Source organism: Adiantum capillus-veneris, chromosome 13 (genome assembly GCF_014529385.1).
Source record: "Adiantum capillus-veneris isolate H3 chromosome 13, ASM1452938v2, whole genome shotgun sequence".
NCBI classification, from domain to species: Eukaryota; Viridiplantae; Streptophyta; class Polypodiopsida; order Polypodiales; family Pteridaceae; genus Adiantum; species Adiantum capillus-veneris.
In genome coordinates this window covers 86,529,383-86,601,471 of record NC_140943.1, presented here as the reverse complement: position 1 = coordinate 86,601,471, position 72,089 = coordinate 86,529,383, and the positions used below count along the sequence as shown (strand labels likewise).

The 72,089-nt window shown below is 44.0% G+C and overlaps 1 protein-coding gene across 1 annotated transcript; it reads right to left on the bottom strand.

Annotated features, from left to right (window-relative positions):
* Positions 1 to 22,304: 22,304 nt before the first annotated feature.
* LOC147444391 (protein ORANGE, chloroplastic-like) lies at positions 22,305 to 63,781 on the bottom strand. The gene is made up of 8 exons (XM_086527025.1): positions 63,315 to 63,781; positions 49,111 to 49,258; positions 48,899 to 49,009; positions 24,071 to 24,157; positions 23,819 to 23,895; positions 23,535 to 23,662; positions 22,756 to 22,895; positions 22,305 to 22,585 (listed from the first exon to the last, which is right to left on the bottom strand). Exons 1-8 carry the CDS (start codon positions 63,719 to 63,721, stop codon positions 22,508 to 22,510), a joined length of 1,176 nt encoding a protein of 391 aa, XP_086383151.1. The 5' UTR covers positions 63,722 to 63,781; the 3' UTR covers positions 22,305 to 22,507.
* Between the last annotated feature and the right edge of the window lie 8,308 nt (positions 63,782 to 72,089).

Sequence of the window (72,089 nt, the reverse complement as noted above, 5' to 3'; positions counted from 1 at the left end):
ACCTATATTTGTGGGTACAAGAAATCTACAGACCCACGTCTACATGATACTGCATGTAGTGGACAAAACCCCTTTGCCTCTTCTCTAGCTGTAGCACTTCACAGCATCTTAACATCTTTTCATAGTAGATCTTTTCACTGTTCGTCTAACTCTAAACCCTAAACCGTAAGTAATTCTTGCGTGGACTCGATCTAACGTAAATAAGTGTAAATCTAAATAAACGTAAATCTAACTAAAAATAAACCTAAATCTAATTTAACGTAAGTCTACATCTAACCTAATCTTTAACGTCTTTTGGGATAGTTTCCTACGACGTTAAAACTCTCTTCTTCTTGTGTGTGTGTGTGTGTGTGTGTGTGTGTGTGTGTGTGTGTGTGTGTGTGTGTGTGTGTGTGTGTGTGTGTGTGTGTGTGTGTGTGTGTGTGGTAAACCTAAATAAACCTAAGTCTAATCTAATATAACATAAATCTAAATCTAACGTAAATTATGTTATATTAAAAACAAAGAACTAAACTAACAGGGATTATAAGAACCTTAAAACTGATTTAACACATAATTTTTCACATAACTCGGCAAGAGTTAGCATTCTCATCACTAAAGATGTGAGAGTTAACTTTCGGCGGTGACGCTGCCTCATCTCCATCCACATCTGACGACAGCAATTGGCCCTTTAGACCGTTCTTGCTCTTGTTACTAACTTTGAAGTTGCTGTTGATGACTAGAGGTTGTCTAGATGGTCATTGTGTCGGGGATGTAGTGACTCTTGCCGCCCTGAAGATCCACCTTCTTCCCTATCTTCTGAAGACATTTCACCAGTACTTTTGGATCGACGGAACCCACCATGAGTGAAGGCAGCAATACCCTATATTCCATTGAGGGCTTTCTTCACCCACTTCATGCAGGCATCGCAGTCTATGGAGACCTAAATCTAATCTAATATAACGTAAAGCTAAATCTAGCGTAAATAAACGTAAATCTAATTAAAAATAAACCTAAATCTAATCTAATTTAACTTAAATAAACCTAAATCTAATTTAACGTAAGTCTACATCTAACCTAATCTTTAACGTCTTTTAGGATAGTTTCCTACGACGTTATAACTCTCTTCTTCTTGTGTGTGTGCGCGTGTGTGGATGTGTGTGCCAATAAAAAGAGATAAATGGTATAGCCTTTCTATCACCCATGCCAAGTATGATAGATTGATTATGCCATTTCCCTCTTGAATAATAGGTCTTGAGTTCAACTCCTCGTCGGCTAGATCTTTAGGTCTTTTAATTTTAATTAGTTTCCTACGACGTTAAATTAGTTTCTCTCTCTTTCTCTCTCAATGTGTGTGCGTTTTTTTGGATCGTATGCATGTTTTCTCTCTCTTTTCCTCTCTCAATGTGTGCGTTTTTTGTTTATGCATGTTCTCTCTCTCTTTTCCTCTCTCAATGCGTGCATTTTTTGTTTATGCATGCTCTCTCTCTCTTTTCCTCTCTCAATGTGTGTGTGCATTCTTTGTTTATGTATGTGTGTGTGCGTTTTTGTTTATGTTTGTACTCTCTCTCTCTCTCTCTCTCTCTCTCTCTCTCTCTCTCTCTCTCAAAAACACTATGTGTGTGTGTGTGTGTATGTGTGTGTGTGTGTGTGAGAGAGAGAGAGAGAGAGGGAGAGAGAAAGAGGGGAAGGGAACATGAGAATGAGGAGAGGGAAGGAGCATACCTGGCTCTCCTTCCTCTCCTCGTGTGTGTGTGTGTGTGTGTGTGTGTGTGTGTGTGTGTGTGTGTGTGTGTGTGGAGAAGAAAAAGAGAGAGAGAGAGAGAGAGAGAGGGGGGGGGAGAGCGTTACCTGCTCCTTGCTTGAGGGCGCCGAAAAACTCAGATCTGAGATCTGAGTTTTTGGGCGCGCTCTGTTATTTTTTTAGCCCAGCCGGCGTCGCTATGAGCGTCGCAAATTTACAAAGAAAGTTGCGACGCTCATAGCGACGCCGGGAATTTTTTTTTTGAGCGTCGCTGTGTGAGCGTCGCTAATATGAATAGCCTCTTGTAGTGCGTACATAGTAAGGAATTGTATTGCACGCTTCCCATCCCTGCTCCTTATCCTTACATAAGCTGACCCATCATCCATCACCTTGGTTTCCATGCGAGTAGCAGTGATGTATGGCTGCCCGAGGATAAGAGGGTATGTAGACATCTCCTATACAAAGAAATTTTGGTCATTTTTCACATTCCCTATAGTCATCTCAACATTTGGACAAGCTCCGTACAGCTCCTTTGATGAGTTGTTTGTTGCACAAATCATCCATCCATGATTTATATCAATTGGCCATTTTCCTTTTTGATAAGACCTCTTTGACATGAGATTAATCTCTTACCCATGATCTATCAACACAATGTATGGCTCTTCTAAGTCTCCCACTTTTACCAGGGTCTCGGTAATTGCCCTTGCCTAGTGACTCTTCAAGTAGTAACTCTTGTGAATGGTCTCAACTTCACCTTCATCATCTAAGAAGCGAACGTGTTTTACTCCTCCCCTAGACTTGAAGCATCCAACAACAGTTTCTTCACCTTGCTCGCCATAGACCCTGTGCATTTAAAGTCTCTTCTTCACCTTGTACATGGATAGATTCAGTAAGAGAATGTCGCTTCCTCTTTATGATATCAATTATTTCTTCGCAGAATTCCCATTTGCTATACCAAGGACCTCACCCAAGGCTTACTATTCAAAATCCTCTCTTCCAAAACCTTTTTGAGATTAGTGGTTGCCTCTATCTCAGATTGGAGTTTGTAGGCCGGACCCTTTGCTTTAGCTTTCATTGCATCCTTCTTCTTTTCTTTCGAGGCTTCTTGCATAGGCACTTTGGGAACAGGATATGTTGCGGGGAAGGTGATCTAGGAGGCACTGTGTCAGTTCTGCCTCCACTCCTCATCACCCTTTTTGAAGGCCCTTCATCCCCATTCTCACACCTATGTTTCTCTTTGACGACGGCCTCATTGGCTTGACATTTGGCAACGTATGCATGCACTGACAAAGAATCTACAGGGTCGTTCCAACCTGTTTCTAGCCGAATGCACTCTCCAGCTTCATGTAAAACCTCTGTAATCATTTTACCCTTTGTAGAAGGCAAGGACAGTTCTAGCAAGCGGGAATTGCTCCTTGGAAGGCCGACCAGTGGGAATTGCTTCATCGGCAGTAATTCGACAGTAATTACAACAGTTACTGCAGTAACTTTGTAAGCCTATAAAACCCGCTACAGTGTCTCCAGGGCTTTTTGGCTTACAGAAGTTCTTTTAATTGTTGTCTTACGAGCTCTTGCTTCTAGAATCCTAGCTTCATAAGCTTTTGGCTTCAACTCTGTAATCACTTACTCCTGTAATCAATTTTAAGCTTGTTGTACATTGTACTGATTATCTTATACTACTGATTTGAATCTATAATGCCACTCTCAGTCTTCCAGTTTTTCATTTCAGTACAATTTTCTAGTCAATTATTTGTTCCAATCCAATACTTAATTCCAGTCATTACTAACTGAACTGCCTAAATAATTAGTAGCTATGAACTCTAACACTGGAATAGCTATCTGAAGACACCATCTCCCATTCCATTTTGGCGATCACGGTGGTTAGAATTGATTGCTCTTAGACCAACGAGCTCTGTCTCCCAGTTAGAATTCTTAGCTATAAACATGCCTCCCAAAGTCAGTCGTGGTCGAGAATTGTCAACCCGGTTGTGTTTTGATTCCACCCGTGTCAACCCTATTCCAGAAGTGTCAGAAAGAGAGTCTGATACTAAGAGGGACCCCGAGAGTGAGACTGGGGCTCAAGAGGAGCAGAGTAATGTTGAAGAGGCCAGAGACTCTCAGCATTCCAGTCACTCAAGGAGGAGAAGGGCTGAGCGTGAGGAATGCAAAACCAGGACTCAAGGTTCTCGGTCCACGCACAAGACAGCTGAAGCCAAGGGTAGAAAAGGCAGTCTTCATAGTACAAGTAGGAAGGCCAAGGAAGAGACTGAGATTGAAACTAAACCAGAAGGTCACTGGGATGCCGACACTGATCATTACAGAAAGTCATCCAGACATAGTCAGGCTACCAAGACCAGAGGAAACAAAGCTGATACACGGATAGGCATGATTACACTACTTCGTTAAAGATCTCTTTTCTAGTGTTCAAAGGTGGGAAAAAAGATGATCCTAATGTCCACATTCAAGCCTTTGATCAATATGCCGAATTAAAAAATATTGATGAAGATGACTGGCGGGAATATTTTCCTCAAACACTGAAGGATGTAGCAAGGAAATGGTAATACCATTATCTAGCTTGCCAGCTCAGGTTTTACAATAAACTGAAAAGGCTTTCAAACTTGAGTACTCAAACAATAGAGGTGATGAAGACATTCTCTGTGAGCTGGACAAGATCAGGCAAGGAAAATTGTCTGTAAGAAGCTATGTGGAAAAGATCAAAGAATTGACCAGACAGCTGCAAGAGCCACCTCAAAAAAAAAACTATGTGCATGGTTTCTGAATGGGTTCCACATCAAAAAGCTGAGAGAGAAAGAGGTACCTGCACCTACAAAGAAGTTTGATGACTTAGTGCAGAGAGCTCTAAAGCTTGAGCAGCAAGCCAAGAAGAAGTGAATCCATAAAAAGCAAAGGTCTAGCAGTAGCAGGTCGTCTACGGAGAATTCCGACTCCAGTGAAGCTTCCAACAGTTTTGATAGTAATTCAGATGAAAAGAGCAAGGGCAAGTCTATGAAAGGGTCTTGGTCCCAAAAAATCAACGAAATGGCCAAGCAGATTGCTAAAATCAGCCAAACCAAACAACCAATCAGGAAGATGAAAACCTGGTGTTCCAAATGCAAATCCAGAGATCATGTTTCCAATGAATTCCCACAGTGCATGTACTGCAAAGCGTATGGCCATCTGTGGAATAACTATGGCATTCGAATCCATCATTTCAAGAGAGGTAAGTATCTATCTCTCATTGCATTTACAAATGCCGAATCAGCTAAGGTAGAGACGGCATGTGGAGCCAAAGAAGAAAATTTAGGTACCAATGGGACTGGTACTGGGCACGGCAGTTACCAAGGGGGTACTGGTCAAGGCTGAGGTCGTGGCAATTTCTAGAACCGAAGGCTTAACTGTTGTACTTGCGGGAAATATGGGCACTTTGCAGCTCAATGCCTAGAGGCACCCAGTACTGAGGCTGCTACGGCAAAAGTGCCAGAACCAGTTCCAGTACAGACAGTCACTCGTAGTAAAGGGGTGATTATTGAAGAAATTCCAGACGAGCCTGTGAAACCAGTCAATCTTGAAACAACTAAATGGACTCAGCAGAGGGTAGTCTGGAAGGCTAAGGGCAAGGAGAAGGTAGTCGATGAATGGCAAGAGCAGCAAGAACTGGCAGCTAAGATCACAGAGGATCTAGCTAAAAAGCTACCAGAGCAGCTGGAGAGTTCTGATGCTCGTGTTATTCAAAAGATACCAGCCTAGTCTTTTGAGAAAAGGCAACCAGATCAGTCACAATTTGGAATCTCTGAGACCATGCTTATTGCAGTACAAGGACTGGTGGATGATCTAGGGCAGGTCAAATCAGGTTTGATTGCAATGGAAAGCACTGAACTAAGGAAAGCACAGTGTCTTCCTCAATGTCAGTCAAGGCTCAGTACAGACACCAGAACAGAGGAATGGCAATGTGAAGATAGTCCTGATTCCTTGAGTTCTGATGATAATTCTGACCAAGAGAGAGAAGAGATCCATGTTAAAATCTGTGAACGAATTCATATGGTAAGCTACTGGGACGCCCATGGCTCCGGGTGGCGCAGGCTGTTCATTATTATGCAAATCGGACCTTAACTATCCAGGGAACCATTAGAAGAATCAGCTCCATACAAATAACACCAGAAGCTGGAAGAAAGCACTTCAACCTAAGGAACGTTGACAAAAATATGGGGTGAAGAAGATTGAAAGGATGCTTGAAGCCATGAACATCTTTCTGTTAGCTGAAATCAATTTGAATGCAGTATTATTTGACAAGGCTCAAGCTGAGAAACAAAGAAATCAGTTTCCATATCAATTCACTGAACTGAATCCTGGAGAGAGACCAGTTCAGTTGACTGGACGGCCAGAAGAATCATTTGACTTCAAAGATGGATATTTAGATTTGAGTACACCAGTGCACACTGAAGAGGTCACTGGAGTTCAGAATGAGAATTCAGCACCAACAGATCCGTCTTGGGATTATGTTGTGGAGTCAACCAAAAGGAAAGGAGGTGGTTCGAATTGGCTGCTTCCAGATGATCAAGAGATTGAAGAATGGAATTTGGGTTCTGAAGAAAGTTCTTGATTAATCAAGGTGAATAAGCATCTGAACCTAGAAATAAAGGAAAAAGCCAGACTTATGTTCCAGAAATACAAAGATGTATTTGCATGGGAACATACTGATTTGAAAGGTGTAGATCTAGAAGTTTGCCAACATAGAATTCCTCTGAAGCCAGATGCCATACCAATACATCTGCAGAGGTACAGAATGAATCCAAACTATGCTAAGAAGGTCAAAGAGATAATTGACAACCTTCTGAAAGCCGGATTCATCCAGAAGTCGCTAGCAGTGATTGGATATTCCCTATAGTGGTCATACCAAAGAAGAATGGAAAACTCAAAGTCTGTGTGGACTACCGAAAAGTGAATGCTCAGACTATCAAAGATCCTTTTACATTACCCTCTACGGATATGCTTCTTAATGAGATTGCAGGCCATGATATGTATAGTTTTATGGATAGCTACAGTGGTTACAACCAGTTAAATATTGCTCCTAAAGATAGGAGAAAAACCACTTTTATTATTGAATGGGGTGCATTCATGTATTTAATCATGCCATTTGGTCTGTATAATGCTCCAGCAACATTCCAACGTTGCATGATGGAGATATTCAATGAATTCTTGCACAGATTTCTAGCTATATTCATGGATGACTTCATTGTATTCTCAACCGAGGAGAAGCATCTATTGTTTTTGGAAATGGTTTTTCAGCAATGCTAGGAGAAGAGGATCTGGTTGAATCCATTCAAGTCCGTTTTTTTTTGTCTACTAGAAGGGACAATTACTGGGGTATATAGTGTCCAGAAATGGCATAGAGATGGCCAATGATAAAGTCAAGTGTGTCGAGCAGGCCAAGGCACCCCGCACAGCGTCTGAATTGAGTTCGTTCTTGGGGTATGTCAATTTTTACAAAATATTTGTTCAAAAGTTTGCTTTAAAGGCATTACCTCTATATGAACTTACCAAGAAAACTAGTAAGTTCATTTGGACTTTTGAATGTGAAGAAAGTTTTCAATGTCTTAAAGATGCCATTATCAGTAATAAGCCAGTACTCCGACAACCAGACTGGAATGTTATATTCCATGTGCATGTCAATGCTTCAGGACTGGCAATGGTGGCAATACTGGCTCAACCAGATGGCAGGACATATTGTCCAGTTTACTTTGCTAGTCGAAGATTCAGGTTATCAGGCACTACTATTTCTGATCAACAAAGTTATTATCCAAGGAAGATTAATTAGATGGATGATGTTCCTGATGAAGTTTGAGTTCCGCATATTCCACAAACCTGGTAAATCCCATCGTGGTGTTGATTTTATCTCTAGAAGTACTAAAGGCTACTCCAAAGTATCCTTGAGGGATGAGTCAGTAGATGCAAAACTGTTTCAAATGACAACTAAGGAACTTCAAATCCTGAATGGTATGATGTATATCAGTTCCTTTCAAGAGGAGGATTCCCTGAAAAGTGGACTCAGAATCAGAAGAAGACTCTGATCATTAAGAGTCTAAAGTTCATCGTAATAGGAGGATTTCTTTATAGATTGGGTGTAGATGGTGCTCTTTGAAGGTGTGTGCCAATGGAAGGAAGGATGCAAGTCATCTTTGAAGCACACTATGGGGATTCTGGAGAACACTTCTCCACTAATATCACTTACAAGAAGATTCTGCAAGCTGGATTATGGTGGCAAACCCTTATAGCAAATGTCCACAATTTTTGCAAAACTTGTGATATATGTCAGTGAATGGGCAGACCAACAGTAGTTGATATGACTCCACTCACTCTAGTACAGCCACCGGGGGTATTCATGAAATGGGGTCTGGACTTCATGGGACCATTCAAGGTCACTTCAAGGAAGAACCGGTACATCTTGATGGCTACCTATTACGTCACTAAATGGGTAGAGGCCAAGGCTCTTTTAGATAATACTACCAACTCCACTACTATTTTTCTGTTTGAAAACATTATTTGCCGCTACGGATGCCCCATTGAAATTGTGTTTGATCAAGGGATACATTTCATTAATGACACAATGGAAATTTTGATGGAAATGCTCTCAGTCAAGCACAGGAAATCGACTCCGTATTATCCCAGGTGCAATGGTCAAACAGAGAGCAGTAATAAAACCATCAAGAATATTCTGACCAAGATTTTTCAGAAGGAGCCACACCAGCGGGATCTTAAGCTCCGTACTGCTCTATGGGCCTATAGAACAGCTTATAAAGTCACCACTAGAATGACACCTTTCAAAATGGTGTATGGTATTGAAGTTGTGGTGCCTATTGAATTCATAATTCCCAGTCTCAGAATGGCAGTTGAATATGGGTTAGATTTTAATCATAATCTTAAACAAAGACTGGAGAAATTTTTGCAGGTGGATGAGTTACGACAAAGAGCCATGCTGGAACAGGAGATTTTTCAGCAACGCAGAAAGCACTGGCATGACAGAAGAATAAAAGTTAGGGAGTTTCAGAAGGGTAGCTTAGTTCTGCTATATCAGTCCAAACTGGGGCCTAAGAAACCGAATCTGAAGATAGCTTGGGTTGGTCCATTTGAAGTTGGCTAGGTATTTTCCAATGGCACATTGAGGCTGAAAGACTTATTCGGATTACTACTGCCAGGTGTTTATAATGGGGCCAAGATCAAGTTATATTATTCTAGTGACAAGGAGACCTCTAGAGCTGAAGATACTGGTATTCCACGAATTGATGACCAAGGATTTTCCGATTCGGCTGTTTTAAATATATTCCATGTCAATCCAGTATCAGAACCAAGAAAAGCTCAATATGACAAACCAGTACCAGTAACAAAGTCAGAGGAGTTTCAAAATCAATACCAGTTTCTATGGAAAAAAGGCCCAATTGGAATAATGTGGTAATCATTAAGGCGATTATAAAACAACATCACCAATGCATGTGTGCCACGTCACCACTGGTGCACATAACTCTAGGAACGATAAGTAGTGGAGCTTTTATGGCGTGTACACGTATAACAGTGAGGTGTGTGGGCACTCTTCCTCACAAGTCTCTTGCACGACGACTACCCGCAGTTACAGACTCGCCATTGCCAAGCTCTGATAACTCCTCGCTCCAACCTGAAACATCCTCCTCGACAACTTTTGTTTATTCCTATCCGTCACTACTTGATACAGCTTGCTATGGGATAGAGTACATAATTAAGTCTACTTCCTCTATAACTTCGTAGTCATCGTAGGGTATGGGTCCCAAGAAAGTGTCAGAGAAAATGCAGGACACAGTGGATGACAATGCAACAGTCATTACTTCTCTACAACCCTCCCTACCACACATTCCACATAGCAAGATACACAGATATGTGTTTAACGAGCATGCAAAATCTTTGTTGTAACTATGGGGTTTGCATGTGGTAGTGCACGCTACGAGGTTTGACTTTGATGCAGAGGTTATCAAACAAGTCCTCGATTCCTTTGATGTTGATGAAGGCAGTGCCACTATCAATGGAATCAAAATAACACTGACACCTGAAGCTGTTGCTTATGCCTTCAAATTACCTAATGAGAAAAATCCTAGCACAGCATCTGCCAAACAGATTAGTCATGCTCTGAAGGAAGATGAGGCTGCCAAGACAAAAAGGAAGGCTAGTGGGCAAGGGATTCCAGTAGCTGCACTGGATGTTCCCTCATCCTACAAAATTATTGCAGAAGCTGTTAGTTTGAAAAATAACCCGACATATGTGTCAGAAAATTTGCTTGCAATGTTATTGGCTAAAAGGCTAGATGATAAAGCTAAAATCAATCTTTGCCAAATACTATCTCACAATGTATTGCAGCAGGTTGCCAAGCTGAAGTCACAGAATGTATTCAAAGCTTGGTATGTCTGGCAGTTTTTGTATTGGGCTACTGCTCCTGAGGCTTTTTCTCAGGTAAAGCGGGCTTGGAGTCCTAGGCCTATTCCACTCACTGATAATGTGGAGTTATCTTCAAATGAAGAAGACCAAGGCAATCAACTGGCTGTCACTGGACAGAAAAGGAAGGTTGCACACTGAACGAGGCCAGTAGTTCAAAGAAGCCCAAGATACTGTTAGAAAAGAGTACTGCTCTACTGAAGCACCTTGAGAGTCAGGTCCAAACCCTGGCCATTGGGAAATCTTCTGAAGACCAGACTTGAGTAGTACCTAAAGAGCAGACTCAAACAATAAGCACTAAAACAAGCCATCAAAAAGCAAGCACTGAACGGGTGGAAACTAAAGGAAAGGGCCCAGCACCTGCCTAGGACAGATGATGGATGTATCAGCTTCCAGTACAGAAGTGGCTAAGCTGAAAGAAGAATTGGAACATAGCCAACATCAGGCTCGCGAACTTCAACAGAATATGTTTGCTCAGTCTCTCGGGCATGATATTGCTTAGAATCAGTCAGCACGCACAATTAAGGAGCTAAAAACAAATAGGTTGAGGTTGGAAACAAAAAATAGGTGAATGAATGACGAAAAGGATGCTGCCTTAAGAGATGATGACAGATTTCAAACCATGTTACGAATGAAGCCTGCAGAGTTCAAAGAACTGCTCAGCAACCACAATGCGTTAAAGGATTCCATTACTGAGAGATACATATAGAATAATCTAGCTGATATACTGAATCCTCAAGAGAATGTAACAATGAATATGGATAATTTGAAGGCACTCCTTGCGACTATTCAGAGTGATCTGGAAGATAAAATCACTGAATATAATACAGCCTTGGTAAATCAGGCTATCATCGATCATATCAGCAAGCAAGATGATGCTGATGAGGAGTCTGAGCAAGAAGAAGAGCATGAGGACGAAGAGGAGGACAAATTGGATGACAAACTTGATGATGATAACTCTCCTCCTTCCCCACCCTCAGGCTTTGGAGCTGGAGGATTAGCTGCAACTCGGGGTAGTGGACCCAACAAAGGCAATCCGGGTACTGCTCAGGACCAGCAAAACTAGTAGTCGGATGATCAGCAGTAGCAAGGCAGTGACCAGCACCATAAGGGCAATGCTCGAGAGTCTCCAGGACACCAGTCAAAGCTATGACTGCATCTTTTGAAGCTGATGCACAACACTCTTTGCAACTCATTACACTCAATAAGAAAGTAAGGCATCAGCAAGCTCATATTACTAGAAGATATTTTGAGGATGACACTCTAATCTCTAATTTGGAATGCTTCCAAAGGCTGTATGTAGGAGCCAGGGGATGGTTCAGCACTAGAAGTTGGCTACTTTCATGACCAAGAGTTGTGCCAACTACCTGTTCATCCCAGCAGTATTCAGCTACTGGAAAGGGTTTCGGAGTGGACATTGACTTCTGATGATATGATTGTCAATTCACATTGGCAGAGAGAGTCTACTGCAGATCGCCACTCCATAGCTATTGAGATGGATTTTCTGCTAGGAAACAAACCTACATACAAATGTATGAAGGAGGTCAGAAGTTAATTAAAAGAACTCTTGCTTCAGATGCAGATTGTCAGAGGTGTCTTGGATAAGAGGGTGCAAACCATCATTGAAGATCAGCCTTCTAGCAGTAAAGGACCTTGAATCCAAATGTCAGTAGGAGAATAGGCAACTGCTCTCCAAAAACACTTTCAGTTTGTCCGGATTACTAGGAAGATGATGCAACATGGGAACCAATTGTTCTCAATTTTTTGGAGTTTGTGTTTGATTCACCAGTACTCTTGTATGCTTTACCAGCCAAGGAGGCTGAACTGCCAAGATTCTTCCAAGCCTTGTATCCTCAACATCCGGAACCAGTAGATCACCTCACTTATCTCAACATCACTGATGGACTCTGTGATTGGTATGAGCGAGCCACTATGGAATGGAAAACCTGGAAATCACTGGTCAATGATGCCCTCAAAATGGACACTGTCATGGGTCTGCAAGGACAAATGCAAAAGTTCAAACTTTGTATGGGCTAGTGGAAGATCCAACTCCGTGGATTAACAAAGATCACAAATGAGTTACTTCAACTAACTGTGGAGTCTTTCAAGATCCAGCTCCGTGGATTAACAAAGATCACAAATGAGTTACTTCAACTAACTGTGGAGTCTTTCAAGATTTCTAAAAAGGATATCACTGCCAAACCACGACTGGGACCACAATACAGAGAAATGGCGGAGATTCTCTTCAAAGCTAGAATGAAGACGAATTAGCCACTCCCACAAGGATGGATCCACACAGCCTCGCATTGTCATAAATTATCCAGAACCCGTCTACTAAGGGCAAACGCAGTTTATATGATGCCAAGACTAAAACTTACAACACCCTCACACCTTATGAATTTGAGATGTCCACTGAAAGGCGGGATCAGCTTGAGCAGGAGACCATTTATAGACTTATTCAAAAGGACAATGTTGGCACTTCTGGCACTGGAACTTTTGAGGCACCAAAGAAGAAGAGCAAGAGGAAGCGGGTTTAGTGGAAGGATACTGGGTAGTTTCATTTCAGAATCAGACGGTGGATTTTTTCAACCATCTAGTAGGCACTGGAATCTCCTTGGTTGGACACCCTTGGAATTACAACTGGTGTCAAGCACTCAACAAGCATGAAGTATGGTATAAAGCTAGCAATACCAAAAGAGTACTATCATGAGGAACATCGGCCAACTTAGAAACCAGAGGGATTCAGGGTTTAGGGTTTCGGAGGATTTTTTCCAGTCAGAAGAAAATTTTGGGTTATACCAAAATTCAAGAAAGGAGGGAAGGATGTAGAAGGTGAGGACAGTTCCAACAGGCGGGAACTGCCCCTTAGAAGGCCAACCATTGGGAATTGCTACACCGGCAATAATTCGGCAGTAATTTTTCTGCAATAATTACAGCAGTTACTGTAGTAACTTTGTAAGCCTATAAAAAGGACCCGCTACAGTGTCTCTTGGACTTTTGGCTTATGAAAGTTCTTTTAATTGTTGGCTTACGAGATCTTGCTTCTAGAATCCTATCTTCATAAGCTTTTGTCTTCGACTCTGTAATCAATTACTCTTGTAATCAATTCTCAGACTTCATCTAAGTTTAAGCATGTTGTACATTGTACTAGTTATCTTGTACTACTGATCTGAATCTATAATGCCACTCTCAATCTTCCAGTTTTTCATTTCAATACAATTTTCAGTTAGTTCTCTGTTCTAGTCCAGTACTTAATTCCAGTTTTTACTAATTAAACTGCTTAAATAATTAGTAGCTCTGAACTCTAACACTGGAATAGATGTCTGAAGAGACCAACTCCCATTCCACCCTTCATAGCAGATTCTATAGCGCATGGCCATAGCTCTCCAACCATTAGATTCCTTTTCCCCAACCTTGACAGATCCTTTTTTCTTAATAGGCTCCACCTTCAACCCATAGGCGGCTACCTCAACCATTGAGATGGCATGGCTAGTAGCCATGTCCTCAAGTAGTTTCTTCATCCAACCTTTGCCAAAGTTTGTCCCCAAGAGCTTACCTATTTCACTTAAGTGAATTTTGCCATCTTTAAAGAAAACAAGCTCCTTTGTCAAAGCGTCTCTTAAACTTTCACAATCCCTCCTTGCATGGTCACTACTATCACGCCATATGTATCTATTGACAAAGCCTTCTCTAGTTTGAGGTCGTTGCCCTGTAGATTGACCCAATGGTTGCCCCTTTTCTTCTAGCCTTGTAAGCTTTAACTTGAGCTCTTGCATTCCCTTGACAGTATCATCTAGAATGGACTTATCACTCTTTCGAACCACAATCACAGGCTTCATAAGACTCTCGGGAACACTTGGACTTGAGTAGAGTTGACTATCATCTTATCTTTTCGTCGTTGTGTTTTAGTTAGCAATGAAATGGCGTCTTCAACTTCATTCCAATTAGTCTTTAAGCCTTGTTCCGCATCCTTATCCTCAAGTAGTAGCTCTAACTTCTCTTGAATCTCTTTACCTGCGGCCTGAGAAAAGAGCTCTGTCTTCTCTGAGTTTAGGGTAGCCTTCTCAATCCTTAAAAGTTGATCATAGCGGTGTTCAAATTCCCTTAGCAGTTTGGTAGGCAAAAGTCCCTCTTTTGGCCGAACTACCCACTCTAAAAAAGTCCTCTTTGTTACCCTTCCAGAGTCCTCCATGAAATACTTGAATGCTTTCCATGTTGCCACATGCTCATTCCTAATTCTACTTAGGCAACGATGGTAGCGTCGTTGATGTGGAAATTTGAGCTATTTTTAAGCTATTTACGACCATTTTATGGCCATTTTTAGCCCAAAAATGCCCCTTTTTGTCCGAAACGAGCTGGGAAAAATCCCTAAATTTGCGAGAAAATCCCATTGGGCTCAAATTTTATGTTGAACCTCATTTTTCCACTTGGTAAGCATTTTGGACACGTCTTTTACGTCCATGCACGAAACCTGCTATTTTTGGCAAATATCGTCCGCATTGAACTTTCTAGGCAAAACAAGCGTGCCACTTAGAAACACTTGACATTTGTACATTCCTAAAGCATAATAGGCATACTTTAATGTGGTAAAACATGCACGGGTGTTACATCCTCGGCCTCGCATGCCCGGCAAGGTATGTACACGCCTACAACCAAGGCATCCATTTTCGCATATGTAACATTTGGTCCCACGCATCAAAAACATTAAGAGTGAGGTAGATATTTTTATTTTCACATTATGCACGTGCCACGGCACGACAACGGGTTTTTTTTTTGCATTGAACTTATTGCAATGGTGTAAATGAGAGCATAAGGTAATAGCATGCATTGGCCCCTTGTCATTGGCATGACAGACCATCTTATTAGATGCCAAAACATGGCCCCTTTATCACAAACGACCGTCCATGCCAAGCAAGGCACATTATTGAAGCAATCACCGCAATGGTTGGTGCTGGAGATGGGTTAGATACCAATGCAGCACTTTGGGTGGGTGTGTGGGTGTGTGTGTGTGTGTGTGTGTGTGTGAGAGAGAGAGAGAGAGAGAGAGAGAGAGAGAGAGAGAGAGAGTGTGTGGGTGTGTGTGTCTAGAGTCTTATTTGATCTCCTTCCTGGCTGGAAGTGCAAACGATTTTCACAGATTGGGAGCCATGTTATAACCTTCATTTAAATGTCAATATTGGTTTACATGTTCATTCCAAATGTCGGGACTGCATTTGTGTTTTTTCATGATTCATTGCTTTATTTGAATGCAAAAGGGGGGGTTTGTATACCTTCCAACCTATTTGGATCGCTTTTGTGCTCATCTTTAGACATTGATTTTAATAGAGGTGGTTCGTGTATGTATGAGATGGTGCAACATAATACAATGATATAAACACACATAATACATAGTATTGATGGGACCATCATCAATAACTTTTGGATGGGTAACGATATCTACATGTACTTGGCCAAAAGAATACATTGAAACTTTGCAAATCCATGTGAAAGAAGCTATGGATACTAGCCATGAGTTCCAATAGATAGAGAACATATACCGATCTTTTTTCTCACTCTTATAAACTTTCTTATTAGCCTAAAAACCTCCTTAGAAAGCTAAGCAATATTTTTTTCCATCAATACGTGAAGGCACAATAGAGTGCTTGTAGACAATAATGAGTGCTTTTTACACAAAAGGGCTAACAAATTTTATAAACAAATAACAAATTATGAGAGTTTAAAAATCTTTCTCTCTCTCTCTCTCTCTCTCTCTCACACACACACACAAATGCAATGTGGTCAACATACAAAACACTCCTTGATTGGCCAACCTCAATGTACACATTACGTAAGCAACATTACATACAATAAGCCACACCTTTAAAGTTTTATTTCTATAGTTGTTGCCACTACAAGATGCTAGGGACACCTAGGCCATGGGCTCCTGTTGTGATGCTATTGCGCTATGGGCAACTACACTCTAATCAACCTCTTTCTAAGGAACGCCTGTTGCACATCAACAATGCTTATCTTTCACATGAGGCGTTCCGCGAGAAGATTTATGATGTTATTCCCCCCTTGGTTGCTCAAATGTATCTTGATCCTGATGTTGTTTGGGTTCGCTTTGTTGTACGAGTGCAAAGTGTAATCAGGATTATGGTAAGCGGTACATGTTTCAATTACGCGACGATGTGGAGGAGGCCAAACAAATGTATCAACAGCTCCAACTCTTAGCTGACGCACGTTTGTTGTCAGAAAGTGAATTGACAGCCCTTTGTCAGGCGCAAGTAAGTTTGTAGCATAATGATAAACAAAAATTGGTTAAATGGCAGACTCGTGCTCGCCATCGAGCTTTTGTGGACAAGGGATGTGCCTCAAAACAGTATTTTAAGCACTTGCATCATTCAAGGGCTTCTCAAACTATTAAGCGGGTTATGTTCCGACCTGGAGCCTGGACAGCCTCAAAGCGTGAGCTTGCGGATGCCATGGTGTCACATTCAAGGGCTTCTTAAACTATCAAGCGGGTTATGTTCAGACCTGGAATCTGGACAACCTCAAAGCGTGAGCTTGCGGATGCCATGGTGCCCAAACAAGCGCTTTGTGAGCAGTTCTCGCATTGACGGCCGATAACCCTTATCCCGGTTATTTATAAAATCTTGGCTAAAATCATTGTGAACCGTATCAAGGAACGTCTTAAGGCTAATATCCATTTTGTGCAGTATGGCTTTATTCCTCGTCACCAGATTTTGGATAATTTGGCTAATGTATTCATTGGAATGGAATATGCAAAGTATACCCAGCAGGATGTACTTGTGATGCAAGTAGACATTGAAAAGGCTTTCGATACGGTTCAATGGGATTTCATTGCTGCCACAATGCAGGCCCTTGGATTTGGTCCTAAGATGGTCAATGTGGTACACTTCTTGTATGCTCGTAGTACATCTTCTGACGGGGAGCTAACAGAACCTTGGCCGCTTGGATGCTCTGTGAGACAAGGTTTCCCGCTTAGTGCCTTGATGTATGCCATTGCCACCCACCCCTTGTTGCTGTATTCGGATCATTTGATTTCGCTCGGTCGTCTTCATGGGATGTAATTACCGAATGGCAAAGACTTCGCAGGGCAAGCCTATGCTGACGATTCATTGTTCATGCCTCGCAATAACCAGGATGATGTGCGTGAAATTATGCAGGCATTGGATACGTTTGGCCTGGCAGAAGGCCTTAAGGTTAACTTTCACAAATCCAAACTCTTGCCTCTGGATGTTTGCAACTGGCATTGTCTTCGGTGGCCTAGTGAGATTCTTGATCCGCATGTGGTGGTCAGGCACTTAGGATACCCTATCGGTTGGCAAGTAACCAATACACAGCAAATTGATTGAATTATGCAACGACTAAATGTCAAATTGCACTATTGGAAAATGTCTACATGGCCGCTACATGTTCGACTTCGTATTGTGCAAAGTATCATGATGGCTTATGTTCAATTTTACTTGTCGTTGTTGCATTGGCCTCGCTCTCGTCTCTCATTGCTTATGTCTAATATTGTATCTCACTTGTGGTGCACTAGTCCTCATAAGAAAGGCCTCTGTTTGTTAGCAATGCAGAAACTTTGCACTCCTAAGCGTCTTGGGGGGGTGAATATTTTGGACCTTCGACGCCATGCATTGGCAAGGAAGGCTATGTTATTACCTACTCTTGTGCGGCAATCTCAGCCATGGACAATTATGGTTACTGATCTATGTCGGCACACTACCACTCCCGCTTTTGGTTGTTGGCAGACTTCCCTTTGGGAGCTTGTGTTTGGCAAGATGGATGGTTATGTTCCTGGTTGCTTATTCACCTCTGCCTTACTCTCCGCTTAGAAAGATGTTACGGATCATCTCTACTGGCATGGCAGGCAACAAGCAGATGGGAATTCCTTGCGTTTGGAAAGCATTCATTGGAGTAAGGTGTTCTCTCTTACCCCGGTTGATCAATCGCCTCGTCAAGCCTACTTCCTCTCTGGTCGTGGCGTATGCACAGTGGATGATGTGGTGGATTCATATGGGCATTTGCTTACTTTTTCTCATGCAGTAGAAAGCTTTGGGTTGGGCTGCATTATTGTCGGATTTGGAGCCTGCTTCAGCATATGCTGGCTGATTTCCTCCCTATTCCATTGTTGGTAGGTGATTGTCGTATGCAGGATTGGACTTTATGGGACACTCCTATGGATGTGATTTCTGTCCGACATATCTATGCTTCTCTTGTCCAAGACTCTTGGCTGGTTGCAGCGCATCACATTAGCTCCTCTCGTTGTGCCAGCTGCTCTGTTGTTGATGAGAATGTCAAACATCTACTTTGGGATTTTCGTTGCACCAGGACATTCCTTTGATGCATTTTTGCTTGTATGAATCTTCAATTTCCCTCGATGGTTTTCCACAAACGTTTCTGGCTTTTTGGCATTCTTCCAACTTCCCTCCAACATTTTGCCATCTTTTTTTCATGGGTCAGATTTTGGTGGCCGTGGTCTCTGTGGCGCCATCGCAATCTCCGTATGTTTCACTATCGTGAGGTGGATCCTTTTCCATCCTTCAAGATTTCCTTGAGGCAATTGTTACATTTTGCCTTTGACCCTGGGGACATATCCCTAGAAATCTTGCAACTCTTCTATGTTTGCTTTTAGCGATTTTACATCGCATGAACACAGTTGTGTTCTCTCCCTTGTATCTGATCTTTTTGGTCGTTTTTCCTCGCTTTGAGGTTTCCCACTAGTAAATCAATCAAATCAGATTTGCGAAAAAATGTGTGTGTGTGTGGGTGGGTGTGTGTGTGTGTGTGTGTGTGTGTGTGTGTGTGTGTGTGTGTGTTTAGACTTATATTTAGACACAAAAGAACAATACATTTCAAAAGACAACTAGCTTTATACAATGGACAATGCTTAGCACAAAAAAAAAATCAATCTTTGATTCTTTTTTGTACATCATAGTGAGAATGAGGTATCATTCGTGTTTTTATATAAGATAGTCAAGAACAACTTATTTTGAAGTGAAAGAGGCCAATTGACAATGATGGACAGGAGCAAAGTCAAAAAGATCCTAGGTAAAGATAGAGTCCTCACATGCATCCATATAAATAAGGCAACGGATTCGTTTGCTTTGAATACGTATTATAGGTGTCAACGAATCTATTAGTTCTTATCCATGTCCTACTTAAAACCTTTTAAACTTATACTTACCATCCATGTAGTGTTAAATATCAACAAGTATCCATTCTTAGAAGAGTAAGGCACACATGAAAGTGACATGTCTTCTCTCTCTCTCTCTCTCTCTCTCTCTCTCTCTCTCTCTCTTCGGATAGATGTTTAAGGTCTCTTGGGATAGTTTCCTACGACGTTAAAACTCTCTTCTTCTTCTTCTTCTTCTCCTCCTCTGTGAGCAACATTGCCCACCTACCTTCATTTGTTTCTCTATAAATTTCAAACGAGGGGCATCCTAGCAAGCAATAAAGGGAAGGGGGAGGAGGAAGAACCGTAAGCGGGGGCAAGGGGAATCGCCACTATAAGTTTAACAACGCCATTTGGGCATGGAACGTGGTTAGCACCTTGCAATTATGCAGCAGTAGATGGAGAAGCAAGGAAGCAAGCAAAGAGGATGGGCAAGACGTTAGTAAATAAGGTGACTTAGGGAGACATTGGCTGGAGAATCTTAGGTTTAATGCAATTTTTTTAACATAGACCTAGTAGTTGTAGTAGCACATCTAGAAAGAGGTGCTAGATTATTGAGAACCAACCTACTGATATCCATGATGCAAACACAAAATATTTAAAAGATATTTGCTATATAATATCAAAAAACTTTATCTCTTTAACAACCATATGTATGTGCATTTATTCAAACACACCCAAAACCTACTACAGTTGGCTTACTAGCCAAGTAGACACCAAAAAAGGATTAGCGTAGAGTAACTCAAAGATTGTTCCCTTCATACTTGGAAAGAAAGTTTTACAATTCTCATAGTCTATCCAAGATACACATCATACATTATCCTGCAATGCCATTATCCTCCCTTGTGTGTTACTCCCGAAATTTCTAGGAGGCAACAACACAACGTTCTCCAATTTTATGATCGTGCAGTTTGGGATTTTGCACAATTTTTTGTAATCCAATATACCTTTGAAGCAAAATTTCCCTTTCCCGTGCATTTTGATCTTCATTTTTGAACTCAAAGAGTGGGCAAAGCCCTTAGAGAGAGAGAGAGAGAGAGAGAGAGAGAGAGAGAGAGAGAGAGAGAGAGAGAGAGTATTTGCTAAGTTACAGTTGGTTTGCCCTTGCAAGTTATAAATAAGCACAGAGAGAGGGAGAGAGAGAGAGAGAGAGAGAGAGAAGAAAAAACTAACCAAAAAAATGAGATGATTGTGTGTGCACGCACGCACGTGCGCATGCATTTTTTAAAATATTCAATTGTGGGTTAATTGCAAGGACACATCAATTATGGACATTTCTTCTGTTCATTGCACCTAGAACAACGTTTTTTTGTCAATTGGGAAAAATAAAGTTGATTTACCTCAGCTTGCTCTATCTGCCACAATAAAGCACTGTTAAAAGTTCACATCATCCAAAAGTTAAACGTGCTTATAAATAATTGCCCTTAGTAAGAGTTTGAAAATGCACAAACCAAAAATTAGGGCTACCCATGTAACTTGATAAAATTCACTTCAACCTTGGATACTACAACTCTCTTAACAATTGGATGTGCCTTTTTCACCCTCTCTTGGAAGCTCTTATGTATATTAACCGCTTCCAAGACCAAGCGTTTCTAAGCTTGTAGGTTTCAATACTAATGTAAATACTCTTTGCATTATGAAGATGTAATCTTTTTGCATAGAGCCAACCCACTAGTGTGGTCCATTCCACAATACATCTATGCATGTGCTTGAACAGTGGAGGCAACCGAAGGGAGTCCACCCCCTTCCATTGTTGAATCATGGAGAGAAGAGATGAGAATTTTCTCGTGTGGAGGAATGATCCAACGCAAGATGTAGTTCCACCAAATAGGCAAAGGTATCGAATGAATCCAAACCATGCTAGGCAAGTAAAGGATGAGCTGGATAAAATGTTAAATGCAAGGTGCGCGTGATCCATACTAATAATAATGGAAGTCCCCATAGTCAAATAAAATATTATCTACACTGCTTTACTAAATCAATGCTTGAATGCACAAATAACACTTGGACCTAAGAAATTGCGACTTATCCATAATTGTTTAACATCACAATACTAAATATTTGGGCAAAACTAGGGTTTCGACTTTGCACACTGGTCATTCATCTTGTCTACATGTTGTATACCACCCTACACTGAAACCAACCTCTCTCTCTCTCTCTCTCTCTCTCTCTCTCTCTCTCTCTCTCACACACACACACACACACACACACGACAAGAGAATAGCAAAGATGCATAGTTATGCATGTCGAGCCAAAGTGACCTGGATCCTTTGATGCAGCCTCTGTCTATGTTGTGTAGTCCTCCGCAATCGTGGGCGTCTAGATTTGGGGAAGCTCAGTCGCTCGTTCGATCAATATACCTCTGGTGTAAACCGACGAGCTCTGCTGTGGTAATAACTCCTCCGGGTGTCCTGTGGCAGCTCTAAAGAAGTCTGTGATCTGTCTCTGAGACTGGCTAATCTTTGCTCTCATCAAGCTCTCTCTGTGTCTGTGCAGCTAAAGCAAAAACAAACCCATGCATCTCTGATCCTCGTACCGCATGACTCTAGATGGTCCAAAGCCCTCTCTGAACAAGCAATGGAAGCGGCCTCGTATCTCGTAGTAGACGGGGCAGTGGCATGTGTAGTGCATTTGTCTCAGGCTCGATGTCACACAGGGGGCATGTCTTGGCCTCTTCTGGTACTCTGTTGTATCTCCCAGTCTCGATCCGCAGCTGGTGTGAAGATGTGCGTATTTGGCCAATACGGCCCAACTCCACTGGCAAGGGAGAGGATAAAGAAGGTCAACTGGATGTTATGGCACATCATCAACACTCGTGCATTCGACAAATGGGGTATAGATGTCATCCGGTTCCCCCAACCAAGGACACTAAGGAGCAATACATCATTGCTTTAGAGAGATAAGGGATGAAGTAAACCCACCCAAATTTAATTTCAGTTTTGCATGCCACTACAAAATCCTTGGTATCATAAATATGGAGAATAGGTAGATATATATACAATAACTTTACGCTTTGCATCAATAAATCAAACATCAATCAACATAATAAAATAATTTACAAGCCTGTTTTGAAAAACTATTTACAATTAGAAAGCTCAGTGCAATTGCACGTTGCATTGGTACAACAAAAAAGATGGTATCAACCACTTTCAATCAAATGGATCGATGCGAGGATCATGCTCACTAGCCATTTCCATCCCCGTACAGAGACATGTTGGACACATTACCTGAAAAATAGTGTATTTAATGAAGCAAGTTACGCATCATGTGGGAAGAAGGTATAATTGATCCGATTTTTTAGCATTTAGGAAGGGCTTTTAGGAGCTTGCCCTTTGTGTGCACAAATATGAAGGCATGCATGCAAGCACAGCTGCCCTTGCAAAACAAGAGTACTTACTCTTGCTGATCCAGAACAATTTGGACATCTTTGGCTTGTCAAAGGTCTTAGTCCTCGTTTGTCAGTGTTACCAACAGCTGAGATAGCCTCAGCCATGACCAATGCTCCGGTGCCAGAGCATCGAGCGCAGGCTAAATACCCTTAGATACAAGAAGCATAGAATTAGCAGATAGGAAACCCAAATTGATTCGTATGTGATTATTCACACAACGTCTTCATCACTCAGGAGTCAGTAATCAATCATCTAACGCATTTGATAACATATGATATACCCATAAATGAAATGACAAGCCACTTTTTTTTCCTAGGAATAACCCTGAAATTTGTGGAAATTCCCAAAATACCCCTCAGATTCTAATTGTTCTCAAAATACCCATGTTTGACAAATTTTGACCAAATTTCCTAAAATGCCTACAAACTTTTCCAAATTTCCAAAAATTCCTCACCTCTAAAATTTATTTCTTTTGTTTCAATAGAAGATGATAGAACTTGAAATTTAGATAGTATTGTGGCCTCTCAAGATGAAACAATTCATTTTTTGAATGCACAGATCCCAATGTCTGTAACTTTAATGAAACGAGTTTTGACACTTAAAGACGATGGATCTCTGTCATCAAAAACAAAAAAATTATGTGAAAATTGGAGCAATATATCCGAAATTTGTATGAGGGTATCTTGGGAATTTTTTAAATTTGAGGGACGTTTTAGAAATTTCCACAATTTTCAGGGGTATTTTGGTAATTATCCTGTTTCTTTGCTTGCATGATTAATTTCCATACCTGTGCCCTGGCAGTATCTACATCGTTTTTGCTCCTGTAGCTTAGCATTATTAAGTTCAACCACCATCAAAGAGGATATGACACCAACCGCACCGCCAGAGAACGATGCTACTATCGGATCGACTTCACTGGAGAAAACACCGGTTTCTCAGACTTTAGCAAAAGATGAAGCACAGAATCTGACAAGCCAAAATGTTACCTAGTGATAGAGGCTCCATCCTTCAAACAACCAGAACTACATTCTAAGAACTGAAACAAAGTTGGTTGATCTTTTTAAGCAGTACCTAAGCTGTTGAGGCAGGTGCATACTTCGGATAAAATCTTTGTAAGATGTGCCTCCCAAACCAAGTTTCAACTCGAGCTGTCAGTGAGAAAGTCCCAAGCCAGATTTAGTGCAAACCATTGCCATATGACTGACAGCCAAAACAGTCAAGAATTTTGCAGAGAATGATGTGGAAAACACGCACACACACAGACGCACAAACCTAAACTAAAAGGATCCACAGAGTTTGACGCTTTCAAAGAGAAAATAGTACCATGGGAGCCAAAAGACCACCAAACAAAATAATTGCCGCCACTAGTCCAAAACAAAAGGTATAGTATTGCTTCAACGTTGTTGTTGTCTGCACTTCGAGAAAATGAGTTATACTAAGACTCTCTCTCTCTCTCTCTCTCTCTCTCTCTCTCTCTCTCTCTCTCTCTCTCTCTCTCTCTCTCTCTCTCTCTCTCTCTCTCTCTCTCTCTCTCTCTCTCTCTCTCTCAAGTGTGGTAGATTGGTTATGCCATTTCCCTCTTGAATAACAGGTCTTGAGTTCAACTCTCCTCGTCAGCTAGATCTTTAAGGTCTCTTGGGATAGATTCCTACGACGTAAAAACTCTCTTCTTCTTCTTCTTCTTCTCTCTCTCTCTCTCTCTCTCTCTCTCTCTCTCTCTCTCTCTCTCTCTCTCTCTCTCTCTCTCTCTCTCTCTTTGGAAAAAGGCAGGGCTGTATATTACTGAGTACAATATAATCCCCAGCGGATGCCAAAATAGCCTATCACGTGGGGTGTACAAGCTGAATGTAAGGAAGAGAGCCACTATAGTGACAACTCGACTAGAACTATGTCATGGTGGTCGGTGTGATGAGTGGAGGAGAAACCACCACGTAATCTGGCCACCTGTAAGTGTGAAGAAGAGTGGAGATCGAGCCCAACGCCGAAGGAAGGCAAATCGGCGTGCCTCGGCTGCTCGAGATGTACCTGAGGATGAATCCCACTGCCAAATCAAGGTATGAATGATGTCCAGCCAAATGGCAGTGAGGGTATCCTGAAGGAGCTGTGGAGACGCACTTAGAATGTGGAGACAACGAGCTCTCCAAACATTCCATAGTGTAATACTAGTGATGACTGAAAAAACTTCATCACGTGTCTGAGAATCCCCCTGCCAAGCAATCTGTGGTAGCATAGCCAAAGTACCTCGCCGATAACCAATCGATGTGAGCATAAAGGCAGGATCTGTGTCTGAGCCCTCGTAAAAAAGATGGGGGCCGGGCATCGGCATCAACCATGAGACAGATCCCCAAGTAAGAAATCCATGCTGAACACCTGCTCTGCTAAGTAGAAAGCAAACTGCAAGCCACAGTACATGGGAAGTTGAGCATGACCAAAGGCAGTGTGCAGGTGACTCAAGTAGTCACAAAGGACAACAAGTACATAACGGATCATGACCCATAGTAGCTAGCCAAGTCCCAACTGGAAGTCCCGCATGTGCAATCATCCACATGAAAAAAGAAATACGACGAGCCGCATGTAAATCCCAGATGGTGGACCAAAACTGTTGCAGATAGGCATGGGAGAGGCCTGAATGTAACCAGAAACGCATACGAGTGGGCTGCTCTGGCTGCTGTCTCATCAGTGCTAACCGTCCAATCCTGACAGTGTACTCAAAGAAGGATACTGGTGCACCGGTGGGGTCAGAGTGAGGCCAGTGCCACTCGCCTGGGTCCCAATAAAGCTGAGATAGGGCATGACCCTCCCACACCCAAAGCCTCCAAAGTGCAGCATCGGCGGAAGCGAAACTAGGGTCTACACAACGACGCTTCCCCGGGAGCCAACTACTCTGATGGCCTCCCATCGAGCTCCGGGAAGGGCAAGGTGCGGAGAGGTGGCATCATATGTCAGTAGCATGGTGTCTAAACGAGATAATAAGAGAGTGCTCTGAGCAAAGAGGCCTTCCCAGCCACAATGGCAAGGCATCTGAACCGTGCCTCTCATGACTGCATCCCACTGTGAAGGAACGGCGGAATCAATCTCAAGCAGTCTGTTTGTCACCCCGCGACCAATGTCATAATGTTCTGCCACAAAATCAGCATCTAGCATACGTGACTCATGAAACAACCGCATAGAGGCAGCAGGGCCAGTGTCCCAGGCAGCCCAATGAATGTGAGTCCTCTCTCCAAGCTGACGGGGTGGATCAACCGAAGAATCAAGAACTGCACCATTCCAAATGAGAGGCTGGCGCTCAATCTCCTCACGACATGAGGGAGGTGAGCGTATGATAGCCCGTCGCATGGAAACCCAAATCTAAAGGAGCGATCGGATGAAGGGTGAGAGGGAGGCGGTGGACAAGGGGGCATCAGTAAAGAGAAAACGATACCCTGTCTGCCAAGTATGACCATCTATAGTGCCGAGTCGTGGAGTCACTACGCAAAGAGCGGCCTGAAGAAGCATTTTCCAAGGTTCTTGTCCGGGGAAAAGACCCCGAACAATAAGCTTGGTAAGAAGGGCGCGGCTCTGTAACTCTAGATCAATAATGCCAAGGCCTCCCTCTGCCCTAGGACGAATAATCGTGGACCAGCGAACTCAAGCACGGGTATCAGTAGTCCCATCTGTGCCACTCCATAAAAAGTTCCGCACTAAACGGCGGAGCGGAGCTATCACACCAGAATGTAACATCCAGCAAGAAGCCGTATACCATACTGTAGCCAGAATGACCTGGTTGGCGACCAATGCACGGCCAGCTAACGACAGATGACGTGAAGACCAATGGCATAGCTTCTTGCGAATAGACTGTAGTACAGGTGCAAACTGCTGCTGTGAGGTAACATCCAATCCAACCTGAAAGCCCAGATATCTGCATGTCTGACCCGATCGCAGCCTTGTGAAACCATCAGCTACCCCCCAAGTAGGTATGTCATCACTGCCAACCAGTAACCCATAGGATTTATGCCAATTAATGCGAGCGCCACTAGCAATGCAAAAAACCTCTAGGGCCTCCCGCATAGCATCAAGAGCAGCTAGCAAATAGCGTAACATGAGTATAGTGTCATCAGCAAACTCCTGTTCAATAAGGTCTGGAGCTGTAGGTATTGGCATGGTCAAGCCACAAAATGCATGACTCTGAGCACGAAGAAAGTCGGACATAGTCTCTCCTACAAACAGATACAGATATGCTACTAGCGGACATCCCTGACGGACAGATCAAGAAATCTCAAAACTGCGACTGACACGGCCACCAATAGTAATAGCACTGCTGGCAGTCCTGAAGAGAGCAGATATTCTTGAGATCCATCTCGAAGGAAAACCCATCCTGGCTAAAGTTCCTTCGAGAAAGTCCCACTCAACACGATCGTATGCTTTCTCGAAGTCAAGGATGAAAAAAGCGAGAGGCTCAGAAGATGATCTGGCCCACTCTACTGCCTCATAAAAAGTGAAGATATTATCCAGGATGCATCGATCCATGACAAAGCCTATCTGAGAAGATTGAATAATATCTGGTAAGAACGGCCGCAAGTGATGGCTGATCATTAACGCTAATATCTTATAGACCGAAGGGAGTAGGGTAATAGGTCTCCACTGTCGGAGGTGAGTGGTGTCACCCCCCTTCGGAATAAGAGATATGAGACCAGAACAAAGATCTCGATGCATATATCCTGATGCAAAGATGTCCTGACAACCGCGAAGCAGTGGTATATGCAATACATCCCAATATGTCAAAAAGAAAGCTCTAGTGAGGCCATCCTCTCCTGGACAGGAGGATGGATCAAGACTCTCTATAACAGCATGGAGCTCTGCAAGCGTGAAAGGTGCCAACAAGATCTCTGCCATAGTGTCTGTACAACGGTGTCTCGTGTGATGCCAGATCTGCTCACGGGCAAGTAAAACCTCAGTAGTGCATACATCAACAGTGAACAATGTCTCAAAATAATCTGCAGACATATCAAGTATAACATCAGGATGCATATGTAGTGTCCCTTGAGCATCGCACAAAGTCCGAAGAGTGGTGCCAGGAGGGCGCTCTTTATGCGCAGCGAAGAAGTCTTTATTCATTTGATCAGCTTTAGCTATCCAATGAGATACTGAAGCATGATGAGTGAACTCTGACCTAGCATCCTGTACGCGACAAATCTCCTCTGTGAGCTCTGTCTGTCTAGCAGCGAGGTATGCATCTTGAGGCCACTCCTCAAGCAACCGCTGAGTGGAACCAAGAGGGATGTGAAGATCCGACTCCCGTACTCTCAAATGACGATGAATAATAGCGGTCTGATCACGGCACTAAATACTAGACTGAGTAATGCAATGAGCAAGAAACTCTCCAGGGGGTCCACAATAAGAAGCATCCGAGGACCATAAGTCACGAATCTGTTGCTGCAATACTGGGGTGGTGAGAACACTGTCAGGGATGCGGCAGCCTCGTCTCTGTGCAGAGGATCTAGTGAAGGAGATAAACAATGAGATGGGTAAATGATCTGAGAGGCTGGTCCCTCTCCATATAGTAGTGAACCCGCCTAGAGCTGCTGCCCAAGGTCCAATGTAAAAACGATCAAGTCGCTCTAATAATCTCCCCTGTTGTCTCTAAAACCCCCAAGAGTAATGAAGTGTAGCAAGGTGATGACCAAAAGAGGGTAAGTGCCAGGCGTCAACACCTTGAACAGCTAGAAGAAATCGATCCCGAGCTGGCTGCTCATCGGGAGAGATGGATGATAGAACTGGAGGTGTGATGGCTCGCAAATCAGAGTCGCTCTCAACGTTGTTGAAGTCACCTCCAACAACCCAAGAGTCTACAGCAGATAGAACAGCAGCCAAAGAGGACCAAAATGTAGCCCTCTCCCGAGGAGTAGTGGGTGCATAGACTGACATAAAACCAATGATAGATTCCCGAATCCGAATAGAAACATAAACTGCTCTGCCAGCGACAAGGGTGCCATGCTGCTGAACTGAGGCCAAGTAACGTGGTCCCACTGAGATGCATACACCGCAACTCTGTCCATGAAGGCCCAAAGCAGGCTCCCAAAAAGTGCGGGCACCCGAGGGCATGAGATTGCCAAAGGGAGTGACAATCTTATGCTCCTATACTAGCAATATATCCACAGTGCCCACTACATGAGTGTGTAAATCTCTGCGAAGTAAAAGCTTACAGGAACCTTTTACTCGAGAAGTCCGTAAACCATTAGCATTCCAAGAAACTACATGTAAATCTCTCTCTCTCTCTCTCTCTCTCTCTCTCTCTCTCTCTCTCTCTCTCTCTCTCTCTCTCTCTCTCTCTCTCTCTCTCTCTCTTTGTGTGTGTGTGTGTGTGTGTGTCACAAAGTGATGACGTGTCTGCCCGAGAGCATGCGGGAAACCCTAACCCTGACTGCTGCTGAAAACCCAGATTCTGGAAACCCTAACCCTAAAACCTGCAAACCCTAAAATCTGCCAGAAACCCTAACCCTAACCCTAAAAAGGGCAGCAGTGAAAAAGCATTGATGATGACGTGACCAAAATTCCGTGAATTGCGGCACTGATTTAGGGCTGTGTCAACTGCTTTTCTCTACGCAATTGTGTGAGAGAGAGAGAGAGAAAGACTTTGCTTTATTTTTACAACTCGAGAGAGCTTGAGAGAGAAGAGCTTTTGCTTTTATTTCTAGGCTTTTTGATCTGAAGCTTTTGGGTCTCTGCTTTTGGCATCCCTTGTAATTTAAATACGTGGTGAGGGCTCACACCCTGCAGAGCATCTGGACGCAGAGTCTGAGAGTGAAACCCTAACCACTCTCTTGTACTTTGAATTGATTAATACATAAAGAAATACCGAAAGGGGAGCCAATCTTTGGGGCCAATATCTCTAGGCACGGAACTCCGCTGGGCCAGTGCAAATCTATTGTGAACTGTGAACTATTTTGAAGTGGTTATTTGGTGCTGTTGTGATTGATTCTTGACTTGGAGTGTCCAAGTCTGTTACAGTGGTATCAGAGCACGGCCGATTTCTCTTCTACGGGAAATCCGATCCCAATTTTTTTTCCACAGCACCTATGGCTTCATGCAAGGACCAGTCGACTCCCTCTACATCCGGAGATGCGGGCAGGGATCACAACGAAGATTCCGGTAGAGAGTATGGCCCGCCTCGGCCTACTCAGGCGGAGCAAAGAGAGATGAAGCGTCGTCAATTGATCGGCGATGCAACAAAGATGATGCTCAGTTTTGCAAAGGACCCGAAATTGGTAAAATATATGAACGAGACTTCTTTTCAGGAAGTGCATGCGCAGTGGCAGAAAACCACAACACCACCCCCGAAACCCGCTCTCAAGAAACCTTCTGATCACAAGCAATATTCAGAGAAGGAATTAGAAGAGATGGTTGATGCACGGATTGCTCAGCTTTTTGACGCGCAGAAGAAAGCCAAAAAGCACGGCAAAAAGCAGAAGAGAGGCCCTGACTTCCCGGGTTATTTGGGTCATCAGTCAACATTTGACAAAGCAAAGAAACAAAAGAAGCGTGTTCAATTTGAAGAAGTACCCAGTTCTTCTTCTTCTTCTTCTGACAGTTCTTCTAGCACTTCAAATTCGAGCAAAGAAGACAGAAAAGGCAAAAAGCAAAGCAAGAAACAACACTTCAGAAAGGGCAAGAAAAAGGCAAAGAAGTCTAAATCTCGCCCAGTGAGTGACAGTTCTACAGAGGACTCGTCTACGGATAGTTCAGACTCTGATAACGGTAAATTTTATGCGAACAAGAAGAATTTTTATAAAGCCAACTAGTATGACTTTCTGAAAGATAAAAGCAAGAAAGTCCGAGAGTTTAAGGAAGGTGGACAATCGATCAAATTTGACACTTTTTCAGGATACAAAGATGCTTCGAAGGCTTTGTCTTTTATACAACAGTTTGACATCGCTTTCGCGGGAGGACGCTACTCAGAGCACTCCAAGATTCGGAGAGCTGCCTCTTGCTTTAAGGGGAATGCTCGAACTTGGTGGTCCACACTTCTTTTAAACAAGACTGCGCCAATTAAATGGCTGAAATTTAAGAAGCTTTTTATTTCTTCTTGGCTGACGCAAGAGTATGAACGCGATATACGAGTTGCTTGGAACCATCTTCGGATGACCAAGAGAGATACAGTGGATGCTTACTGTGAGAGATTCTGGAGCTCTTTTCTACCCGCCTCTTCATTCAAGAAGATCTCGTTGAGAGAACAGATTGAGCGGTTTACCTTGGGTCTACCTACACAGATCCGAGATCACTGCTTGGAACAGAAGTCAGCTTCTATTCAGGAGTTGATGAGTCATGCGAAACGAGGCTTTGCCATTCACTCTGGCAGTCTGACCTACCCCGCCGATGAGGTCATGACACAACGAGCCGAACAGACTTCAACGAATGAAAGTAGAAAGAGAAAGAGGAACCCAGAAAAGAAGGATGCACGACCCAGGCTTACTCCTGAGGAGAGAGCTCGCTTCATCAGGGAGGGGAAGCGCTTTGGATGCGGGGAACATGGACATATCTCCGTGAAGTGCCCTGACAAGGCACCGAATGAATAAACAAGATGAAGAAAGGCCAGAAAGTTCTAAAGCAGCTGAGAGACGTGGCAAAAAAGGCAGATAAAAAGCAGAACTGGTACCACATGGCGTGGGACCTAAACCGAATCAAATGAATGAAAGTACAAACTTCGTCGTTTTTGGAGCAAAGTAAAGGATCAGGAAGCTCTTTTGAAGGAGCCAAGGCCAACTTCTTTTCACTTGGAATTGGCGGCTTGATTTTGGAACTACGTTCAACAAGCTGAGGCCACAAGCGGAGGTGGTTCGAGTGGCACCCGGACGGGATGTTACCATTACACCGAGCATTGGCCAACTTCGTTTGCAATGACAAGGGTGTTCAGGGCACGCGAGTGACGTTCTACTCGGAATCCCTTGGTACCACAAGAACTACGCTGTGGTTGACTACCGGGCCGAGAAAGCGACTTTGACAAATGAAGGGCTCAGAGATTGTACTTGATGAACTTCAGTTTCTTTACTCATTCTTTTGGGAGAGAACTGAACGATGGATAAAGGTCGAATATGTTTTGATCTGAACAAAAGAACGCCAAGATTTTTCTCCACACTCATGCCGATTGCTTTTTAGAGGGCCTGAAGATCATACCATTGATCTGATACCTGGAAGCACACCACCGAACCGGCCACCTTACCGTGTGAGCCGAGCACAGAATGAAGAGATTATGAACCCAGTGAAAGACCTCTTGGAAAAGGGTCTTGTCCACCCTAGTACTTCACCGTTTTGCTCTCCAGTGTTGTTGGTTTTTTTTTAAGAAAGACGGATCTTGGAGAATGTGCATCGATTATAGAGCTCTCAACAAAATCACCATCAAGAACAGATTTCCGATTCCTAGGATCGATGATATACTCGACAGATTACAGGGATCCTCGTGCTTTAGCAGGATTGATTAAAAGAGTGGATATCATCATATCAGAATCGCGCCGGGAGACGTCTACAAGACAGCTTTTCGAACGACTTTTCAGTTATTTGAGTTTTTGGTGATGTCTTTTGGTTAACCAATGCTCCGGCGACATTTAACCGGACGATGGACAGGATTTTTCGAGAGTATAGGCTATTTGTTAGCACCTTCTTTGGCGATATCATTGTTTTCTCCAAGCATGAGGCAGAACCCAGAGATCATCTGCTTCAGGTCATTCAGGCATTACGAGATCACAAGTTAGTGATTAATGCAAAGAAAAGTGAATTTTTCCTACCAGAGATACACTTTTTGGGACACGTTGTCTCAGCAGCAGGAGTGCAAATGGATCCAACCAAGATAGAGACTATCAGTGATTGGCCCGATTTGAAGAACGTCCATGAAGTTAGAAGCTTCTTGGGATTGTGTTCGTACTACAGGCGGTTCATTCGAAAGTTTGCAGAGATTGCTTCCCCTGTGCATATCTTGACACAGAAAGGAGTCCCTTTCTCGTGGGGACCCACAGAGGTGACTGCCTTTCAAACATTGAAAGAGAAATTGACTTTGCCGGACTTGCAGAAGTCATTTAAGGTATATTGTGATGCTTGTGGTCGTAGTCTGGGTGCGGTCTTAATGCAAGGAGGCCATGTCATTGCTTACGAGAGGCGCTTGTTCTCAAAGCCAGAAATGACATCACAGATTTTTGAGAAAGAGCGTTTGGCGGTTATCCATGCTCTTACTCAATGGCGGCATTACCTACTCGGAGCGGATTTTATTGTCTTTACAGACCATCAGAGTTTGCGCTACTTCTTGTCACAGAAGCAGCTTTCGGAAAAGCAGATGCGGTGGACGAACATCTTGTCATAGCTTCACGTCCAGATTGTCCATGTGCAGGGACAGAGAATGTGGTGGCAGATGCTTTGTCTCGAAAGCCGTTGGTTCTGGCTATTTCCGCGATACATCATAGGAGCTTCGAGGATATGGTCGACCAATATGCCACAGATACACATTTTGCTGACGTTTTCACACGGATACGGGATGGGGAGACAGTAGCGGGATATTCCATTTGGGATGGCTACTTGATGAGAAAAAACATGTTGTGCGTAACACAGCCATTGAGGGAAAAGGTTATGACCGAATGCCACTGTCCACCTTTTACGAGTCACTGTGGCATTGCTACCACCATGAAAGGGGTAGAGAGATACTTCTTTTTGCCGAGACTCAAAAAGGATGTGGAAGAGTTTGTGCGCAATTGCTTAGTCTGCCAGAAGGTCAAGTTTGTCAGGCATAAAGCACAGGGATTGTTACAACCTTTACCGTCAATAGGAATTGTTACAACCTAAACCCATACCCGCTCGACCCTGGGAAAGTATTGCAATGGATTTCATTTTTTATCTGCCGAGAACAGAGAGTGGTCACGATGGTATCTGGACTATTATTGACAGATTTAGCAAACATGCTCATTTCATTCCAGTGAAGAAAACAGTCAATCCGGATCACTTAGCGAGACTGTTTGTGGCCTAGATTTTTAGATTACATGGCATACCTGAGATGATTGTCTCCGACAGGGACCCCAGATTTACGAGTTTGTTTTGGAAGGCAATTTCGGAGAACATTGGCACGCGGTTGCAGTTCTCGTCATCATTCCATCCGCAAACTGACGGGCAATCTGAGATTGCCAATTCAATGGTTTTAGATTTATTGAAGTCTTATATCTCAGATCAAAAGACTCAAAGGGAAAAGTACCTACCTTTGGTGGAATTTGCCTACAATAACACGATACACTCTTCGACGGGGAAGGCGCCATTTGAGATTGTTGAAGGTGCTGCGAAGGTTCCACCCTTCCTAAGCACGAAAGATAAGATTTTTGAAGCGGATGAATATACGCGAGACTTAGATACGGCTTTTGCCAAGGTTCACGAGACTTTGCAAAAATCTCAAGAACAACAGAAAAAGGCAGTGGATCGCCATCGTCGCAACTTGAAATTGAAGGAGGATGATTGGGTGCTCTTACGTTTTGAGAAGGCACACCTGAGAAAGAAAAAGGGAAAAGAGAGGCTTTTTTCCAAAGCTTAGTATGCGATACTACGGACCTTTCCAGATCACTGAAAAGATAAATGATGTCTCCTTTCGACTGAAACTGCCTGATACTTGGAGGATTCACAATGCATTTTATGTGAGTCTCTTGAAACCTTTTAAAGGTGATGTGTCTGATGATGGGGAGCCTGTTGAGCAACCCGAAGTGAAAGAAAACGAGGAGATCCTTGTTCCTGAACAGATTTTGGCACATAAGGATACGAAGAAAGGTAAAGTCCGAAGGCGGTTCTTGGTTAAGTTCAAGAACTATCCGGCATTTGATGCGAAGTGGATGGAGGAGGAGGACCTAGCAAATACTCCTCGGATTGTGAAACTTTACCTCGATGCTTTTGGTTTAGCATAGTCTACTCCAAATGGAACCCAGAATTCAGCTTGGCCGGAGATCTGGTGCAGTGGGATGCACAAGAGGGGAGTCACTCCGCTCCTTTGTCAACAGATGCCTTGATTTTGATACTAAAGTCACTGATGTCTCTTTGAGCTTTAGGGATACTCAGAGCTGACAGTATTCTGCTGGATGACTTTATGAAACGGAATTCCTGGTTATGATACTGATTTGTTCTTGACTTCTTTTTGAAGTGCAAGAACTGATAGACGAAATGACTGCAGCATTTTGGTCTGATTGATCTCGAATAGACATGGTTGGAATAGGGGTTAGTCAATCGGACATCGATGAGGTTCCGATTGGATCTAGATGCGATTGCTAGCTACATTGCCGATAAATCATGATCTAAGATCCGAATGAATGTTGAATGTCATGTGATGTCCTGTGATGTCTAGTGATGTCCTGTGATGTCGTGTGATGTGACTGTCGATTGGTACATGTGCTAGATGTGTGTTCCTAGTGCATAGGTACTAACAGTCAGTGTCTGCTAAGATAGTTTATGGCCTCCGTCTATTTTGCAGGCGTAATCGAGGGCGATTACAATGCTTTCAAGAGGGGGGTATGTCACAAAGTGATGACGTGTCTGCCCGAGAGCATGCGAGAAACCCTAACCCTGACTGCTGCTGAAAACCCAGATTCTGAAAATCCTAACCCTAAAACCTGCAAACCCTAGAATTTGTCAGAAACCCTAAAACTGCAGAAACCCTAACCCTAACCCTAAAAAGGGCAGCAGTGAAAAAGCCTTGATGATGACGTGGCCAAAATTCCGTGACTTGCGGCGCTGATTTAGGGCTGCGTCAACTACTTTTCTCTACGCAATTGTGAGAGAGAGAGAGAGAGAAAAAGACTTTGCTTTATTTTTACAACTCAAGAGAGAGCTTGAGAGAGAAGAGCTTTTGCTTTTATTTCGAGGCTTTTGATCTGAAGCTTTTGGGGCTCTGCTTTTGGCATCCCTTGTAATTTAAATACGTGGTGAGGGCTCACACTCTGCAGAGCATCTGGACGCAGAGTCTGAGAGTGAAACCCTAACCACTCTCTTGTACTTTGAGCTGCGGCGAGGGATCTGCTGCCAGTAGGTGAGATCTGCGAGGTTTGGGGCTGATCTTGCGGAGTCTAAGTGCTGAAAACTGAAAACGCTGATGCTAGGGGCTGATATGTCGCCGGGATCTGCGAGGTTTGGGGCTGATCTTGCGGAGTCTAAGTGCTGAAAACTGAAAACGTTGATGCTAGGGCTGATCTGTCGCCGGGATCTGCGAGGTTTTGGGGCTGATCTTGCGGAGTCTAAGTGCTGAAAACTGAAAACGCTGATGCTAGGAGTCTGTCGCTCGCTGGGAATCTGCAGAACGCTATAGCAATCTGCAATCTGCAAAAATGCTGAAGCAATCTGCAAAAAAACCTCGAACAACGCGCGCCAAAGTGGCACAAAATCTCTTGATGCCGCCCGCGGCTGGCACATGTCGTCGTTTTCGAAATTCCGTATCTTGACAATCCGATGCACATTTGATGCGCCGCAAATTCCCATGGCCTTCATACGTCACATGCTTTGCATACAAACCCTGGCAAAGCTCCAAAATCCTCGAATGGCACGTCGCCTGAGGCGACCAAACTAGCACAGAACTGGTTCCCTGATGAAACTTCACCTGGCAATAACTTGACAACCGTGACTCTGATTGTCAATTTGAAAAGACCAACATGCTCCATAGGATGAGAACTACACATCCATATGTTGAAACCAGCTCTTACCACCTGGCATCACCTACCCTTTCCGTCTCAGATCTGCAATGCATTCCAGCTTCAAACTGCCATATCTTGCACTCCATGGCTCCGTTTGATGAGCCGTCTGGACATGCTCACTCGGCTTTTCAAGCTCTACATATCCATACCAAAACCCAACACTTTGGACATCCTTCACTTGCCACCCTGTCAAGCCCTCTCTAGAGCCCATCTGGTCTAGAAAACCACATAAAGCATACATATCCGCTACCACCTACCTGCCCAGGATTTTCCCATCTGCTCTAGCACTTTGCCATGCACCTGTTAGCATACACACCACTACCTGTGCCCTCTACTAGGGTAGACACACTTTGGCTACACCAACGTTTAATATAACATTTCATCTCTCTCTCTCTCTCTCTCTCTCTCTCTCTCTCTCTCTCTCTCTCTCTCTCTCTCTCTCTCTCTCTCTCTCTCTCTCTCTCTCTCTCTCTCTGTGTGTGTGTGTGTGCGCGCGTGCGCGTGCGCACGCGCGCAATGAAAGTGGAGCTTTGACCCTTTGCATTACATAAAATCGACCATCGGTCCATATACAAGAAATATGGAAAAAACCTTGATAAATGTACAACGAGAACATGGGGAAAAATAACAAACTACAGTAGAGTTGAAGATACTTGTAGCTATCTAGGTAGTGATAAAGCCAACACAGATCTGCTCAAAGCTTTGTCAGCCTCGGGCAATGTAGCAAAAACCACTCAGACCAGTGTTGTTTATCTAACTGATCGAAAGCATCTATTGTATAAACCTGCTCACAAAAGCCAAGGGACTGTGTAAGAGTTAAAGATACTTGTAGCTATCTAGGTAGTGATCAAGCCAACACAAATCCGCCCAAAGCTCTGTCCGCCTCAGGCAATGTAGCGAAAACCACTTAGACCAGTGTTGTTTATCTAACTAATATAAAGCATCCGCTGTAAAAATCTCCTGTAGCAGCTCACAAAAGCCAAGAGACTGTGTAACCCCTAGGTCATGCCTCTAAAATCATTCGCAGCCATTCTAGCATTTCTTGATAATGTACTCCAAAAAAGGAGGCGCATCTTCGGCACAACCAAACTAAAAGAGAGGCAGGGGGGACCCACTCACTGTCCACCTCAAAGGCCAAGGGAAGGTACCAAGATGCACATCTCTCTGACCAAATCAGCCTTCCCAAAGCATCTCTAAGCTGGCTCTCAAACAAATCTGCAAACTGTCTGATATCCATAAAGTAGTTGGTCTCAACCATTGTCTGCTCCTGAATGGTATCGAAGACATCCTCTCTCGACCAGGAGTCATCATGTAAAACATGTACTCTAAATCTGATCATGGGTGCTCTCTCTCGGCCTAGAAGAATGTGACAAGTTCTTGATAATTGCAAGAAAAGTATATCGACACGGAGTGACCCACTCCTCAAAGGAACATCTGGGGATCTCCAAGGGCCAAATGCAAAGAACTGAGCTGGTAAAATCTCAGAGAGTGGGACATCAGCTCGAGATGCGAAGCGTGCTGAATAGTCAGAATCCTCAGCAAATGCGAAGACTCACCACCCTCTTGCTCCCCCTTGAACAAGGCCTATAGTGTCACAAATTGGTGACGTGGCAATGCCCCCGGATACACACACACACACACACAGCCCTTGCTGACGTGGCAGCAACATGTAAAACGCATTGGGCTGATGACGTGGTAGATCTCCGAAAATCGCACCGACAAGCTGACGTGGCAGACCATACGGATCTCCGTCTTCTCCGCTGACATGCTGACGTGGCAATGTACGAACGCCCGTAATTTGTGCTGATTGCTTTTGGTTGGCAGATTTTGGAGCAAAGCTTTTGAGTTTAATAAGCTTTCGAGTTAAACTTTTGGGGCTCTGCTTTTGGGACAACCCTTGTAATAATAAATAGGTCTTTTGAGCCTCATTACTCAGAGCATCTTGACTTAAGAGTCTGAGTGTGACTTTCCACAGATTCCCTCGTACTTTGCACACAGATTAAGATAAAAAGAAATACCGAAAGGGGCGCCAGTCTTTGGGGCCAATAACTCTTGGCACGGAACTACGCCGGGCCGTGTCGTCTTTTGTGAACTGTTTTAAAAGTGAATCTCTGTTGTGTAGCGGTAGAATCTAGACTTGGGGTGTCCAAGTCTGTTACAGTGGAATCAGAGCGCGGCCGATTTCTCTTCTACCAAGAAATCCAATCCTTTTCTCGCGACACTTATAGATTCCAACAAGAATCAGTCGACTTCTTTTGCATCTGCTAATGCGGGAGGAGATCGCGAAGAAGATTTTGATGATTTAACAGAGGAAGAGTACGGGCCACCTCGGCCTATTCAGTACGAACTTCAAGAGATGGAACGTCGACAGCAAGTTGACGAGTGCACAAAGCAGATGATTAAACTTGCGAAGGATCCTCAGATCGCAAAAGTTTTGTCTCAGCAATCCATCGCAGAAGTGCACACCACTGTAACAAACTTGGACACCCCAAGTCAAGATTTCTACCGCGACACAACAAAGATTCACTTCAAAACAATTCACAAAGACGACATGGCTAGGCGTAGTTCCGTGCCAAGAGGTATCGGCCCCAAAAACTAGCGTCCCTTTCAGTATTTCTTTTTATATTAATCTGTGTGCAAAGTACAAAGAGAGCCCGCGGGTGCTCACTCTCAGACTATGCGTCCAGATGCTCTGAAAAGTGAGTCCCTATGGACTTATTTATTCTTACAAGGGATGCCCAAAAGCAGAGCCCCAAAATCTTTTTTCAAAAGAAAAGTTCCCAAAAGCAATTGGTCTTCCAAAAGCTGCTAAAAACAACCAACGCAATTTATGAAAAATCCGTACAGTTGTCAACGGAAATCACGAAAGTCCATACGCTACCACGTCAGCATGTCAATGCATTGTGTGGTTGTCCGTACAGTGCCACGTCAGTCTGTCGATGCAATTTTCGATGGCCAACCACGTCACTAGTTTGTGCGAGTGTGTCCAGGGGCCAGCCACGTCACCAATTTGTGACAACTAACCTAGATATTTGGGCCATCAATCTTCTTTTGCATCTGCAAGAAAGCAGAAGAAGCGTGTACGATTTGAAGAACTACCCAGTTCTTCTTCTTCTTCTTCTTCTTCTTCTTCTTCTTCTTCCAGTTCTTCTGGCTCGAGCGAGGAGGACAGAAAAGGCAAAAAGCAAAGCTTCGGAAAGGGCAAGAAAAAGGCAAAGAAAAGTTGAAAATCCGACACGGGAACGGAAGAAAAGAAGAAAGATTTGGGCAAAAAAAAAATCGACGGACAAGTTTGCCAAAACGAAGTACAAACGTGAACTACAGATTGGCATATGTGTGAACAGATTGATTATGTACTCCAGGGACCCGAGATTAGCGAAACACCTAACGAAGTACCCAATTGATAAGATTTACTCGAGATGGCGTGTAGCCATTGCTTCTCCTCTCAGGTAGGGAGGAAAGCCGAAAGGACAGACGAGTGCAGAAAAGCGGAACCTGTACTCGCAGAAAGAGATGGACAAGAACTCTTGAAAAGAAGCACGTCTACATAGCCAACCAATATGACTTCCCCGGAGACTAGCAAGAAAACAAAAAAATTTAAAGAAGGTGGACAGTCGATAAAATTTGAATCCTTTTTTGGATTCCAAGATGCTCCGAGGGCTTTGGCCGAGGGCTGCATCTTTCTTCAAAGGAAATGCTGGTCCACTCTTCTTCCGAGGAAGGAAGCTCCAGTCAAGTGGTTGAAATTCAAAAAGGCTCTTTGTTTCTTCTTGGCTGACTCGAGAGTACGAACGAGATATACGAACCGCTTGGAATCATCTTCGGATGACCAAGGGAGTTTCTTTGGACGCTTATTGCGAGAGATTTTGGGACACTTTTCTACCAACCTCTTTATTTAAGAAGGTCTCTTTTAAGGAACAGATTGAGCGGCTTTCCTACGGACTCCCTACAGAGATCCAAGACTACTGCCTTGAACAAAGGTCAAATTCTATTCAAGAATTGTTGGGTCATGCAAAGCGGGGTTTCTCGATAAATTCCGGGAATTTGACTTACCCCACTGATGAGATCTTGCCTCAGATGACCAGACAGACCTCCAATAAGAAAGAAAAAGAGTTCCTAGGACAATGAAAAGAACGATACACGACCCCGACTGACTCTTAGAGAAAGGGCTATCTATCTCAAAGAGGGGAAGTGTTTTGGTTGCGGGAAACTAGGGCACATCTCCGCAAAGTGCCTCAAAAGGCACGAAAGGACAGATTGAAGATAGGCCATAGAGTTCTAGAGCAACAGTCGAGTGCGGAAGAAAAGGAAAGATGAAAGCAGAACTGGTACCCCTCATTTTCTTTGATGGAGGAGCCAAGGCCCATTTCTTTTCACTTGGATTGGTGGCTCGACTTGGAATTACGCCTGACACGCTGAGGCAGTCCTAGCGGCACCCGGACAGAATGTTGCCATTACACCAATCATTGCAACGTTTACAATGTAAGGAGTGTTTAGGGCACGAGGACTGTCATATCATGCCTTTGGAAGGGTGTGATGTCCTCCAAGGAATCCCTTGGTACCACAAGAACAGCGCCGTGGTTGACTATCGGGCTGAGAAAGCGACTTTGACAAATGAAGGGCAAAGAGACTATACTTGATAAAATTCAGTTTCTTTACTCAATTTTCTTGAGAGAACTGAATGATGATTGAAGGTCGAATATGTTTTGACCTCCAAAAAGAACGACAAGATTTTCTGCATTAGGGGCTTACTGTTTCTATGAAGGCGTACAAAGCGAGTTGCCACCGAACCGTGGTAGTACACCACCGAACCGGCCACCTTACAAACATAGCCGAGGCCAAGATAAAGAAACGATGACCCAGAACAGATTTCCACATTACGAAGATCGATGATATACTCCACAGACTTCAGAATTCTACTTGCCGAATTGATATGAAGAGTGATTATCATCAGATCTGTATTACTCTTGGAGACATCTACAAGACAGCTTTCAGGACGACTTTTTGAATTTTCAAAGAATACCGATCATTTGTGGGTTTTCTAGACATTGAGGAAGCATCAATTGCTTATAAATTGGAAAAAGAGCCAGTTTTTCTTGTCGGAGATACACTTTTTGGGACACATCGTCTCAGCAGCAGCAGGAGTACAGATGGACCCGGCCACGATTGAGACTATATATGACTGGCCCGATTTGAAGAATGTTCATGAAGTTAGAAGCTTCATGGCATGCCTGAGACAATAGTCTCTGACAAAGATCCCCGATTCACGAGTTTGTTTTGGAAGGCTATTTGGGAGAACATTGGCTCACGGTTCCAGTTCTCGTCATCTTTCCACCCGCAGACAGATAGGCAATCTGAGATTGCAAATTCAGTTGTATTGGATTTATGAAAGTCTTACATTTCTGATCAGACGACTAAATGGGAAAAAAAATTGCCCTTGGTGGAATTTGCCTACAATAACACGATCCACTCTTCGACGGGGAGGGCACCATTTGAGATCATTAAAGGTTCTCTGAAGGTTTCACCTTTCCTTAGCACGAAAAATAAGATTTTGAAGCCGACCAATACACGAGGAACTTGGACACTACTTTTGCCAAGGTCTGGGAGGCTTTAGCGAAATCTCAGGAACAACACAAGAAGGCAGCAGATCAACACCATCGCGATTTGAAATTAAAGGAAGACGACTGGGTGCTCTTACGGTTTGAGAAGGCACGCTTAAGAAATAAAAAGGGAAAGGAGCGGCTTTTTCCAAAGTTTAGCATGAGGTACTATGGCCCTTTCCAGATAAAAGAAAAGACAAATGATGTCTCCTTTAGAGTGAAGCTGCCCGATACTTGGAAGATTCCCAATGCTTTTCATGTGAGTCTATTGAAGCCTTTTAAAGGCGATGTGCCCCATGATGGGGAGCCAGATGAGCAACCCGGAGTGGAGGAAAGCGAGGAGATACTCATTCCAAAACAAATATTGGCACACAATAACAAAAAGATTAAAGGTAAAGTGATTAGGCGGTTCTTGGTTAAGTTCAAGAACTATCCTGCATTGGATGCCAAGTGGATGGAGGAGGACCTAGCAGATACTCCTCAAATTTTGGAACTTTACCTTGAAGCATTCGGTTAAGCATAGTCTACTCTGATAGAGCCCCCATTTCAACATGGGTGAATCTAGTGCAACGGGTTTGCACAAGAGGGGCGTCACTCCGCTCCTTTGTCAACAAATTACCCCAATTTTAAATATTGATGTCCCCCTTTGGGTTTCAGGGATACTGATGGGCTGACAATATTCTGCTACATGACTTTATGAACTGGAATTCCCGAAAATGAAACTGATAGATTTGTACTTGACTTGTTTGAGTGCAGGAATTGAAAGACAAAATGACTGCAGCATTTCGGTCTCATAAATCTCTATAGACATGATTGCAATAAGGATTAGTTAATCGGGCATCTGTGAGGTCTCGACTAGATCTAGATGCGATTACTAAATATATTGCCGATTAATCCGGGTGTGAGATTTGGAATGAATTTGTATGTGATTTGTCATGTGATGTCCTCTGATGTCAAGTGATGTCTTGTGATGTCCGGTGATGTGATTGTCGATTTGTACAAGTGCTAGATGTGAGTGTCTAGTGCGTCGGTACTAACAGTCAATGTCTACTAAGACAGTTTATGGCCTCTGTCTGTTTTGTAGGCGTAATCGAGGGTGATTACAATTCTTTCAAGAGGGGGGTATGTCACAAATTGGTGACGTGGCAATGCACCCCCAAATACACACACAACCCTTGCTGACGTGGCAGCAGCCCGTAAATGCATTGGGATGATGACGTGGCAGATCTTCGAAAATCGCACCGACAGGCTAACCTGGCAAGCCATACGGATCTCCGACTTTTTCGTTGACATGCTGACGTGGTAGTGTACGGACGAATGTAATTTGCGCTGGCTGCTTTTGGCTGGCAGATTTTGGAGCAAATCTTTTGAGTTAAACTTTTGGGGCTCTGCTTTTGGGGCAACCCTTGTAACAATAAATAGGTCTTTTGGGCCTCATTACTCAGAGCATCTGGACACAAAGTCAGAGAGTGAGTTCCCGCAGACTCCCTTGTACTTTGCACACAGGTTAATATAAAAAGAAATACCAAAAGGGGCGCCAGTCTTTGGGGCCAATAACTCTTGGCAAGGAACTACGCCGGCCGGCCGTGTCGTCTTTTGTGAACTGTTTTAAAGTGAATCTCTGTTGTGTCGCGATAGAATCTAGACTTGGGGTGTCCAAGTCTGTTACATATAGTGAGAGGCACCTATGACTAAAGCTCCAAGAAATCCGACAGATGCTACACTGGTCTATCCTAGGGCAACTCAGGTTGTTCCTGAACTAGCAGGAAGATAGATTCAAGCGAAGCCCACCCTTGTTTAGAGAGTAGTGAGACAAAGGTTGTCAGAGGTAGAGCGGCCCCCAGACAAACCTTGAGAGGAGAGGTTACCAAACAGGGATCGAGAGGAGGCTTGAGAGCAGCTGGAGAGAAGAGTGGAGCAGGATCAACAATCAATGGCCTTGGTAAGAGATTTCCCTAAGGTGCGACAACAGAGACAAACTGCTTGGAGAAGGCGAACACCTCCTCGGCCTCAGCAGAGTCCTACACAGTTGTAGGACTCCTCGCAGAGTCAGCAGCAACAGAGTGCTCCTCATCAACACAGAGGAGAGCAAACACAGAGACAGAGACACATCTCATGACATCCAAGACATTGGTTCGATCTGCCCGTGACCACGATCCTCTGTGAGTGCAACACCCCTTTCCACTCAAAAGTAATGGTATCTAGAAAAACTGTGGAAGGGATGGTAGCCACTTTTATAAATAGCACAAATGTCTGGGTCTGTACTGAGCGTACGAATGGTATGCCAAAAATCGAACCCATCTGTCTCAACATGTCTGGCAACCAACAGTGTGCTGGCAGCTCTGGGAAAGATATCTTGGCTGGAAATTTTGGAATCTGACATCTTTCCTCGAATGTAGCTAGAGAAAAATCTTGAACCACGGGTGTAGAAAAACCAATCTGTCCCCAAAGCCGAGAGAAGTGTGGCTGATGACCCTAGAGGCAAGTTTTTTTGGATGAAAAAATGCAATGAAAGTACCTCTGCCGAGTAAGATGATGTCCTCCACTTTGCCTTCATCCGAACTAGAAAGAGTGCACGAAGGCCACTCTCGGATGTTGACTCGAGCGTAGGAACACCCCACCAGGCAGCCTACAACCCTATAGATCACCAATCTCGCACAGTAGATCTTCTGGAATGAGCATAGTAGGTGCCATAACACTTGAGAGAGAGTAGATGTAAGATACACGAAGCCTCCTCAACCTTCGAACCCGGACAACAGGGGCTCGCGCGCTGCCACAGCAAGGAAGCTCATGTTGCAAGCATCTGCATTCGCGCTGCAGACAGGGACTAGGGTTCACGTCACATTAGGGTTTTGTTGAGAAATCGCCACAACTCTCTCTCTCTCTCTCTCTCTCTCTCTCTCTCTCTCTCTCTCTCTCTCTCTCTCTCACACACACACACACACACACTTCTTTTTTGTAAATCTTGTTGATGTAAATTACAGGTGGGAAACCTCAAAGCAAGGAAAACCCACCAAGCAGAAAAGATACAAAAAGTGGAGCAGCATGGGGCTCCAAGGGGTAGAAACAGTCAAATTAAATCCTATAGGCATCAACCGTGATGTCCCTAGCATCGTAGGCAAAATGCAACGCCTGACCCAGCAAAAATTTAAAGTAGGGAAACTGGTCAACATCAATGCCTTGAAACATTAAGGAGTTGCAATGGTGCCAAATGGTCCACAGAACCCAAAATCTGACCCGACCAAAAAAGATTGTAAACATGAGACTGTAGAGACTAAAGCTCCCCAAAAAGCCAAAACTGTCTGTGAAAAGTGGCGGAAGGAAAACGCAACCGAAGAGCAGCCGAATGAAGGACCGGGAGCAGTGACAACCCCACAATCAGTGTGGCACATTCTCCTCAACATCATAACATCTGAGACAAACAGAGGGTGTAATATGCCGAGCATCCAACAAGCTGCCAGCAGGTAAAACTCCCACCAAGCAACGCCACAAGAAGGTGGGTGATTCTGCCAGATACTAGCCAAGGTTCGCTTCCACCACAAGGTTGCTTTGGAGAGGGACCACAGCAGATTACCATGCCACATAATCCATACCTCAAATTGCAATAGAGCATAAACATTGGCAGCAGAAATGCAATCGAACCTCAACTCAGCAAGCTTCTAATCAGAAAACCGTGAGTCCACATTCAAAGGAGGAACAAGAGAAAAATCAGCGAGCATCCTCTGAATCTCCCGCCAGAGAGAAGAGTAATGGTGCCCCATGCGAAAGCGAGATGCCGCATCAGGGAATGAAAGAACATGTCAAGTATCATCCACCATCTGATGCACTTGCCATATTCTTTTTTTTGTGAAAGAAAATAGGCCTGGCGAGGAGACCGCTGAGCCAAAGTCGAGGAGAAAGACTTGCTCCAATGCAAACTCTCCAATCGAAGGGAATCGCCAAGAAGGTATTGGCAACCATGAGAGAATAAATAAAGGGGCATCCTGGAATGTGACCTTCAAGCTGCCCAACAATAACCTCCCAATATGTCGGTTGCCAATGACCAAAGGATGATGTAACAAAATTCTCACACATATGTGACACCACAAGTGTCCAGGGCTGTCGCTATTGCATCAAGATTGGTAACAACATAGCTTTCCGAGCCAGAACAGCAAATCCAAAACATTCAACCCGCCAAGGCGCTTGGGAGAACACAACTTGTTCAGAGACAAAAGTCGGAGACTTTTTTGTGAAATGCCTTGCCTTTATTTTTACTCTTTTCTTTCGCTTTATCCTTTGTCGCTGTGTGATCAACAGGCGTATTAGGCAATGCTTGTTTCCCTTGGCCTTTATTTCCACCAGTTGCAACTTGCCCCTGTAGGAGGAGAGATTCCACTGATTTTGGCCTCATGTGCAACTCTCGCTAGGGAAGTGGATTGCGGAGGAGGCATAGCTCTGAGGGGGGGGGGGGGGGGTGGGGGGGGGGCTTAAAAGGACGTTTGCCAACAACAGGATCACCCGAATTTACTGTAATGCTAGTTGGCGTAGTCCCAAAGGATACAGAAACGATTTGTATTTGCATCCAACTTAGGTGGGTAAATCGCCTTCCCCAATTGAGCAGCCAGTAAAGGAAGAAAGTGACGCCATGTGCGAGGAAAATCAAGCACCTCAACCCATACGGGACACTTGTGGCGAATTAAACTCTGATAATCTTTAGTGAGAGCACATGGAAGGACATGAGTCATTTGCGAATTGAAAAAGAGCGGAGACATTTCCAACAGTGAACCCCACGCTTCCGTATCAGATAACAACACTTCATAGAAGCCCCTTGCACCAAAGTAAACACCACGTACTACATGACGCTTTAACAGGAAATTGATCCATTGCCCAACATCTTGTGCAATAGGCATTTTACCGGGAAAAAATAAGATGACTGCATTAAGGGAATATTGAGCAACCGGATCCATGAGCTCTTGCACTCGAATACATACTTCTGTAACAGGAATAGGGCCATCCCACATTTTACGTGCATCCTAAAAATCCTCCTGTAAACAACCCTTGATAATGGTCACAGCATCCATGGTGGAATCATCAACTGCTTTCCTTATTTTGTAAGTACACATATCTATTGGCTCCATGGAGGACTGAGATGACAGCAACTCTGAAGGGACGAAGGGGAAACACTACCTTCTATGCTAAGTACGCACACATACACTAGCTTATGCACAGGACAGAGACGCACACCACCCACACACACACACACACACCCCTACACACAGCAGCCAGCCGGCTGAGGCAACGCAGAGCAGGGAAACACCCCCTTCTTCGCTATGTACACCCACTGACACACTCTCACACCTACACGCGCACACACATGCAGAGCTGGCTGACGAGAAAAAAACTGCAGACAAGGCCACTTCGAAACATACACACACACATACACAAAGGCCATAAATTGTGTACAAAGAGACCTCTGAGGATGCTCAATGGCCTATCACCCAAAGGATGTGCAAGCCGGGATGTACAATATGAGTACTATGTATACATCAAGGTGGCAAGTAGGTTGAAGGTACAATTAACCACTGAGGTGGTGCAAAGTGCCAGGTGATGTGTCCATGATCCAGACTGAAAAGAGCTGAAGATCTCGCCCATGTCCTAAGGAACTTGAAAGAGTATCTTTGCCGCTTTGCTGCTCTGGAGGAGCTTGCTGAGTATCCTATTGGCTGTGAAGAGTATGCAGCAACTCTATCCAAATAGCTGTCAAGGTGGGCAGTGTCAGTGAAGAGTGTGCCCCCATAATGTGTGCACAACCAGCCTTCCAAATAGGCCATAATGTGATGCTAAAAATCACATAGCGAGGGCGTTCACTCTCCCTAGCATTATTTGGTCTCTACATTGATGAGATAGCATGGTAGCCCAGTTTGTAATATGCTATATGCAGATGATATTGGTTTGGCATCTGAGTCATAGGAGGGATTCCTACAGCGCCATCTTCAAATAGCTGGATGAGTTCTGCCGCAGAGAGGCCTCGACGTGCGTAGTAACTTGCTGTGCGACAGGCTAAAAGTTATGTGCAGCTGAGATGTTAACTGGGCTAAAGCAGAAGGCTCCTCAAGTTGGGGGGCAACTTGAGCGAAGGCCCAGCTTGAGAAGTTTGATGCTGCAAACAGGAGACGCAAGGGGGGCACAATGAAGCCCTCAGGGTGATGCCAAGGATCCGTTCATAATTGAAAACTCCACCCAAGGCAGCACAAACATTCCTATCCGAGAAAAATACAGGGAATCAGAATATCTGCCGGCTCCTCAGGAGCACTGAATCAGTATTAAGGATTATTTGATTAATGAGAAAATGCATACTAAGATCAGGGTGGAATTGAACAATTTGAAGCTAGACATGGAGAAGGAGATGTATGAGGCGACCTTTTAGTCAATAAGAGCTCACATTGTTTATTTCTTGTAAGTACTCAAAAGAAAGAGAGTGCTCTCTTGGTCAGGGAAGATGCCTTGCCGTCAATTTCCAAAAATTTTGTTAGTGACCATAAGGAAAAAAGAATGGGTTTTACACTCTAAAGGGTATTATAAATGTGCAGCAGCCTGAGTGCCTGGTGATCTCGTTCAGCCCTAGGAGGACAATACACAAAGTGACATTTATCTCGATAAGGCTATTCATATAATTAACAGGCTAGTGAAATAAATGATGCCAAAGCAATAATACATGAGAAACTTGTAGGTACAACATTCTTGACCAACAGGAGTATAGAATCAGTTTTATGTGAACAAGATACACCCTTGGCACCTAAAAATTGCACTAACACTGTGCAATGTCACGGACACAATATGCAAACAACATGTGAAAGGTGTTTACATGAAACCAAGATAAAGGTTCTAGATGATTTTACCAAAGGGGGCAGGAAAGGTATGAAAGATGGGAAGTTCGGCATCTCATTGTCATCATTTTGTATTTCATGCTCGGCTGACTTGATTTTTTGTTGAATTCGTAAACGCCTCACCTTTAGTAAGACACACCATATATCAAGTTGAATTATTTTTGCTCCTTACATAAGTACATACTACAGTAGTTTAAACTATTATCTACAAAACCAATGCAGACCTCTTCCATCAAAAGAAAAATTTTGTTTCGGCGGATTCTTATACTATCCCTAATGTCTTGCAGCTGTAGGGTTGCAAAATCTTGCACTGTTTCAGGTCCTTCAATAATGCAAAATGCACTTGTATTTTCTGTCGTGTCTTCCTCCCTTCTGTAAAGAAAAAAAAATGTGTGTTAATTCCTTGATAAAGAGCTCAATTTAATTTAATAAACTGTTTTGAAGATCATGTAGTAACAGTCAGAAATGAAGCATTGTGCTCCACAAGCGTGTTAATAGGTCATAGTGTGACATGCACAAAATCTTTGTGTGCCATAAGCAGACATAGTCTAGAATGAGGTAGAAATAGCTCTCACCCATTACCCACACTACCCAAAGGACAAAAGCCAAGAATGAGGTGGACATCTCTACCTTATTCTACACTATGCAGACATGATGTAGAATGAGATAGAAATAGCTCTCACCCACTTACCGAAGGACCAACTCTGGACCTAAAGAGGGCACAAGCACCCAGTTAAACTATGCCACCTCATCTAAAAATGGAGCAACTAGAAAAGGTCCACGGCAATAATGTGGACCATAACGGACTAAAATGCATATGCAAGGCGAATCTGGCCTACTACTATGAGATGAGACCTAGGATGCCACCATCGAGTGATGACATATCTCCAACACCTCCTCGTTAGCTCCAGACGGGTGGTTCAATGCCACATTGCTAAAGCAAATAATCAAGTCTAAGTCAAGGTAGAGGCTTGGTTAGAATATTTGCAAGATTGGCAATGGTAATTCTTCAAGCTGATATGGTCATCCTCAATGTAACCCCAAACAGAGTAGGTTGAACTTCAATATGCTTAGTCAGTCCACAAACAACACGATTATATGCCAGAACAATAGCGTTCTGAGAATTTGAATAAACAGTGGTAGGAGATGAAGGTGCAATGGCAAGACAGTCCAAAATCTGTCAGAGCCAGAAAGCTTCAGTGATAGTGTCAAGGTAAGTCTAATACTCACCTTCTGTGTATACAAAGAGGCAGTGGTGTTTTGCTTTTGACATGTCCATGATATGAGAGTATTACCAAAGAGGAAGCTATGAGCTAGACATAGATCTCCAGGTGTCAACACAACCACGAACAAGAATATTGAATAATGCTCAAAAATACCACGAATAAACTAAAGTACTCGATGAGCTCCTTGCTGCTGAGAGAGATGAGGCTGACTAGAAAACTGACATATCCTAGGCTCTAGCAAAACTTTGGCTGATTGTTAACCAAATAACAAGAGAGGACTAATAAGCATATCATCATCTCGCCAAGTGGAATATAATCCATGGTGTATCTCTTCGGTCCTCTGGGTCAAGTTTGGCCTCTGTCGAGACAAGACCCATGCAATCTCACAACAATAGGTGGACTTGACTTCAAGATAACAATTTTCTTTGATCATGCGTTGATTGGGATGCGAGTAGTGCAAAGGCCACATCTGCCATTGCTTAGGCACTCACAAAGGAAATCCATCCTACAATACAACCGTAGCAAACTGCCAGTGAAATGTGATCAAAGCTCAAAGATATGTTTGATCGAGACTCTATAGTGCGACCGATCACCCTTCTTAGACAGTTATTTTCCATCAAGTTTGAAGCCTGAACTTCCATGCAGTCATTTTTTATGCAAGTGAAGGTCATCCGTGATCAACTCTCGGCTGCATTGGTTAGTACTCAGTTAACTTCCTTGGTACTTACGAAGGTGTCTGAGGAGTACAAGATGGTGGCAAATGCATTACCCTTGCAAATCACTAAGGAAAAGTTAGATTTTGACGATCTTGAGTCTTTTCTCATCGACGAGAAAGTCGTCTTAATCTCCCAAGGCAAGGTTCGAGTTTCAAAAAGTGATGAATCGGAACATGCTACATCGGAAACTAAAAGTAGTCCCACAGCCATTGTTATAACAATGGAAGCGTGGTCACTTGTCTCGAATTGTACATCCAAAGGCAAAGGCAAGCATGATGAGGACAACAATGACAATGATTCTATCGAGGACTTGACCAAGTCTGTTGGCGTGGTGCAAGCTACACTAGCAATAGCTCCAGCTTTCTAGTTCATTGGTTGTTGCTCCAACATGCTTTAGCCAGAGAGAGGAACATGAGCGGTAGAGAGGGGCAAGTGGAGCTCCCAATACTTGATTTGGACATGTGTATCAAAGTTCAACGCACATTGCATCTAGCAAGGAACCAACGTGACATATACAAAACACTATGGATGTGTTGCAAACAATTCATTGTTGCCGGCAGGATTATGTACACAATGCGATCCTAAGTTCATTATCTTGAAATTTCGGATGTGATGTGTTCACAATTCACGAAAGGGGATTCTTGGACATAGTATGGTCCATAGTTCAACAATCTATGAGGCAACCGGTGCTCAAGATGGCTTTTTTTTTTGTGACATGTTGGTTGCAAATCAAAGGTGTTTCCAATAGAAGGCCTATGATGGGGTGTCCATGGTACCTTCTTCATCGACTTGGTCTTCCATATATGTCAAGTAGAAGGCCTCTACTGAGGTGTCCATGGTACCTTCATCATCGACTTGGTCTTCCTATATATGTCCACTGTGAGTTGTGGAGAGGGCATTAGAGTTATGCAACTCAAGTGAATGCCTAGTGTGATCCTATTTATTTAATTTTTCATTTTTAGGTATTATTTTACTTACTTGACATTAAAATTGTTTCAGGGAACTCAATTGAGGGGTATAGAAGAACTATAAGAGATATATATAGGAACCCTCTACCCTCGCTATAATAATCATCTAATCCATTGCCAAGTTGGTTCTCTCTCTCTCTCTCTCTCTCTCTCTCTCTCTCTCTCTCTCTCTCTCTCTCTCTCTCTCTCTCTCTCTCTCTCTCTCTCTCTCTCTCCCCGCTTCCATAATCCTCTCCTACGATTGATGAACCCTCTTCTCTGGTACCTGTCCCTCACACTCCGAACAGCGATTGAAGGTCTCATGATGATGCATTGGATGAAGGTTCTCGCCATGGTGCAAATGATGGTGAGGAGATACCAGTAAGCTGTAGCTCCCAATTTTGGAGCCAAACCGGTCCAAGGAGACGTTGCGAGATGCTTCTACTTCATACTTTCCATTGGATGGGCGTGATGCAGGTATTATGAGACAATTTTGACGACTTAAAATGTTCGAACAGATGTACTTTATTACGGGGTGAGTTGTGTTGATGTCCTCATTGCATAATTACCAGGAATGGGAAATCGGAACGGGGAACGGGGAACCTGGAACGGCAACTGTCACAAAATGCCATTCCCTGTTATGGATACTCATGTTCAAAACACGAAACACTGATTCGGAACAGGAACCAAGAATGGGAACGGGGAATGGAGATCTGAAAACGGCCATTCTCGATAACTATGCCTCAGTGGCAAAGGACAAAGAACCTCTTACACTTGATGAGGCCCTTGCATAACCAAAGTGAAGGAAAAGGCAAGAAGAGCTTGATTCCTTTGAGAGGAATAACACATGGGAGTTGGTTTAACGGCCACTAAAGCAAAGGTCATTGATACCGAATGGGTCTACGGGACAAAGTACAAATCAGACGGGTCTTTGGATAAGCGCATGGCATGCCTCGTTGCCATGGGCTACTCTCACAAAGGAGTAGACTATGACGAGACCTTTGCACCAACTGTGCGGATGGCGACTATTTGAGCGATCTTGCTCTAGTGACTCATCATCAATGGCCTGTGTCATGCCAAGTCAACCTTTCTCAACAGCGACTTAGAGGAGGAGATGTATATAGAGCAACCTCCAGAATTCTCACTTCCATGATCAAGCGAGAGGTTTACAGGTTGTATAAGGCTCCCTCTAGCTTGAAGCCTCGGAAGCAAGCTCCTCAAGCATGGTACCAAAAGATTGATTCTTTCTTCCTACGACATTCCTTTCATCGTTCTTCTCCAAACCATATTTCGAGAGGGAGGATTAGTGACACTTAGTATCCTCTATGTAGACTATCTAGTGATTACAAGTAGCCATGACCCACATATACGTTGTACTATGGAGACCTTGTAACAAACTTGGACACCCCAAGTCAAGATTCTTCCGCGACACAACAAAGATTCAGTTCAAAACAGTTAACAAAGACGACACGGCCCGGCGTAGTTCCGTGCCAAGAGGTATTGGCCCCAAAGACTGGCGTCCCTTTCGGTATTTCTAGATACGGTATCACATTGTTTGTAAGAAGACCTTGGATGGTACTATTTGACTTGAATATTGTTCTACGTCAAATAAGCCTATTGAATTCTTCACCAAACCTTTACCACAAGTAACATTACCTTTCATAAGAGCTCCCTTGGATTGGTTCCCCTTCGTCCAGGAGTTGAGAGTTTCATCTTCTATCTAGCCCACTATCTCCCAAGAGCAGATTGTGCACATGTGCGGAAGAGAGAAATTAAATGTTATATTAACGTCTTCAGAAGGCTAGAATGACCTATGAGACCAGAAAGTTACAATGTGGTGGATCTGATACAAAGTCAGTAACAAAAATGCCAAAATAAAATGACCACAAACGCAATGTGTAGGAAAGGGGGACTGACTACCAGAGCAAGAGAACCTCAATTCAACAAATAATGGAAGTGGGTACCCCCCTGGCCCCATAAATAGGTGCCCAAGAGGAGGTAGGGCAATGCATGGAAAAATCCCCCACAACCCAACTAGAAAATGGTATCTGGAAATATATGAGGACGCCCGCACAAGGTGGGCGCCCGGCCCCAAACTCGGGTGGTCGGACCAAGTACAACCTAGACTTGGGTGGCCAGCTCGGAGACATACTAACGGTACAAATATGCCCTAGACCTATGTGAAGCAGCAGAGTGGTGTAAGTCTAACACCCTCTCTCAACACCTGATGCTCAACAAACCGCGTGAAGGCGAAGATGTGAGGCAAATGCTGAAGATGTCTCCTGCAATGTCCATTGAAGGACAATACTCCGGCGAACTCCGCAAGTGTAGCAGTAGTCTAGGTTGTCCCGACCGCCAAGAAATCTCCATGGTAAAGTCCCGTTACGAGAAGTGTAGCAAACTGTTGTACTTTGCTAATGCAGTGTGAAGATACAGCGTGAAGGTCCCGAACTGAGTGTGAAAACAACTTCTTGTCATAAAAGAAGTGTCGATGGACCTGCAAGTGATCTGCCCAATAGGATCTATGGTGCTATAGTCAAACCGTCTGGAGAAAATGGCGAAGCCCAGGAACCGTCATGAGAATGATCCGAAGCCTGTCAATGCATGAACATGTAACCCAGTGTGGCTAAGCTGTGTAAAACTCTAGGAAGGCCAGATGAAGTAATCTACGCCGTAAACGTCCTCCGAATCAAGGAAAGCCAAACTAAAAAGTCTACATTGTAGAAGCTACTATAAGCTGCAACAGTCACTGATAGACCGCACAAACCAACACCAGATGGTGTCCTGACAATAGGTAGGGTAATCCAAGATGAGGGGAAATCCAGACTCAACAGTCTACGCTGTGAAGGGCCTCTGAGAAGAGGTGTGGTCAGACCAAGTTGTCTGCACCGCAATCATCCTGTAGGAGTAGGGAAGCCAGACTAAGCAGTCTGCGCTGTGAAGATCCTCTAAGAAGAGGAAAAGCCAAACCAATTTGTCTGTGCCGTCTTGCTTGTATATCCTACCTCCAATCCTCCAGAGTCAACCATAATAGAATCCGCGCCAACAACGCCACCAAACCGCATCTCGGGGTGGCTCTCATTGGGAATGAGCTGGGAGTGGTCTACTGCCCAGGTCGGGGGATAAGTCTGTTGTAAGGTTATCGAGGGTGAGTGAAGAAACTCTGAAGGTAGCAATCCAAATGATCAAGAATGTAGAAGAGCAACTACACTACCATCCAAGCCAATCTCTTGTTGACTCCGGATATAGTCACGGGATGCCTGATCTCCCGCATCTCGCGGGTAAACTCTTCGAGAGAGTCCAAAGAACTGAAGTCCAACACCGGTCTGTAGATCCAAGCAATGAACCTGTCCAAGAAGAGATCCAGGATCCTCTCCCTAGGTCTATGTAGATGCTCATGCATAAGCAAGTGATCTGACGTGTCGAGGTCAAGTGGTAAGTGTCTGTCCACCCAAGATGATGGTGTCCGCTCTGGGAATGTTAGAATCCCATATGCTATGAGCATGGCAGTATCTCGTGTGAACTCCTCTGATTAGTGCATAGGTGTGTCCATAGCAAACCACAAGTCACCACCCCCTCTAGAGTGCGCAACCGCCAAATGATGGCTGGAATGAATGGATCTCCCAAGGATCGTACGCCCGTTGATAATCAACCCGATGTTCAAGATACCGTGTACTGCAACAGTCGCTGAGAGACCGCACGGACCACCTCCAAGGGGTGTCCTGTCAGGAGGTAACTCCATCCTCTGTGAAAAACTCCAACCAAGTCTCTGCTGTCCACCCAAAAACGCAACTGCGAGGTGATGAAAATGCTGCTATCCAGCGATTTTCAGTGTGCTCGTACGCTCCCAGCAGGGTCCGGAGCGGTGCAGAGGGTGTAGGGAAGGGTGGTGAATCAATGTCACTGCCCCAGATGGGCTGAAAACAGAGAAAACAGCAAGGGGTAATGGCTGAAATCTGTCAATTTGAAGAGGAACTTAGCCAGTAAAGCACCGGATGCTGAACCGGTTGGATGGGGGCAAGACCATGGAAGGGCAGTTCATAGCGCTCCCCCTCCCAACTGCACTAAACGTTTTCAGGAGGGAATCAAAAAACGCAGGTGGCAAGGCATCCCTCGCGATGGATGTCGTCCACATGTTGGCGCCACCCCGTTTTTGATGTAAACGCTCGCTGATCTTTGTTGCACAAAAAACGCTGGCTATGGTGATCCTTTGGGAGGAGATACCCGATGCGGATGATGCGCCCTTGGATCATTGAGAGCCTGAAGCTGCTGATACCATGTAAGAGTGCACGTGTGCGGAAGCGTGAGAGAGAGAGAGAGAGAGAGAGAGAGAGAGAGAGAGACTGTAGACCACAAACGCAATGTGTAGGAAAGGGGGCGATCAGCCCCCCATTGATTACCAGAGCAAGAGAACCTCAATTCAACAGATAATGGAAGTGGGTACCCCCCTGGCCCCATAAATAGGTGCCCAAGGGGAGGTAGGGCAATGCATGGAAAAATCCCTCACAACCCAACAAGAAAATGATATATGGAAATATATGAGGGCGCCCGGACAAGGTGCACGGCCGGCCCCAAACTCGGGCGGCCGGACCAAGTACAACCTAGACTATGGGTGGCCAACCTGGAGACTAAGCAGCAATACAAGTATGCCCTAGACCTATGTGAAGCAACAGAGTGGTGTAAGTCTAACACAGATTAGGGAGTGAGGGCAACTTTGTGGGTGTGCCCCGTCGTATTTTAGAAAGACGTACCTTTTCTAACGGTACAAGCAATATATGTGCCCACCCAATATATTGGCATGAGGCAGCCTGCAAGACCCCTATTCCTAGAATTTCCTGGAGTCATAGTCTCTTTTATCTGTAGTTGTCCCCAGATTTTGGCCAACAAGGGACCAGATTTGGTCCCATACCAATTTATCACATTTTTTTAAAGTGATGGACCCCCTTATTTTGGGTCGTGGGGTTTCTGGAGTCGTTCGGGCAACTAGAGAGGGTCCCTACATCAGAACCCTTATCCCCCCCCCCCCCCCTTCTTTTCTATCATTGATTCAATGAGTTGCAAAGCCAACGTTTTGAGAAATGCTCTCTTCAGCGTTTTTCCCCTCTCTCTCGATCTCTAAATTTTTACAAATTGCACCCTCTCATTTATGTTTTCCAGTTTGTTCACAAGGTTTCCTCTCTCACTTGTGATTTCTTTTCACACCTCTCTAGCCTCCTCCTGCAAATCCTGTGTGTGCAGGGATTGCAAGTGTGTGCTACCTGAGGCCGTGGGGTGGGCTGTCCTTGGTTAGAAGGTGATTCGGTGGACTTGTTTCACACTAGATGTGAGATCCGTTGGCTGCCCATGTTCGTGAGGAAGTATGTTTGCAGTTGCACACTTACTTGATTGCCATCTGATTCACCTTTTCTGCTATACATTTGACACACTATCCTCAAGAACAATTGATCATAGGTAAGAAGAATGTTGCTAAATTGGCTAAAGCTTAAGAACTATAATTCTAAATAAAATCTCAATATAATTGGATCAATAAGTGAAAGGGTATATTTCAGATGCGTCATCCTACAGCATCGGAAACACTCAGGCAGAATATTCCTAGTTTCATCTCGAAAAGATATTCCTAGTGCATCATTCCAAAGAAATGACCAGAGCACTGTGAAAGGAAATATCTACTAGGCCACTTACGATGGGTACTTCCATTACGTCACATCAGATAGGTGGTATAAAGCATCAAGGACCATCCAAAGCGCACATTTCTTATGGGTCACAGGATGGGTCACATACAGCATCGCTAAGGATTTGTTCCGTAAGTTCGATAAGGAAGTGACCAAGTTATGAGCATTTCTAGTGCATCACAAGGAGGGTGATCGAAGCACTGGAAATGAGAGTACTCACTTTTGCTTGAGAAGTGACCCCTAGGGTCACTTATATATGGAATTAAAGCTGAGTCGGGCAATGACACTAAAAACCACGATTTCTTAAAATGTCACTTATCAACGAGTTGATAAACTCGCTTATAAGAGGTGCTTCACATGCAGATAAATACCTAGGCTGTGTACTAATCCAACTGTATGGAAACACTCCCCTGTGCCTACACCTAGCAAACATTGGTTGTGCTCATGTGCAATCAGCAGGTATACAACTAATCTAAAGTGCTTAGACATGCACGTCCTGCGTATAAGCTCACAAGGGTGTCAGAACTCTTCCTAGGTTGTCCTAAACTCTAGAGATAGGAATCACCTTCTCCACTTGCACATAGGGTTAGATATGCACGTGAAATTGATAAAGCTAGATCCAACTATGGACAAAGATAACTATCAAAGTCATTTGCATGCATACAAGGCATTGATTCAAAAGAAGAGAAGAGCATGGGAAGTCGAGAGTCAATTTTTTCAATTCCAAGAAAAGGCGTATACATGTGGAAGATCAGAGAAACTTGAAGGGCAAGCCGGTTGAGAGTTTTGGTAACTTGAATCTTATGGATATGTACACACATTGTAAGCAACTATATAAGCATAAAATGCCGGAAGGATTCCATTTTATGATTCACTCTCATGTATGCCCTCTTTTTCTAGTATTGAGGATGTGTGCGGCGGACTTAGGAAGTAGGCCACTCGCAAAGCGGGAGATCTTCAAGGTATCAAGCCGAAAATGATTAAATGGATGCGAGATTGTGTGACTGTTCAACCTTGCACTTCAACATGGTATGCCTTGTGATTGGAGCACGATTGGGTCATGTGTTGGCAAAAAGAAGGGGATGCAAAGAATGTAAATAACTGCCAGACTATAATGATTGGGTCGAATGGCAAAGTTGGTTGGGTGCATAATGGAAATAAGATTGAGTGATTGGGCTGAAAAGAATGGCGAGCGTATATAAGGGCAAGCGGGATTTTGTCAACATCAAAGCATCTGTAATATTTTTAGCTACAGCTACATATAAATGAAAATGATTTTTGTGCACATAGAATGAATTTATGAATTTACCAATTAATTATTTAAAATGAACAAGTAAATTTTCCGGTACAATGTGTCATCTGAAAATTTATCCGTGTCCAAATAGTATGATGCAGAACACTAGCCGAACAAAGTGCATAATAGTTCAAAACAAGCACATGAATAAGATCAGGGTTGTTCTCGTCCGTCGGACGGAACGAGACGTCTGGTGGCATCCCGTCCGGTCAAGGCGTCCGATCCGTCCGGTGGCTTTTTTAGTTCATTTGACTAGTCAACGGTCAATTTGACCATTTTTTAGAATTTTTGGTTGCACTTTTTTTTGGAAGGTTTTTGGGTTGTCTTTTGGCATAGGATCCCTCCCATCTAGCCTAGGATCCCCCCCCTCACCTCCCACATGTCTTGAGCCTCCTCTCTCTCTCTCTCTCTCTCTCTCTCTCTCTCTCTCTCTCTCTCTCTCTCTCTTATTGCAGAGGAAGCTCTTAGACTTTAGTGTCTCTCATCTCTTTTGCGCCCCTACTTCCACTTTTTGCATAATTGAGCCTTAAAAGGCCTACTTTTTTGTATCATCTCGATTATCAAATCTCAACTTAGCTTTTTGATTTATGACATATGTAATGCGAATCACGGTTCATGCCCATTGTGTCTCGTTGTCTTGTTTATCGACCCTTGAGTGTCGGCACTTGGCCCTTGCAAGTTGCCTTCTTGTCCAATGTGATAATCAATTGTCTAATTGTCTGAAGTGTAAAATCTAGTCTTGAGAGCTGCATGTTTTTATTTTTGAACGTACGTAACCATGTCGTACGACATAAAATTTTCTAGTTCGATGAGTACCGTACGTCTTCGTACGTGGACAAAACGTACGTGACCGTACGAGACCACCCTGAATAAGATCGCTCAGAAAAGCTATAATTCAATATTTCTACAGTGGCCGGCCTTAGAGAGTGACTGGCCGGACACAGTGGAAAAACGACACGACGAGAGCCAAGAGACTGAGTCAAGAGAGGTGAAATCGGCCGAGTTAATAAATGCTCCAGATTGGCCAGAAAACCGGGTTTCATCGTCCATTTCTAAGTGTAAAGTTTAAAAACCTTTTAAACTCAGTGTTCGGCCAATCTCAAAGGGACCTAATTTAATAAACATTAAAAAAACTCAAGCATAGCTTGAGAAAATTGCAACACCTAGCATAGAAATTTTTGCGAGCTCTCTCTCTCTCTCTCCCGCATGCAACGCCTGATGGAAAATTTTCCCCGCAAGGCTACAAGAAAGAGCTAGCCCTACCTATTGGAAGTGCTCTGCAGCAATTTCCACACACACAAAGCCTCCTCTCTCATCTCTCAGTTCAGCCCACTTTCTCTCTCCTGATGATTTCTTGGTCAGACATCCGTGAAGTATTAAGTGCACGCACCATTGACCATCTTGTCACTCTTATTATTCTCATGGAGAAAAGTCGCTTGAAAGGCAAGAAATTGTATTTTGCTTGGTTGCTTGGTGGACTTCATCAAGAAATCCTTTAATATGATCCCACGTAACAATTTGTGGAGAAGGATGAAAGAACTCCAAGTGCCGAGTGAATTGATACTTGCGGTTTCTCGAATTTATGAGGTGATATGTCAATTGCCCGCGGCAAGAGGAATTTTAGAATTTTTGGCATGAACTATTGGGGTTAAACAAGAATGTTCTTTGCCACCAACTCTCTTTAATCTATGCATTGATCAATTGGAACAAATGGTACTTGACTTATACAACAAGAAGGCATTGAAGAGGTTACTAATTGCAATGCGGTAGTCATGCTTTTGTTGTATGCAGATGATGTAGTGCTTCTATCACACACTTTAGAGGATGCACAAAAGTTTATGGTTGTCCTTGAGAACTTTTACTTGCTTAATGGGCTAATTGTGAATAATCACCTTGAGAAAACCAACCATACGGAGAAGCCATGCATTTTGTAAAACAATGAGACACTTGAAGTCGAGAGATTTAAGAACCTTGGCCTTGAGGCTCCGGTCAATCACAAGTGGCATGAATGTACTATGCATCCTTTGGACACTTGGAAGAGTGCGTACTTTGCATTTGAGAGCGGGAATGTCAAATGTTAAGTTCTCAAGAAGTAGCTTTCAACACATTGCTAACACCGGTTCTTCTTTATGGAGTTGAAGTGTGGGTTGGGAGAATCTAAAAGTCTAATTGGAAAGAGTTTAAGAATGTCCGAAAACGTTTTCTTACCAACTTTCTCCAAGCTACACAAACATCATATATTCTCCTACTTCTTGAGTCGGGATCTCTTCCCATTGAGGTTATGAACATGGAAAGGGTTGTGGAGTCCATGCTAAAGGTGCATTAAAACCCCTCACATCGACTTCCTACAATTGCATGGGAAGCAAGCAAAAAAGTTCAAAAGATTCATAAAATCAAGCTCTTGAGCACAAAATGGATGCAAGACATAGACTCGCACGTGAATGAGGCTTTTTTGCTGTATTACGGCTTGGGAGAAATCCAATGGGTCGCGCTTCACACATAACACCACCCATATTGCCTCCAACTACAAAATCATGTTCTTCGGCCAAAGAGAAACTGTACTCACACTTATATGCTTGAACCTATCCCCTTGTCGACAATACACACTATCACAGCCATTCGACTTCGCTCCCATTCCCTTCGATGCAAGACAAGGCGTTGGGACAATGGAGAAGAGTCAAATCGACTCTGCACATCACTACAAGTTCGAGAATCTGAGCACCACACACTACTACAGACTACAGTGCTCAGATTTTGCTCATCTGAAATTGCCTCCCTCAAATTTTCAGCCATAACTTAGACCTACACACTTTCCTCTCTCAACCACAGTGTGGGCTCTCCATTGTGATTCTCATCACCACAATCTTGGAGCATCAAGAATAATTTATCAACCCCATACATAGTACATCACATGTATCTTTGGCCCCATAGGTCATATTTGACGAGGATGATAATGAAATCTCTCTCTCTCTCTCTCTCTCTCTCTCTCTCTCTCTCTCTCTCAAATGCTAACCACCCTCCCTCAAATTTTGGCAACTTTCCCTTCTCTCTCTAGGCATCCCATGCAGTCTCTCTATTCTTGCCAAGGAAAGAAGCAACTGGCAGCCCTATTCTTGTGTGTGCCAGCACCTATAAAGAGCAGCCTTTCCCCTTTACTTCTGGCATCAGTTTTAGGCACCCTAGTCCTAAAGAGACTCGCTGCAAATTTCAGCCTAGAAGATTGGTTCCAAGTTCAGCATATGTATATATATGTGTATGTATGTATGATCTTGGCATGAAGCTTATGCTGCTCTACATGCCATGTCACGTGCACACTAGCACACGTGCACACTAGCAAGGTGTGCCACATGAATATGCTAAACCTACTTCTAGAGCTAAACATTGGTTATAAAGCCTAAGAAATTTAATATTCGCAAGTGCACACTAGCAAGGTGTGCCACATGAATATGCTAAACCTACTTCTAGAGCTAAACATTGGTTATAAAGCCTAAGAAATTTAGTATTCTCGAGGCTACATGTCGAGACAAGTCCATAAGACTAGGTTTTTGCCAGACTCCAGTCATATCCCGCTTTGCATAATAGTTTGTACGCGTGTTTGACAGTTGTGTGCACATGTGTACTTCACAGAAGCTTTGCTGGCCTACAAATCTCTAAAAAAGAATCCTAAACATTTCTATATCAAATGTTTAAATTTGCATTGAAATGAGGGGGCACTGTGATACGGATTTTGCTCATGTTCAAGTCCGTGTGTGCAAATTGAGAAGATATATGAAAGGAGACGTTGCGCAAATGGTCATTCCCTGTCACTATGAGGACTTGTAAAACCCTCCCGCTAATGAAAATGGCATGAATCTAGCAGATAAAACGGCAAACAGGCTTCTATTGTGATAAGTGCAGGTGAAGACTTATATGCTATTAAGGCTGCTCCAAAGGAGTTTGCAATAATATGAGCTACATTTGTTTTCTCTTTGGCTTGGAAAGCATTTGGATAGACTATGGGTCTTAACAATGTGCATAAGCACCCAATACAGCCAAGGGCCCCCCATGAGTGCATTTCCTTTTCAGTTTTCAACAAAGAAAGTGTCAGAATGGACCTTTTTCTGCTAACTTTGCAAATATATCAGATATCAACAGCTCAGCTGCGGTTATGTCTTCTTACATACAAAAACGAGAAGGTACAACCAGGGCCTCTTGCTTGAGAGCTTAGTCGCCATAGCTTGAACATAACACACAGGGACAATCACCACTAAAAGAAGCTAGCAGATTACTTGTCTCTTCTTAGAGACATCCAGATCATAACCCTCTCAATAATCAAGATACCTTCTACATCAGCCATTAAGACGCTAGGCGCTTGTCTAAAGGCTTGTCCTTTAGACGACTCCTTCCTGATCCTATTAGAATGTAAGGACGTTAATGTTGCAACAAGAAGCAGAACACTCGATAAGGAATTTGATCCTCCACTTGAATGATAGCCACTCAGCTTGGCTAGCTGTAAGCTTCCCAGAAGAAAGGCTACTCATCAATCAGACAAAACTTAGCCAGAAGCAATGTTTGTACAGAGTTAAAAAGGAACCTGTTTTCCGTGCTGCTGAAGTTGCGATCCTGAAATCCATCCTGTGCAGATGCTCGAGCTAGAAGAGGCCTTTGTTTTTTCTGCTTCAATAGCGATGGACCTCCTACTGTTACTCTGCATACGAGGATTCCAGGCAACTTCCGCACACGGTGAGAGCAGGCGTCCATGATCTGATTTTGAGCAGAGGATGAGGCAATGGGAAGCTGCACGCAGTGAAGCTTGAGTAGCATTTGCATTGTAAGACCCAGCACCTTCAATAGACCAAGGAGTGAGCCGATCCAATCACGCAGATTACAGAGGAAAAGGGGAAACGGAAGGTGGGGGGGGGGGGAGGGGGGGGGAGAGAGAGCTCCCCTGTGTGGCCGAACGCACACACACACACACAGAAAGGAGAGATCTGGGGCCATTCACAAACAAAAAAGTTGATGTGAGTCTTGGCCGCATTCCTATCCAGAAGGGATGAGCTGATTGAAACGTTAGCAGGACCTCAGCATAACGAGACAACAGAGATCTTGCATTGACATAATGACCCTCCCTCAGGCTCCCTCCACGTAGTAACGCACGATTCCAAAAGGCAGAAAGCAAATCAACTTTAAGGGAATTTTTCTTTTTCCTTTTAAAGGGAAAATTACCAAAATACATATCAAATTTGTGGAAATTCCCAAAAGACCCCTACAATTTGAAAACTTCCCAAAATACCCCTCAATTTTGTAAAAAATTACCAATGAAAGTTTGGATTGAAATTCCCAATATACCCTTAAAAATTTTCAAAATTCCCAATCTACCCCTTCCCGATAACAGAAAACATGGAAAAAACAATAATCTTTTACAAATTTCTATACAAAGCACTCTATTCAACAGATTGAGTATGTCCGAATACGGATTCTCGATGGTGTTATGGACTCAAAAGATAAAATGGCTCGATATCAACACACGTAAATGCTACCGTTTTTTGGTATGTGGATGATTATTTTTGGCTAACAACTTTGCAAATATGTATTTATGCTTTTGTATATTATCTTTGAGAAAATTGGACTAATGACTTGTAAGAAATAATACAAAGGCATTTTTGGAATTTTCCAAATTATAGGGGAATTTCCACAAATTTGAGGCGTATTTTAGTCATTTTACCCCAAAAAAAATCTTTTTAGCCTAGGCGCCCACAGGGCATGGGGCCTCAACTCAACACTGATACTAAATGAAGCCAAAGCAGTATCAATGGTCAAGAAGTTCGGGCACAAAATCAAAGGTGCGCGCAGATGTCGAATGAGAAAAAGTAAAGAAGGACACGAAAAGTAAACAAGGACACGTGGGGGCAGAAACCAACTTTATAATAATGTGAATTCGCATAGGTTGCAACAAATCGCACTCCCCTAACACAGTTAGCTGCAGAAGGCGGAAACTACCTCTAGCAGGATTGGCGAACATATGAAGCTTCCAGAAGCAATAAACAGCGAGTTATCACAATAACTGATAGTGTACATTCAGTCAAACACCAATCTGACGGCCTATAAATAGGACCCGCTACTCATTCTGTACAACTTTTGACTCCCTAGATCCTTAGATGCCTAGAATATGAGCCACTTGTACTCTTCTATCACTTTGGAATCATTTGTTGCACTTTCTCTCACTATGAAAATCTCTAATGAGGGTCGATTGTTAGAAGCCTGCATGAGAGGTGCATGAGAGGCTAACATAGCAACAGTACCTTAGGATTGTTCCTATGACATTAAAAAGTTAACTTCTCTTCTCTCTCCTTCTTCTTCCTCCCTCCCTCCCTCTCTCTTTCTCTCTCTCTCTACCTTGGGATTGTTCCTATGACATTAAAAACCTATGAGGCCAAGCTATAGATAAAATGTCTCTCTCTCTCTCTCTCTCTCTCTCTCTCTCTCTCTCTCTCTTCCCTATCATGCATGCCTATGCACTTGCCTTGACATGGACCTTCTTTACTGGCCATGTCAATGCCTGCTACGCCTTCTTGTTGACTTCCAAGATCTTCCACCAACCCCTACCGACAAACGACTACGCCACTCTGTAGGTGTGAGTGCATCCAACCCTACATACACATACATAATCATGGACACCGCGCACTAATCTTCAGTTGAGAGTTAAGAGTTAATGATCTCTCTCTCTCTCTCTCTCTCTCTCTCTCTCTCTCTCTCTCTCTCTCTCTCTCTCTCTCTCTCTCTCTCTCTCTCTCTCTCTCTCTCTCTCTCTCTCGTGACGGAGGTACATGCAAGTTGAAGCTGGGGAGGTTTGCCTCTTAACTTCAATGTGGCGAAAACCTGGAAGTTGAGCAAGCCTTGTATTTAAAGAAGGAGCATTGGCCAAATGGAGGGAATGGTGGCAGGTGGGGGGAGGGGGCGTATGGAATCCCTTCCCCCTTTATATGAGCTTTATATATAGTCTAGAATTAGTCAAGGTAGTGATGAGGGTTGATCATTAGAAGCCTGCATGAGAAGCTAACGTAGCGAGAGTAGTGTAGAGGTAAAGACAGCGGCTAATGTTGAAGAGGAGAGCTCGTTAGCTTTGCGTTTTATCGTAGCAACTGAGACGTAGGTCAGTAGACGGTGCAGGACAATGTGGCGATGGGGCAACAGATTGATCAGTCAAAACCTCCTTCATGATGGACATTGATTGCCAAGAGAGCCTAATAATCTTCTCTAGCTTCTCTTCCATAGGGGGTGTGTGAGTCGAAGCCTCCTCCATGAGGGGCACCAATTTGCCGAAGAGCATCATAATCTTCTCTATTTTTGCTACAGTCTGTACCATATGAGGCTCCTACGGAGGAGGTCATGCCGCTTTCTTGAAGCGAAGTTAAGCCTCTATTGCATCTATTTTCTTTAACCGCTCATGAGTCCCCATACCTAACTTGGGTGCAGGTGCGTGCTACATCACCATCATCAGCGTGTGCCGAATAGAAAAGTGCTCCATCATGGTGATGATCTTTTTATCGTATGTAAGTTTGCTAAGTTTTTGAAATAATTTCTAAAATGTGATAAGCTTTTGAAGCTTTTTAACGATGGTCCTTCTTCTCTCAATTTTGAATTTGAAGCTGAGAAAACGTACAAAACTTTTGGAAAGAAGAACACTGTAAAAACCTTCCTTTTAGTCAATTTGACGGGGCTTGCTGTGGCGAGACTGGCAGGATTCTCTTGATCTCGCTCTTTGTGAAACTGTCCGAGAATAGATGCATCCATTTAACACGTTTCAGTGCTCCATTTCATCCCTTCCGCACTGGAATGAGGCAGGATGTGACGCCCCAGTTTCTGGGCGCGTCGGGGAGGGGGCCCGGCGGGGATTCATACCCGCACGCAGCCGAGGGAACTTCTGTCTTCAAGGGGCCCGGCGGGGATTTATACCCGCGCGCGGCCGAGGGGACTTCTACCTTCAAGGGGCCCGGCGGGGATTTATACCCGCGCGCAGCCAAGGGACGAGGTGTTGCTTCAAGGGGTCCTGGCACGGACGGCACCGGCTCAGGAGGGCCCGGCTCGGACGGGACCGGCTCGGGTCAAGTTGCCTTCTCGGGGGCCCGGCTCGGACGGGGCCGGCTCGGGCGTGGTTGCGTTCCATGGGTCGACGGCTGTTTGCGTTTCGCGGGTCTTCTCGCGTCTCGGGTCCCTAGCCCCACGTAGCCTCAGGCTCCGCCGCACTGCCGACGGGTCATAGCGTGCCCCGGGGAACCTTGCGTGGAGTCCCCACGGTGCGCGAGTGCGTGGAGTGAGGCTAACGTGCCTAGGTGGGGGGTCCCCTCCCGTGGCCGGTCTTCGGGAGGCTCATACCCCTTATATACACCCCCGTTTGAAGAGAGTTCGACGACCGCGTCGAACGTGGAAAAAGAGTGCTCGGCTATGCATGAGGCCGTGGGGACAAAGGGGTGCATATAAGTGCAAGTGATCAAAAATGTTCCCAAAATGCAAGTAAGTCGGCATGCTTTGTTTTTGTCATTTTTGAAATGAGTGAGTGAGTATTTTTGGGGTTTTGGCAGAAAGCTGAAAAAGTATGCTTTGAACACCCAAGTAGAATTCCCCGTACTTGAGCGTTCCCCGAATAGGTAACCCAGTGTGCGCGGAGCCACCTGCTGCGTTGGTCCGCGCGGAGGCTTCTTGAAAGCCGAATCTGAAATAGCGTTCCGTCGCAATGCAGCACTTGCGAGTTGGTCCCTGTTTGGACGTCGTTTGGAGGGCATAGCTCGGGGCCCTGTGGTCTCTTTGTAGACTTGAATGGGTCTTCAGCTCAGCATGGGCCACAAAAGTGGCCGGGGCGCGACGAACACCGTTGGCTTGGTTCGTCGCGTTTTTGGTCTTTCTCTGTTTTTGTCATAAAGAGCCCTGTCTGGCTCGTATCTGCCTTTTCTTCATGTGGAGAGCCCTGTCTGGCTCACATCTTTGCTTTTTGTCATGTGGAGGTGCCCGGCTCGGATCGGGGCCGGCGCGGGTCACGGGTGACGGCCCGTTGTTTGGACGCGTCACTAAGAGCCCTGTCTGGCTCGCATCGTTCCTTTTCCTCATGGAGGTGCCCGGCTCGGATCGGGGCCGGCGCGGGTCACAAGTGACGGCCCGGTGTTCAGGGAACGCGTCACGGTGCGGAGGGCGTGTGGTTGCTTTCTGGAGCTCTCTTCACCAGGATTTTGACGACCCGGGCCATTGCGGTTGGAGTCGTCGTGAGTATCGTGCGCGTCGGGCACGTTAGTCTTCGGCTCGTCTTCCAGGAGCTCGTTCTGGAGCTCTGATACCAAGTGTGACGCCCCAGTTTCTGGGCGCGTCGGGGAGGGGGCCCGGCGGGGATTCATACCCGCACGCAGCCGAGGGAACTTCTGTCTTCAAGGGGCCCGGCGGGGATTTATACCCGCGCGCGGCCGAGGGGACTTCTACCTTCAAGGGGCCCGGCGGGGATTTATACCCGCGCGCAGCCAAGGGACGAGGTGTTGCTTCAAGGGGTCCTGGCACGGACGGCACCGGCTCAGGAGGGCCCGGCTCGGACGGGACCGGCTCGGGTCAAGTTGCCTTCTCGGGGGCCCGGCTCGGACGGGGCCGGCTCGGGTGTGGTTGCGTTCCATGGGTCGACGGCCGTTTGCGTTTCGCGGGTCTTCTCGCGTCTCGGGTCCCTAGCCCCACGTAGCCTCAGGCTCCGCCGCACCGCCGACGGGTCATAGCGTGCCCCGGGGAACCTTGCGTGGAGTCCCCACGGTGCGCGAGTGCGTGGAGTGAGGCTAACGTGCCTAGGTGGGGGGTCCCCTCCCGTGGCCGGTCTTCGGGAGGCTCATACCCCTTACACAGGAGGAGTTGATGGGGCGAGCTGCACACCTCTCTCTCTCTCTCTCTCTCTCACTCTCACACACACACACACACACACACAGTGTATCAAGATTCAACTCTCGAATATTGTTCATATGCGATTGCCGGTTGCAGAAGACACTGGCCCGATCAACACACATGGCCCCGAGGAAGGGGCCTGAATCCCCCCCCCCCCCCCCTCTCTCTCCCAGTCCCCCAAGGCCTCGATTCTATCTCTGTTCGCCTCACGGCCACTCTCCGCAATTTCTGTGTGATGGGCCTCCCCTTACACCACGTGGCCTACCGCAATTCTTGCCTGCTTAATAGATAGTATAGATTTCTCTTTTTTCTGTTAAAGGGCAAATTACCAAAACACCTCTCAAATTTGTGGAAATTTTCAAAAGACCCCTACAATTTGAAAAATTCCCAAAATACCCCTCAAGTTTGGATTAAAATTCCCAATATACCCTTGAAATTTTTCAAAATTCCCAATCTACACCTCGCGGCGATAACAGAAAACATGAAAAAAACAATAATCTTTTACAAATTTCTATACAAAGCACTCTATTCAACAGATTGAGTATGTCCGAATGTGGATTCTCGATGGTGTTATGGACTCAAGAGATAAAATGGCTCGATATCAACTCACGTAAATGCTACCGTTTTTTGGTATGTGGATGATTATCTTTGGCTAACAACTTTGTAAATATGTATTTATGCTTTTATATATTATCTTTGAGAAAATTGGAGCAAGTAATTACTTGTAAGAATAACACAAAGGTATTTTGGGAAATTTTCAAATTATAGGGGTATCTTAGGAATTTCCACAAGTTTGAGGGGTATTGTAGTAATTTTTCCCAAAAAAAAACTTTTAGATGTCCATAGGGCATGGGCCCTCACCGCAACACTATTTAACACGAGATATTAAATGAAGCAAAAGCGGTAAGATCGACGGTCAAGAAGTCCGGGCACAAAATCAAAGGTGCACGTAGATGTCGAATGCGAAAAAGTAAACAAGGACACAAAAAGTAAACATGGACGGGGGGGACAGAAACCAACTTTATAATAATGTGAATTTGCATAGGTTACAACAAACCACATTCCCCTACATGGTTAGTTGTAGAGGGCGGAAACTATCTCCAACAGGACTAGCAGACGTATGAAGCTTCCAAAAGCAGTAACCAACGAGTTATCACAGTAACTGATAGTGTACATTCAGTCAGACACCAGTCGACGGCCTATAAATAGGACCCGCTACTCATTTTGTACAGCTTTTGAGTCCCTAGAATCCTTAGACGCCTAGACTTTGAGCCACTTGTACTCTTCTATCACTTTGGAATCATTTGTTGCACTCTCTCTCACTATGAAAATCTCTAATTGTTTATCGCAGCCTTTTATCGCATTTTATAGAGAGAAGGTCCAAAATCAGCTAGAGAGGGAAGACAGAGGAGAGCAGGGAGGGGGGTTCATTTCAAATATGATCGCGTGTATTTCCGCAATTATTACCGCGATAGTTACCTCTGTTATTGCCAGGAGTATTACTACGTTCATTCCCAAAGCACAATTTAGCGTCTAAACATTCAAATTTTGGCTTAAACATTCCCTTCCTCTCAAATTTGGTGTTTTCCTCTCCCTTAATAAAAATTAGAGAACATTATATGAATTTTATGAAAACATGGAACAATAGTTAGCTATGTGGGATTACACTTAGTTACGGCTAAACTAATCATTGTCACTTGATTAACATAATTTAGCATGCTTTACAAAATTAGAGAGAGGAAGAGGGGGGAGGAGATGAATGGATGACACGACCAAAAAATTTCATAACTTAAAGTATAACAAATGTTTATGAATCGTCTTCCAAAAGATCCCTATAGGAAGCATCATCCAATTCTATGCCCATGGCTCCTAAATCAAGAAAGAGAGAAATAGAATCGTCGTTTGTGGATGCGTTGGCTTCATCATTTTCGAATTCGTCATCCTCCATCTCATCATCTTCATCATCATGAAAATCATCCTCACTAAGACTTGCGGCTGCTAGACTTGAATCATCGATCTCCCTCTCCTCTGTCTCCTCCTCATCCACAGTAGGAGGTGGAAGAGGGTCGAAGATGGTCTCCACTTCATTAGTGGAAAAAATGGTTCTTCACTGAGATGTTACGAGAATTACGAACCAAAGTTTTGGTTGGTGGATTGCTGGGATATAGATGACCTATAGAAGAGAAGCGCAAAGTGATTAACATTGGTATAATTAATGTTACAAGTAAATAAGAATAAAAAAGGTAGTCATTCACCTGCTCACAATTGCGTGGCAAAACTAAATTTTCATATCTCCCTATGTGATGCACACTAGAGTCCACCATGTAGAGGTCATTCTCGTGCCGTCTAAACACATTTTCAAACCACTTGCACTTGAAGATGAAGGTATGAAAGGTTCTAAAATTAACCTTTAGTATCCTTTCAATAGTACCACAATATCTGGCTTTATCACCATCTGTGTCAAAATTGCCCATGATGCCACAGTGCATGGTGGTTCTACGCTCGTCAATGTGGCGCATATGAAAGTGACGACCCTTTGACCACATAGAGTTAAAGGAAATGCACTACAAAATAGGAAAATATATTTTATCAATTTCAAAGATAAAATCAAGAAAAAATTGTACAAAATGGTTTAGGTATATGAGTACTCTACCTTTGGTACGCAGCTTCGTGCATACTCCCATTCTTTATCGATGATGTCTTCTCCGCGCGCTTTTGCTTTGGTCATTCTCTCATGAATCACTCCGCACTAATGAGATCTGGGAAACATGCAAAGTGTCTAGGCACTGGGGGTGCCCTCCTTCCTCCATGTACTTGTTTCCATGCTTCTCTCTCTTGCAAACGCCTTGCCTTTTCCATTGTCCAGAAGTCCACTCACTTGGTCATAACCTTTGCATTGAGAATACAAAAGTTATTGACCACTCGAGATAGATTCATATCCATGTTAAATAATTTTCCCTTTCCACTTGGCAAGTGTGAAGTCATACTTGTATCCTCCTTGTCTGACCACATGAGAGGCATTGAAGGATCAACTTGTGCCAAATACTCTAAGATGTAAACAAATGCCTCTTGCACGATTCACCCTTTGGCCATACATGCCTCTAGTTGAGACCGTAGCCGCACAAAATCTTTGAAAGTCTTTAAAAACCTTTATAAAAGAACATCCATCGTGTGTGCACTACTCCGCATATATTGATCTCCTCAACCATGGGAACCAAGAGGTGGATTTGACTAAGAAGGACTGATCGAGGAAATGCATCCTCAATGGCACACACAAATTTTGTTGCAAGTGTTTGAGCAGCAGGACTAGCATCTATTTCAATTTCCTTGGAGCTCACAAACCTGTAAGAATACACTAAGTGCTAGTTGAGGTTATTGTGTAAATAAAAAGGTGTAGTTGAGTGGAGTCTTGTGGTGTACCTTACTAGCTCTCCAAGTTCAAAAATAGGATCCCTGACTT

Bases quoted from the DNA above. Each gene is read 5' to 3' on its own strand.
- LOC147444391 (XM_086527025.1), bottom strand. From the start codon at position 63,721: ATGGCCCCAGATCTCTCCTTTCTGTGTGTGTGTGTGTGCGTTCGGCCA. The intron at 49,010-49,110 runs GTCTGCATTGGT...GTCTTACTAAAG, and splicing joins TTTTTCTTTTGATGGAAGAG to GTGAGGCGTTTACGAATTCA. The intron at 24,158-48,898 runs GTAAAATCATCT...CTCGAAGTGCAG, and splicing joins TACCTTTCCTGCCCCCTTTG to ACAACAACAACGTTGAAGCA.